General features: G+C 48.0%; 5 protein-coding genes across 10 annotated transcripts in view; 2 read left to right on the top strand and 3 right to left on the bottom strand.

Annotated features, from left to right (window-relative positions):
• The window catches only part of LOC4329001 (galactoside 2-alpha-L-fucosyltransferase), a 7,078-nt gene extending 4,143 nt beyond the window's left edge, over positions 1-2,935 (top strand). Inside the window, exon 2 of one of the 2 annotated variants that reach the window (NM_001416508.1) lies at positions 1,189-2,935. In NM_001416508.1, the coding sequence (NP_001403437.1) occupies positions 1,189-2,696 (1,508 nt within the window). In that variant the 3' untranslated portion in view covers positions 2,697-2,935. The remainder of the gene's footprint in view (positions 1-1,188) is intronic. The other variant, XM_015769841.3, reaches the window with a different exon arrangement.
• Positions 2,936-3,222: 287 nt separating this feature from the next.
• On the bottom strand, positions 3,223-7,739 carry LOC4329000 (cytochrome c-type biogenesis CcmH-like mitochondrial protein). Of its 3 annotated transcripts, XM_026023371.2 has the most exons (5): positions 6,312-6,446; positions 5,250-5,359; positions 4,693-4,884; positions 4,403-4,534; positions 3,250-3,788 (listed from the first exon to the last, which is right to left on the bottom strand). In XM_026023371.2, exons 3-5 carry the CDS (start codon positions 4,831-4,833, stop codon positions 3,603-3,605), a joined length of 459 nt encoding a protein of 152 aa, XP_025879156.1. In that variant the 5' UTR covers positions 4,834-4,884; positions 5,250-5,359; positions 6,312-6,446; the 3' UTR covers positions 3,250-3,602. The 3 variants fall into 3 exon arrangements, with proteins under 3 accessions (NP_001403434.1, XP_025879156.1, XP_025879157.1); NM_001416505.1 differs by lacking the exon at positions 5,250-5,359 and having other exon boundaries at positions 3,223-3,788; positions 6,312-6,635; XM_026023372.2 differs by lacking the exons at positions 5,250-5,359; positions 6,312-6,446 and adding an exon at positions 7,600-7,739.
• A 1,893-nt stretch (positions 7,740-9,632) lies between these two features.
• LOC4328999 (probable plastidic glucose transporter 2) lies at positions 9,633-16,555 on the bottom strand. Of its 2 annotated transcripts, none has more exons than NM_001416507.1 (15): positions 16,263-16,555; positions 15,956-16,042; positions 15,758-15,854; positions 15,592-15,659; positions 15,384-15,516; positions 14,035-14,134; positions 13,819-13,931; positions 13,639-13,732; positions 12,789-12,942; positions 12,537-12,680; positions 12,368-12,441; positions 12,206-12,294; positions 11,318-11,432; positions 10,378-10,562; positions 9,633-10,283 (listed from the first exon to the last, which is right to left on the bottom strand). In NM_001416507.1, the coding sequence occupies exons 2-14, from the start codon at positions 16,035-16,037 to the stop codon at positions 10,380-10,382; spliced, it is 1,446 nt and encodes a 481-aa protein (NP_001403436.1). In that variant the 5' UTR covers positions 16,038-16,042; positions 16,263-16,555; the 3' UTR covers positions 9,633-10,283; positions 10,378-10,379. The 2 variants fall into 2 exon arrangements, with proteins under 2 accessions (NP_001403436.1, NP_001403435.1); NM_001416506.1 differs by having other exon boundaries at positions 9,633-10,119.
• Positions 16,556-34,646: 18,091 nt separating this feature from the next.
• LOC4328998 (uncharacterized) lies at positions 34,647-40,037 on the bottom strand. 2 transcript variants are annotated; one of them, XR_010739493.1, is made up of 3 exons: positions 39,606-40,037; positions 35,792-37,171; positions 34,647-35,691 (listed from the first exon to the last, which is right to left on the bottom strand). XR_010739493.1 is itself a non-coding variant. In XM_015770795.3 (3 exons), exons 1-3 carry the CDS (start codon positions 40,009-40,011, stop codon positions 34,956-34,958), a joined length of 1,416 nt encoding a protein of 471 aa, XP_015626281.1. In that variant the 5' UTR covers positions 40,012-40,037; the 3' UTR covers positions 34,647-34,955. The 2 variants fall into 2 exon arrangements, 1 of the variants encoding a protein (XP_015626281.1); XM_015770795.3 differs by having other exon boundaries at positions 35,792-36,065.
• A 756-nt stretch (positions 40,038-40,793) lies between these two features.
• On the top strand, positions 40,794-55,761 carry LOC9267410 (protein tesmin/TSO1-like CXC 6). The gene is made up of 13 exons (XM_066307283.1): positions 40,794-41,058; positions 41,913-42,047; positions 42,186-42,336; positions 43,361-43,441; positions 44,085-44,262; positions 45,096-45,437; positions 45,533-45,609; positions 45,982-46,085; positions 47,421-47,801; positions 54,329-54,453; positions 54,522-54,710; positions 54,781-54,839; positions 54,920-55,761. Exons 1-13 carry the CDS (start codon positions 40,794-40,796, stop codon positions 55,371-55,373), a joined length of 2,541 nt encoding a protein of 846 aa, XP_066163380.1. The 3' UTR covers positions 55,374-55,761.
• The last annotated feature ends 11,702 nt before the right edge of the window (positions 55,762-67,463 follow it).

Here is a 67,463-nt window from a genome sequence, read left to right as displayed (position 1 = left end):
AGACACCAGTTGTTGCCGTACACAGTTTGTGCACAATATACCACACAAGAGTCCCACATATGTTCAGTGACGAATTAAATTAATGGAATGGCTAAGTAATGGCATTCGACTGATTATTGGGGTTAAAATTATGCAGATTTATCATCTCGTGATTTGTTTCACGATTCTAGCTTGCTCCGATGATCCCAACACTTTTCCTCCAGCTCTAACAACACTTTCTTCTCTAGCTCGTGGCGACCCGACAAAGACAACGGAATTAGGTTTAGTGTTCCGGGTTGGGATGGGGGTATGACAGGGTGGGGAGAGCGTCGGACTTAGAGGGAAGACCGTGGGAGATGACGACCCGACAGTGGACAGTGGATATGGCTTGGCGGTGAGGCGCCGAAGCCGTGGGGGTGACGAAAGGACAGTGGACCGGCGTTGGTGACAAGGAGCAAATCGAAGCGGCGGGAGCCGCCGGAGTTGAAGAAGATGACAGGGCAGGGGCACCTTGCCGCCATTGACTTGAGGAGGAGGAAAGCAGGGATCGAGGGGAGGGAGAGAAGACCAGCTGTGGGGGAGAGGGGGCTCGCCGGTGCCGTTCGAGCCTTTCGGCCAACCAACGACGAGGCCAGGTGGTGGCGCTGGGGGTGGTGGCAAAACAAGTGGCGAGGGAGCACTTGGTACCATTGAAATGGAGAAGCAAAGATAAGAGGGAGGGATTTAGGATTATGGGAGTCTAAACGAATCTTAAAGTAAAGCAATGTATTGGTCCAAAAATTATAAGATGTATAAGATTTACTCACTCACTTTCATAGGGGGAGAGGAGGGGGGAGGGGGGCTATATGCTATGTGCTTTTCTCACGTCATATATGAACCATAATTGAAAACCTATTTTTACCTCATATTTTCCTAATACCGCTCTCTTTTATATAATAAGACGTTTTGGTTTTGAACATGTTCTTAGAAGAAAAAACATAGTGATAATTATAACACCAAATTAATTTTATTAAATTTAACATTGAATATATTCTTATCATATATGTATTTTTCTTATAAAATGTTGCTATGTTTTTTTTATATGGATCTTCTGCGGTACTGCACCCAGTAGTAGCAGTACTAACAATCCCCACTGATTTATCAATAAACTTGATCAAGCTAAAAAAAAGTTTGAGGGGCATATGTTGAGACATTTTTGTGATTGATCAGGTTCAGAGGGCGCAACTTCGGCGAACCTCACCGACGATCAGCTCCTCGGCGGCCTCCTCACCGCCGCATTCAGCCCGCAGTCATGCCGGAGCCGGTACGAGTTCGCCGGCTACCACAAGAGGAAGCCGCCGCACAAGCCTTCCCCCTACCTCGTCGCCAAGCTCCGCAGCCACGAAGCGCTCCAGAAGCGCTGCGGCCCCGGCACGGCGCCGTACGACAAGGCGCTCCGGCAGCTCAAGTCCGGCGATGGCGCCGCCGCCGCTGATGGCGACGACGACTGCCGCTACCTCGTCTCCATCAGCTACAACCGCGGGCTAGGCAACCGCATCATCGCCATCGTCTCCGCCTTCCTCTACGCCGTCCTCACCGAGCGCGCGCTCCTCGTCGCGCCGTACAACGGCGACGTCGCCGCCCTCTTCTGCGAGCCCTTCCCGGGGACGACGTGGCTGCTCCCCGACGGCGGTCGGCGGTTCCCGCTCCTGCACCTCCGGGACCTCGACGGTAAGTCCAAGGAGAGCCTGGGAGCCTTGCTGAAGAGCAACGGCATCGTCTCCGTCGCCGCCGGCGTGAACGGCAGCACGTCGTCGTCGTGGTCGGGCCGGCCGCCGCCGCCGTACGTGTACCTCCACCTCGACGGCGGCGCCGACTACCACGACAAGCTGTTCTACTGCGACGAGCAGCAGCGCCTCCTCCGCGGCGTGCCGTGGCTGCTGATGAAGACGGACAGCTACCTCGTCCCGGGGCTCTTCCTCGTGCCGTCGCTCCGTGGCGAGCTCGAGCGGATGTTCCCGGAGAAGGACGCCGTGTTCCACCACCTCAGCCGCTACCTCCTCCACCCGGCCAACGCCGTCTGGCACGCCATCACGGCCTACCACCGCGACCACCTCGCCGGCGCCGGCCACCTCGTCGGCATACAGATCCGCGTGTACCACGAGGAGACGCCGCCGGTGTCGCAGGTGGTGCTCGACCAGGTCCTCTCCTGCGCACGCAGGGAGAACCTCCTCCCGGCCGCAGGGAACACGTCGTCGTCGGACCAGGCCGTGCTCGTGACGTCGCTGAGCTCGTGGTACTACGAGAAGATCCGCGACGAGCTCGGTGGCGGCGGCGGTGGCGTGCACCAGCCGAGCCACGAGGGGTTGCAGCGGATGGGCGACACGGCGCACGACATGAGGGCGCTGAGCGAGATGTACCTGCTCAGCACCTGCGACGCGCTGCTCACCACCGGCTTCTCCACCTTCGGCTACGTCGCGCAGGGGCTCGCGGGGTTGCGGCCGTGGATCATGCCGCGGCGGCCGTGGTGGGAGAAGGAGGCGGCCACGGCGGTGCCGGACCCGCCGTGCGCGCGGGTGGCGACGCCGGAGCCGTGCTTCCACTCGCCGTCGTACTACGAGTGCGCGGCGAGGCGGAACTACGACGACATTGGCAAGGTGGTGCCGTACGTGCGGCGCTGCGAGGACGTCAGCTGGGGCATCCAGCTCGTCAATGGAAGCAGCCAGAGCCAGTGGTAGTGTAAAACTGTAGATCACTGAATTGTATAGAGTAGAACATGTGTTCAGATGTTCCACAAAAATACAAAAAGGCGCATGCATTGTACACCACAAATAATCAAATAATCTAGGCAGATGTAATGATATAATGGCAAGAAATAATCTTAGAAGTTAGAACACTGTGCCATTATACTTATAGCAATCTATGACAGGATGTGACATTACGATATTAAATGTTTCATCTTAACCTGGTTGCTAAACTTTGTCCCTGTCACATCGGATGTTTGGACACTAATTTAGAGTATTAGACTATTTATAAAACTAATTGCATAAATGAGAGCTAATCTGCGAGACAAATTTTTTAAGCCTAATTAATACATAATTAGCACATGTTTACTGTAGCATCACATAGGCTAATCATGGATTAATTAGGCTCCATAGATCCGTCTCGCGAATAAGTCCAGAGTTATGGAATAGGTTTTGTCATTAATCCATGTTTAATACTTCTAATTAGTGTCCAATCATCCGATGTGGCAGGGACTAAAACTTTTTAGCCCTATCCAAACCCCCCCTATATTATTACACGGGATGAGTATTATTTTCAGACAAGTTGGGTTTGTTCTTACATAACGGGGTTTTCTTATTGTCAGCTTATCAGCAGACATGAGCTTCTGATGAAAGACAAAACAGAGTTCAGTCAGAAACACTGCTGAATGCAGTACAGAGTTCTGAGTAGCACACTGTTGTTTACCATACTGACAGAAGCTGCCTATACAACACTACAAAATACGCGATCTTAGGTTGATAAGTGTGACATTCAGAAAGAATGTGCCCTAAAATTAGCAATCCTGAATTCCTTATCAAGTTTGTGAAGCCACCAGTAAATAGGACAGGAGAGTTCTTCGTGTTCATTAAGCACATGAAAAATCATTTGCCTGGCCACCACCACTTGTTGGCAGGAGGTGGTGGTGTAAGTACGTCAAGCATGGTCTCCTTCTCCCTTGGTGTCAGTGGAACCCCCCGGACAAGATTCAGAGCCATGATGTGAACGTTAGTCCTCTGCCTGTGCTTTTGGTAAGCCCAGACACCAGCTGCTACGCCACCCACGATCACCTGCTCAGAATTTTACTAGATCAGGTGTTGAACAGCTTCCTCTAAAATCCCAGTTGATGAAGGAAAAGCTTTGTTTGTGTTGTTAGAGAACATATCAAGATCAAATTCAACAGATAGCAGAATGAGGTGAATAATTACTGGAGTCATTTGATTCATTAATTACTGGAGTCATTTGATTCATTCTATCAAGTTCTCAAGAATAAAAGGATATTTTTATTAGCAAGAAAAAGAAGACGATGCTTTTAGTAAATCTTGCTATCGACGTAGAGAGATTAACTTGAGATAAAACAGGATATCATTGGAATAAGAAATGATGGATTATTTTATTTGTAAATTAAAATATTGTGTTTCCATAGCTGAGTATCACCAAATATGTAAACATTTTAAAAGGGAAGCTTCAGCAGTAAAGTTTCTACTCAAGCTAAAACATCTTGCTGAAAGAGTTGCAATGATGAAAAATGCTTAGGTCCATCATGACTAACAAGCAATTCATAAGAAAACGGATCATATGCCAAACAAGTGCATATGTTATTGCATTCAACTAAAGCTGCTTTTATTTAAAGAAAGTAAGTTACAGGAGAATAAATTAAAACGAAATTCTAATTAAGGCTTACCGGTGATAACCATATGGCAGCAGTTTGAAGATCAAATTTAGGGGTATATAGAATTGTTTCTCCATAGTCAGCTTGTAGTTTTTTGTATATCTCCTTATCACTCTTTCCAGATTTGATTTCATCACGAATTAGCTGCAAAAAGCCACAAAGAAATTCTTAACGACAGACAATCAAGTTCCATTGACCTAAGAATGAATTGCAATAATATTTCACTACCAAAAGTTTTTCAAACGAAACAAGGTCAGGAACCAAAGGCATACAGAGTTACATAGTACAGAAGGAACCTGTACCTTCCTAAGCAGAATTGCAATGTCAGCTTGTGAATCTTCAATGGACTGGCTGCCGCACTCGGTGCATCGGACATTGTGGCTAATATTTCTTGCACGGCTTTCAATAATTTGTCGTTGCTTCACATCCTCTTCAGTGGCCATGACAAAAGACAATGTGCTCCGTATGATAGCCAATTAGCTGTATATAAGAACCTGAAGAAAGAAAATGAAAGTTATCACTTAGTAATTGGTCTAAAGAACAAAGCTGTACGGCAATATGAGTCGATGACAAGCAATAATTATCATTATTTACTATTTTGAAAGGCCCAACTTGTGGTCTTTGCATGACCAATCTGGTCTGCCAGACCAGAGTAAAAGAAATTCAGGCTAAGTAAGCTACACAATGTTGTTTTACTCAGCTCATTTACTCTTCCAAGCTTGAACAAAGCCTTGAATCAGGTGGAACAAAGCCCTGTACCCCATTGGATATTCACATCTTTAAGTTAAGAGCATGGACAATTAATACTGGCAGCACTGCTACATGTATTAAGTATCAGTCTTTTAAGATAAACCCTGACCTGGTATCTCTCTCGTGACCTTTCAATAGATGCTAAGTACATCAGATTCCAAGTAAAGGTGTACAGAGTGGGAAGCTAGCAAGATGCTTGTGCATTTATTGCCAGGTGAGCTAAGAGGTGGAGAAAATGGAGAAAAAATTATCAGAACAATGCATCTCATTTCATAGCATTAAGCAATATGGTAAATATATACATGAGACATGGGCAACATGGGCCAAACCTAAACTTTGTGCCTATGATATACAACAATGAGAAATCTACAACTCATCCGCATTGGCAGGTTGAGCTTACTAAGGTTTTCACAAACAACCAAGCCTTTATTTCTTTCTCTAAGAAAAAGGAAGGGCAGGAGCACTGCCGAGTGCATTAAAGGAGAGTGAAAAAAGTTGAACAAGAAAGGCCAAGCGTTCATCTCTCTGTTATAGTTGTGAACAAAAAAATTGTGACTGCGATATATGTGTCATACAGCAAATAACAAGAAAGATTGTTGCAGTAGAAATGTGGTTATGAACTGAACACTGACTGCAAAACAGTTAAAGTACCTAGCTACACAGCAAATTGTGGCTTTGAATAAATTGAACTCTTAAAATAAATATTTAATGATTTTGGAATCACATATACCCAGTGGTGGCTCTAGGAACGATTCATTGGGTGGTCCTACTTGATACTCCAAATTATCACAATGTTACACTACTTTTCTACTCTCCGGGTCTTCATAGACATGAAATTCATTACAATATCTCACTGCAAGTTACACTACAAATTAACGAGACAAACAACAATTTTCCACTAGCACTACTGTATTGACTACTCACTGAGTCGTTGCCAAAAAAAAAATAATAAGTTTCAGTTTTCTCTAATCTAAAGTATATCAGCATATGACTTTAAAGTAGTAATTAGACAGATGAACTTGCATTCTAGAATTACACTATATAAATAAATGAATCTAACAATGACAAAAGGCCGGGCAGCAGGAATCAATTTTAAGTTTTCCATTCACCGATCTATTGAAAATAAAGACTAAAGACTACTCAAGGTGAGCAAGAAATGAGTACAACTCACCGTTGCACTTTGCCCGGGCAGAAGGAGAGCTGGAAAGGCTGAAAGGGGGAGAGCCAGCCAAGCCAGGGGGGGCTCGCCGGTCTCGGTCGTCACGGAGAGCCGAAGAGGGAGATGGCGAGGGCCGAGAGGAGGAGAGCAGGGAGGGCGAGGAGCCGAGGGGACCCGACGCGGGGCGGGGAGAATGGCGGCCCCGGGCGGTCGATGGCTGCGGCCTCTGCTGCGTCGATGGCCGCCGGCGCCGGACGACAGGAGCGGGGAGACGACGGCGCGACGCGTGCGCCTCTCTTTCCTGCCTTCCTGCGTCCCTAACCTAACCCCTCAACTGGGCTTTTTTTTTTGTTGGGCCGCCCCGGTGGGGGTCTTCGTGGGCCAAATTCCATAGGAACCGCCCCTGGAAGGAAAAAGTACACCGAAGGTCCCTCAACTTGTCATCGAGTTACAAAATCATCCCCCAACCACAAAACCAGATAACAGGTGTCCCTCAACTAACAAAACCGTTTACTCCGGTTTTGTCCGATGTGACGGCTGAGTCAACGTGGGCCTCACCTGTCAGGATGCCACGTATCACACTCTCTCTTTCCCCCTCCTCTCCCTTCCTCCTCTCTCTCTCTCTCTAACTTTTCTCAGCGCGTGGTGTTAGGCCGAGTCACCGAGAGCGTCGACGTCATCGTTGACGAGGGCACCGCTACCATCCCGTTCCCGGCGACCGCCGCCGCCGTCGGTAACCTCCGCAACGGCGGCATCAGAGGAGTTGGAGCAGCGGGTCGTTGGGGCTGTGGACCACGATGAGGAGGGTGAAGGCGAGGACGGCCGCCACAAAGAGCTCGAAGAGGAGGTTGCCCCCCGACCGCAGCGTGGCGCGGAGGTCGATCCCGATCCCGGCGCCACCACGCGCCGCCCCTCCCCCGCCGCCGCCTCGTGGGCCTCGTGGGCGGCGGCCGGCGGGGGAGCCGCTGCCATGAACGCACTCGCCAAGTTCAGCCCGGAGGTGAGCCAACCAAACACGCCCCTATATAAAGCCCGCGACCAACACGCACCGCACCGCAAAACCAACACCGCGGAGTCGGAAGGGCGGCGGCGGGCTCCTGTCGTGCCTGCCGTCAGGAAGGGCGGCGGCGGGTCGACGCGCTCACCGGCCGCATCGCGCAGGAGAGCCTCCGTGGCGAGCGCCGCCGGCTCTCCTCGCCCACTCCCTCGGGCTGGGGCTCCTCGCCTCCGCCTCCACGTCGGGCCTCCTCGCCCGTGGCCCGGCCCTCCTCTGGACCTGCAACTTCCAGACGCAGCTCACCTCCGCGCTCGCCGTAGATGGGACGCCGCCTCCGCGCTCTCCACGCTGTCCACCGGCGCCTCCGCCGCCGCGGAGCTTGAGAGCCCCCAGCTCGAGCTCTTCTTCGCCGCCACCGACCTCCACGTCCACCTCCTCTGCTGGGAGGACAACGCCGTCGTTGAGGCCGCCATCAGCCCGTCACGCGCGCGAAGAAGAGCGCGTCACCATCGCGACGGGGAGCGCGAGGATCGCTCACTGACGCCGCCGCTCCGCCACTGCGCTCCCCCGACAACGCCGCCGATTCGCTTGCTCCCCTGACGCCCACCACCGGGCACCGGCCAGAGAAGTGAGAGAGAGAAGGGATAGAAGAGAGGAAAGAGAGGTGTTGACGTGGCCACGCTGACATGCGGGACCCACATAGGTCCCACGCTAACTCAGCCGCCACGTAGGACAAAACCGGAGTCAAAACCACCGAAAGACCTCAAGTGAACGGTTTTGTTAGTTGAGGGGCTCCCGGTATCTGGTTTTGTGGTTGAGGGACGATTTTGTAACTCGATGACAAGTTGAGGGACCTTCGGTGTACTTTTCCCCCAGGAAAGGAAAGGAAAGCTAAGTTACAAGTCTAAGGCCACGTTTGTTTTGGCTTAAGGGCCTATTTGGGGGAGTTTCTCCCAGAATCAGAAGCTCTCTTAAACAGTCCAGCTTTTGGTTCAGATTTTAAGAAGCTGTAGGTATAGAATCTAAAAAATGAACTAGAAGGCAGAAGCTGGGAAACCCAGCTTTTCCAGATTCTTGGAAGCTGGCCACCAATCAGCTACTTCTCAGAATTTTAAGCTCCCCAAACAGGCCCTAAGATGCAATTTAGATTATTGAGCCAGATTAATATAAGCTGAATTATAATAAACCAACGTAGAATAAGTTGTTAGATGTTTGTTTCTCTGGATTATTAGTGGTTTATTAGTTGTTAGCCACCCAATAATCTAAAAAAGCACCTTTAGAGTGGATTACTAGATTATAGTAATCTGGCTTATAGATTGTAATAATCTATCATAATAAACTATATGTTTGTTTTAACTTACTATTAATAATATAGATTATAATAATCCTAAGCTGAATTAAATAGGGCCTATGGCTAAAACTAGCACCTACAATTATGGATGGTGTCATGGTGGGATAGAAGAAAGAAGGGTAAGATGGAAGGGATTAGGATTACTGCAAAATTATCGTGGGTTTTATTTTGGCTACAATCTGATGCCCCAAAATCTGTCGTTTTGGTGATCTATCGCAAATCTGTCGTTTTGGTGATCTATCGCTGCCAGGAGTACGAGAAATTTGGGCATAAATTCAACTGGAACTGCTGTCCACATCCTGATAGAAAATGAAGCTAATCTAAATCTGGCATTCTAGATCATTCAGTAGTGGTGAGCACACATTTCTTCATTGCTCAGTGACAAATAATTTAAGTGCAAAAGTTCTGGCTTGAACTAACATGCTTGTCTTACCCATCTCACTGCTACGACAGTTATCAATTCCCATCAGGAAACAGAAAATGTTATCAATCCTCTTCCTGGCAATAATGTGGTAACAGAAGGAATTAACGGTTCCAGGTAAGAGTAATTCCAGTGGTGTTCAAGTTACTAGCACTAATTCCAGGAGGCTGCAGCAACGACGACGGTGGCCTGGTCGCGGCAGCTCACGGGAGGAGGTCGCGGCAGCGACAGCCACAGCCTGAGTGCAACGGCTCGCAGGTGACCTCCTTTTCCATGGCGGCAAGCAACAAAAAGAGAAGTGTTCCAGAGGAGAGATGACCAATAGTTTTTTTAAAACTTATGACTAGGTATAAGCAATGGTTTTTTTAATCCTTATGACTAGGTATTAGCTATAAGGGTAGCTCATCCAAAAGAACCTATAGGGATCACTCCCACATGTATATGGACTGCTTAGGGGGCTTAAGACTTCCTCTATTTTCATATTGTGGATGCCCCAAGGGATTAACACAATAAAAGTACGGATACGGTTGAATTTCAGAAGCTACAGAAAAAGAACCAACCTCTTCTGAACAGAAATTCTCTTTAAGACATGCAAAATAAATTAGCTCAGGCAGAACGCACTTTATTTTCATGTAGCTGGCAGAGCCAGTGCTGTTATTCCTCTTTAAACAGTAAAAAAAACGTATCCACGGTTCAAACTATGGCCATCAGTAACCACACTTCCCGTCTTTTTTTCTCCATACTGACAGTGTACAAATGACAAATGATGAAGACAACACAGATTACCAGATACATCTAGCAGAAGACCAACTATACAGATGCAACCTCACTACATGGATGGTTTATGCACGAGCTAGGTCGCCCTTACTGGTCACAGGTGCATGTCTGGGTACTTCCCTGGTCCAGTGTAGGGCGCTGCCTGTCCGTGGTATGTTGGCTTGGTTCAGTGATCAACTTTCACGGTAGACTTTCCCAGCAGGTATTCAGCAACAAGTATAGTGTCAGATGCTAATCATGTAGGTTGTTGTTGCCTCAAACTCGCTGATGAAATCTGCAATGAAAGAGTATTGCTGCTTGTTAATCCTGAATACCACATGGTAAATCATCAAGTTCCAAAACCAAGCTTGCTATCAACATGGCCATATGAAATATCAACTAAAAATCCAGGCAGTTCATCTTGTGAGTTTCAAATGTGCATCGCAACTCGCAAACCACCTTTAAATAAAAAATTGCCACGTTAAAGACAAGATTAGATAAGACAGATTAACAGATCCAAATTGTGTTGTCAGATTCAGAATAAGATTAGCACCTTTATTGTGTTTGTAGAAGCGAAACTTCTATCTCTTGCAAAGTCTTTCCCTTTGTTTCAACCACATGGCGCCGCACAAATATTGCTGCTACCACACAAGCTGAGGAAAACATTGTGTACAGAACTTGTGGACCAAGTTGCTCCAGAAGCCGCAAGAACAACAAACTGACAAAAAAATTTACCACCTGCAGCATTTAAGCATAGCATGTCAAGACGTCGATACGAATCATGGTAGAACTACAATGAACCATGGCAAGTAAATAGTGCGCCCTACCAAATTATTGTTGCAACCCTACACTTATCATTTACCATTACATAATCAACCATATCGAAATGTCTAAGTTTTTTATTATCTAATTTAAAAATCTGGCCCCATTATTCATTTATTATTAACAGCATACAGTACCTTTTATCTTATGGCGATTGGGGGAAACGATTTTGTTACACAGAGAAAGCTGCAGCTTACAGAGTCAAATATACTTCTGAAATTCTGATCTTCATTACCATAACCAGGGTTGGTAAAACAGTGTGGAAATGCTATTGAGGACTTAGCAGCTTGAATATTTTGAATTGATCTAATATACCTGTTCTAGCTCAGCCTGACTAAACAACAGCTCAAATTCTTCACCAGGTATTTAGCACTAGGCTCCTTTTATCATTGAACAATGTGAACAGCTATGGTTACATACTAGCAGTAACATATTTTTAAACATCCTAATGGAACAGGAAACATGCATAGACACATAATACCAAATATTAACATATTAAACCAAAAAGTGAAAATCAGCAACGAAATTTCCACGTTGAATTTCACTGTTTGATCTAACTGCCAGCATTTTGACATGCAGTGTCTATTTTTTGAGGATGAAAAATGAACTCCTATCCAATGCACAGACATGCAGTGTCTTTTTTTTTTTGTGATGGAAACATAACTCCTTACCCAATGCACGGACATGCACAGAGCCATAGCCTTGGCCCGTATTTTGTTTGGGAAAATCTCAGGCAAAAGAAGTCCTGGCACTGGACCTGCTCCTAACGAAAATGTCAAGACAAACCTGAAAAAGAAGCACTCAACTATAAGAAACTGGTAGACTTACCATAACATTTGTACTTAATGAGCCAGTAAAGTATAATTGTCAGGAACAATTAAAGAGTTCTGCTAAGAGCAGCATAAAGGTAAACTGTCTCATAATTTAACTAGTTACAAATTAAACCAAATGGAAAGCCCTATTGTTCATATAAAGAATAACTAAGGATGCACAACAACGCTGAGGGTGAAGTCAGGGGAATCAAAATGAAACAACTGCAAAGCAGAACAATATCATGTATGCAACTGATATCCCCAGTGCCATTTACATGTCAGATCGATATATTGACACAGAATTGTTCCACCATATGCAACCAAAAGGTTGCCTGAACAAGTTCTTGGAAGAATTTATACGCAACAATGTTTTGTATCAGGTTGAATAATTTGTTTCCATCCTTCTTATAATCTATTACCTCTAATGAGGTATAAGAGAAATGATATCCTTTGGGTTGATGTGAAATGGATGGTCTGAACAAATTTAGAGCACCATAAAAAAAATCCTATTTGTAGATACAATAAGTAGAGAATTTTGCATATTTTTAAGCCTGATATTGGCACATTTGGCACAAAAATGTAGCATAAATTGGCTTAACCAATAGGAGCATAAAACCTCCTGCTTAAGGTATTCAACTAGTAGTCACAGCTATTTAGTTTAGCCTCCTAGACATTAATAACTAAATTCAGATAACTTGAAAGATAGTAGAATCAAAGTAACGGAAGACATAAAATTCTAAAACTTACAATAGCATGCCACCAACTGAAAGATATACGCTTGCAGAACCAAGGTGGTGACGATTTGCTCCAACAGCCTGAAGTCCCATTGCAAAGGCCTATAGCAGTAAAGATGTGCAGTGAGTAATGTTCAACATTATCTTCCAAGTTCCAATCACAGTGATAGCTTACCATGCCAAGGAAGCTCCCTGAAAGAAGTACTTTCCTTCCTAGTTTGTCCATTAGAAGCATAGCTACAATTGAGCCTGGAAGCAAACACATCAAACAAAATCCATCAACCATCAATATAACAGAACAGTAGAACAACAGAAAAAAAGAGAAGATGCTCCAATGAGCCCACCTGATAAATTTGCTATCCCCATGCATATGTTCGCAAGGTTAGGGGGCACACCCACACTTCTGAACACAGTTGATGAGAAATAGAACACAGAATTTATGCCGGATAACTGTTGTAAAGCAAAGAGCGTTGTGCCAATAAAAACAACTGTAGCAAAAAGGGACTTGTAATGAACAAACTTCAAGGCCAAACATAAATAAGGTTATAGTTTAGCGCAAATACACAACAGAATGGAAAACACATAACAGCTTGTACCATTAAAGTTGCGACCATAAAACAATTCCGAATACTTCACATTTTCTCCATCATCGCCTCTTTCAGATCGGGAGAGTTCTGCCATAGCAGACTTAACATGAAGAGGACCTAGAAGTTTTTCAAATTGTATCTCTGCTTCAGTCGTTCTTCCACACTGAATAAAAGATAAGACTCGTCAATAATTTTCAATGTATGTGCTACAAGTTAAATATAAATATGTCAATACAAATTGCCAATATAAAGAAGTATGGGAGTTGTATAAGTCTGTGTTGAGAATTGGTTTTCTCAGAAAAAAAACTAATAAAATGTTTTGCTCATATCAGAGCTGTATTTGCATGGTGCACAATCAGAAAACAGGCACAGTATTGAGGAAACTAAAGATCAACGATATTTATCCGAAAATCTAATGTGTGCTTTCTGAAGCAAATACCAATATGTGCCAATGGACTACTCTTCTATAGATATCATTCGTGTTACCATCTAAGTAACAATAGGCAATAAGTTTGTGTCAACCCATTATTAATTGTAAGCACAAAAAACCTCAGGATGATGGTAGATTGCAAGTTCTAACCAACAGATTAATTGTTTGATTTAATACGACAGTGACCTTCAAACATTCATGGAAAAATCAGCATGTGGTATTTGCATATAGTTTAAGAGATCAAATGTCGTTTCCGACAAAGTGACTCCAAGATGGTCCTCAAATATGAGTATCTCATTTTACGACTAGCAAAGGCACTTAAGATCAAATTTGCCGAAGCACAATTATAGAGAATCAGACACCTGAAGGGTGATTTAAGTTGGAAGATCATAGATAGAAAATAAGCAGCTTCCCCCAAGATAAACACACCTTATACAGCCACTGGGGGCTCTCAGCACAGAACTCCATTCCAAGAGCTTGTAAAGTTGCTGGAACAGCTGCAACCCAGAAACACACCCTCCACCTGTTAATAGCAAAGGATAAAGTTAGATGCATCAGATTTACTAACTACACAAAACATGTAGAGAGCTACAGAAGAAAGCATCTAACCATCTATCAATATCCTTCACAGGTGTACCAATTAGGAGAGATACTACGATTCCAAGGCAGGTTGCAATCTGAACAAAGCTCCCATATGTGCCCCTCACTGAAGGAGGAGAAACCTGGATCCAAGGGATTATAAGAAAAAGGTACAAATGAATAAGATTAATATTTGATACAGACAATCAGAGATTGAGGCATAGGTGCATAACACCAATTACATACCTCTGTTATGTACAGTGAAGCTACTGGTGGACCTAATCCCATCCCTGTTCCAACCAAAAATCTTCCAAGAAGCATACCCTCCAGACTATTGGTGAGAGCGCTGCAAAATGTTTCTTCTTCAGGAAGGTTCAATGAAACAGAATCATAGGAATAACTAAGTTCAGGCATAGTTCCTTCCGGCAGCTCTCAAGTATTAGGTGCTCATAGATGTAAGTATTACACAATTGCATTTTCGGAAATAACAGTCTTGGTGCAACTACCAAAACGGATCCTATTAAATAACATGCAGAAGATAAAAGTGCTAAAGATTCAAAAAAAGGTTAGCATCTTAAATATTATCATTCAATGCACTTAAGTGAACTTTAGTTTGTGGATGCCATGTAGCAATGGCAATGTAAAAGCACCTCAAGGTAATCAGAGCACATATGGTTTATGTTGTTATTATTCAACTTATCAGCAACTCTACAGCACCAATAAATAAACCAAGACTTAACACCCATAAGTGACTTGGTATGCTATATCCAAAACGTACACTAGCTATCAATTAATAAGAGTGTTGAATTATTGAAAGGCTAGAACTTTTCCCTTTTTAAGGATAATCAATCTAAGTACATCATGAGCGCAATTAAGAAAAGAATATTTACTATTGAGCCATGGTTTTCTAGAAGATGCGTGTAATTAATTTTCAGTACTCTTCAGTCTATTGTGGCTAGTGAAAGTCAATTTATCGTAAAGTTCGATTGCTTTCATGTTTGCATGTGAAGTTACACTAGCTCCACAGTCAGTCGAAGAAACCATATAAATTTACCTAATGGCGGGATGGCAAACCTAGTATTCTCAATATACTACTCTCTGCACTGTGTTAAGAGGACCACACATTTTATTCATCTCCTACATAACTCGGAGATTCAAAATCCCATGGAAGGACGAATCCATCAAGCTACTACTTGTCACACCACCAATATATCAATATGATACATAAGAAAGAGTAAGTTTGTTGTTCCCAACATTCAACTTTCCAAATAAAGTATACAATACCAACAAGAAACCAGGCTACCAGTGGCCACTGACCTTATTTGTTTAACACCAAGAAACCAACAACTCCAGCTAGAAAATAAGAAATGCTAGCAAGTGGCAATTAAATACATTCCAAACTGACCAAACTGCACATGGACTAGGATTTAGTGGAAGTGACCATCAACAGAAGTGTGATGCCATGGATTACCACACATGGACTAAGGATTCAGAGGAAGTAGCCATCAACAGAAGTGTGACACCACAAATTACCACGCATGGACTAAGGATTGAGAGGAAGTAGCCGTCAACAGAAGTGGGACACCACGAATTACCTTACGGCAGCGCCGATGATCATGGGCAGCGCACTGAGCTGAAACGCGCGACGCCTGCCGATTCCGTCAGCGATGGATCCACTGAACAGGCACCCAACAAACGCACCACCCAGGCAGATGCTCACCACAAGGCCTGAAACACAGGACACCCAATTGCTCCCATGCCCAATAACATCAAATTTCACCCGAATCGTGGCTGCTTACTTACCTTCGGCGAGGGTGTTCCCGGCGAAGCCGAGGTCGGTGGAGATGCTCTCGAGCGGCTCGTTCACGACCCTGCACCAAACCAACCAATCACACGCACGCGCTCCACACCGTGAGTTGGGAAAACAACCACAACCAGAAGAAGAAATGAGAAAATGGATGGCACGCACCCGGAGTGGTAGCCGAAGAGGAAGGAGGTGAGCGTGGCGACGCACACGTGCGGCAGCGACATGCGCCACGACGGGGCCCCGCCGTCCGCCATTTTCGCTGCAGAAACCGCCACCGAGCACAGAAAAAAAAAACCTCAAAATCTCACCACCCAAAAAAAAATCGCAGGGAAAAAAAAAGAGAAAAAACCGTGCACGGACCTGGCGTCTCGACGTCGAGATCCATGGCGGCGTCCCTGGACGGCACGCGCTTGTACGCCGACGACTTAAGCTTCCACCGCATCGGCGCTGATCGGAGAAAGAGACAACGCAACGCAACGCAACGCAAGCAGCAGCAGGAGGAGGTCAGTCTAGGGATTTGGGAAAGCGGAAGGCGAGATCGATCTGGTGGTAAATGCCTCGACACTCGCCTCGGGGATGTATTAATAGCGGTGGTGGCGTGGCGTGGTTAGCACATGAGAAGAAAAAAAAATCAAAAAATCGAGGAGGAGGCGGCCTACAAAGTTACCTGACCACCACCGCCGCGTGCGCGGGCATCAGATCGGCCGGAGGGGGCGACGGCGACGGCGAGGGGGTGGTGGCGGCGGCTTGGATCTGGGAGAAAGGGGAGGTGATTTGATGCTGTGAGGCTGTGGATCTCTCTCTCTCTCTCTCTCTATCTCGGGGGGAGTGGGTTTGGTGGCGTAGCACGGAGAGGAGAGGAGAGGAGCGGAGCGGAGATGGCGGGGGATGAGCTCGTGTCGTGAGGCTGTGGTGCTCTCGTGCGACGAACGAATGCCACCTTTGCTTCTGTTGGTTCCTTTTTTGCTTGGAGCAAAGCTTGTTGGTACACTTCATTTAAGAGAACGGGGTTTTGCACAATAGCCCTTGAGGGTATAGGGTTTTTCAGACAACTTCAGCGGCTACTTCCTCATTTTCTGTAAACACGCTTATAAAAGAAGAAATCTATATAAAAGTTTTCAGAAACAAAACAAATTAATATTTATAGGTTTGTAATAAATAATACTCAATTTATAATTCTCTAATAACATGTATCATTCCGCGTATCGCAAAAATCTCGACCGAACAGCAAACCTTGTTTTTGGTTTCTTTACTGGATTATTTGCTCCATGCTTTGAGAAAAAAAGTTCTCTTCTCTTAAACCACTTATTTTATATTATTTGTTAAGTTTATTTATCAAACTATTTAATTTATCCTTAGAATCAAGTAAATAATCCTACAATAACAATTTGCTCAACGATTTGTTTGAAACTGTGCCAAGGTTCTATTTGGGGTGCGTGATACGTCTTGATAGTATTACATTATATAAAACAAATGGTCAAACGTGTGTTGAAAAATCAAAGTAATCATCCATTTTAAAAAGGAGGTAGTATTATCCATTTGCATAGTATTATCGAACATAGTATTTAAAAGTCTTAGCACATTGGATGAATCGTTTTTTAGGTAATGGAATAACCGGAATTCAACGAGCTACAATCAATTATTACAAAGTCCACACATGAACAAACTCAGCACACACTGACATAATATAAAGAAAACATAGACTAAGAAACACCAACACACGATAAAAGAACCCTTAATTACTTAATTCTATTTGAGAATCTCCATCTGAAGTTGACAAAAAGGTGCATAATCGTCGACTCAAGTTTACAAAATGCTTCATTTATTATCTTGATATCATCATTATGCCTTTATAGTTGGGTCTAACCCCGAAACCAATATATTGCCCTGAAAAGTACCTGCAAATAAGATTTTGATGATGTTTTATCAAAAATCATATCATTCTACTATGCCAAAGAGCCCAACATTATAACGGAAGCCTCTACAAGAATAAGTTTCTTAACTTTTTTTATTAACACTCACCAGCCAATTCCCAAACATATAAGAAACACTATGTGGTGTGTATAATCCAAATGAGAATTGAATTGATCTCCAAAGAAATCTAGAAAAATGACAATCCAGGAAAAGATGGTAAAATTGTTTATTTTTCATATAAAAACAATATCTCAAACTACCATTCCAATTCCTCTTAGCCAAATTATCTTTTGTTAACACATTCGATGAATCATGGTGTTGAAAAAAGTTAATTTACAAAAGTTTTAAGTTAGGAAAAGCTCGTATACATATAAAAAAATTCCTTGGAAAGGATTTGAGTTGGGAAAAGATTTGAGTTCGGGCTGGTTTAATATAGCCAGCCAAATTTAATCCTTTGAGGCAGAATGCGAAAATACAACAAAGATAGTGGACGCCCATGCAAAGTCTCCAAACCAGAAATCCCAGTACGCAACGTGTGGAGGTTAGGCTGTGCGCGCGCTGCGGCCACCGTGACGCGTGTTCGCTAACACCCCGGGTCCACCGCCACCACGCCCGACCTTTTGGTGGTGGTGGGTCGGCGCGGGTCGTAATCGCAACGAAGAAGAAGATGCCCACCCCCGGTGAACGGATCCCGCACGCAGCACGCTCCTCCTCGCGACAGTGTTACTCTGTGCTACAGACATGTGGGGCCTACGGTATCAGGGTCCCACGTCCCAGCGACTGTTAGAGTGTCGGCCGGTTCTGGTGCCCGGTCGTTTTCTCCTCCGATTTTCGAGCGGCTCACGTTTTTTCGCGGACGTCGGGGAAGGGTCTGGATTTTGTCATTGGAGGTGGTGGGCCCCTATTGACGGCACGGACGCGACCGAATGATGAGTGGGGTGATTGACTTGATGACAGAAGCATGATTACTAATCCCCGTTTCGTATCATAAGTCATTTTGATTTTCTTTTTGCAAAATTAGTTAGGTTAGTTAAGTTTATAGAAAAAATTAATAATACGACTACACCTCATCAAATTCAAATTAAATGTATTTTGATAATATGTTTGTTTTGTATTGAAAATATTATATATTTTTTCTACAAACTTATTAAACTTAAATAAGTTTAACTAATAAAAAGTCAAACAACTTACCATATAAAACGGATAGAGTAATTTCCGAGCGGTCTCACCTACTAGACCATTGCTAATCAAATAACGTGCGGCCTTACAAAAGAGATCATGAGCCATCGTATGGAGCCCATAATTGTGGATTAACATGGGGGGAAACTGTTTTAATCACTCGGGTGGACGTCCACCCGTTTGTTGTATGTCATCTAAATAGTTATGAAAAAATTTGAAAAAAATAACAAGATATATTAATATTTAATATTTCACTCCACAAACATGCAAGTTAAAATTCGACTTTTACAAATTATAACAAAAATAACAAACAAAACTCAAATTACTATACGTATGTTTGCAGTTAAATTTGTTATTTTTGTTACAACTTGTAGAAGTTGAATTTGGACTTGCACGTTTGTGGAGTGATGTATTACATATTGATCTATCTTTTCAAATTTTTTCAATTTTTTTCATAATCATTTAGTTGACATGAAATAAACGGGTGGACGTCCACCCGAGTGATTAGAATCCATCTCCTTGACATGGGAAATATTCGTTCCGAATCGTCATTAAACCAAAAAAATTTTCTCAAGTTTTCTATTTGTTTCCAAATCGTGTTTCCAAATTTTCTCACATACGACTTTGTGCACATCCTCACCTAGAAGGAAGCAAAACGCTCTTAGGGTTCCATGCCATGGCAAAAGAAAGGCAGAGCGGTAGTGGCGGCTTGAGAACAAGGAGAAAAAGCATGGAAGCCAAAAGATACTCCTACCGACATCGATGACCTCCTATAGTGCGTCCTCCTCCGCTTCATCACCTCGTCACCTTCGCCTGCACGCGCTTCTGCTGCCTCATCGCTAATGCCTGTCCGCCCGCCGTCCTTGGCCACTACTACATCCTCGACTGGCTGGAAAGACACTCACATGTTGATAACAATCCGGCCTAGGTGGGGTTGACCGAGGCCCAACAAATTAAGGTAATCCGGACTCCAACAGTTCTTAGGCACACCCACTCGAGGAAAGGCCCAATCTCCCTAAAAAGACCAGTCCAATAAGTGAAGGGTGGCTCTCCCTTTTAAGGTAGCTTCCTCCTCCTAAGCTAAGCAGGGTGGGGTTATTCATAAGCTCACACGGTCGCCGCCCGACTTTTGCATCTTTGCCAGCGGGTAATAGTGGAGGATGTCCTCATCATTCCCACCCCCTTAACAAGGGCCCAGCTCTGATACCACTTGATGAACCCTGAGCTCCACTTGAGACACTCAAGGCTGTTGTTGGCCCGATCTTTCGGTGAGTTGATGATAACTACGATTTGGGAGAAACATTGACGACCCGACTACAACCGTACTAGACGTTGTTGTGTTGCGCCTTAGCGATCGATACACCTCTCCGTGGGTTGTTGATCTTGCCGGTATAGATCAACCTTATTCCTGCAAGCAAATCGAAGAAACAAGCAAGAACAAGATAAAAGCAATCTGAATTGAAAATAGGAATGAATACACACGATAAGTTGGGGTTTCTAATACAAGCAGATGGACGGTCTAGCCGACACGCGTGCTGCAAGGAAGTAGCAATGGCTAAACTTTCATCTAAACAAAACCCAAAAAACTCTAAAGGGGTACCTAGCTAATTATAATGGTGGGAGGATGACCAAAGGGACCCTAGGGTCATGATCTACCTGATTGGGGCGCATCCCACATGGGCCCCACTTGGGCCGGGGTCCCATACGAAGTTACATGCCCATAGGCCCATGACAGGTGACGCAACACCTTGTTTCTTTGATTGTGGCCAACTGAGATGGAGTTTGGCGATGAGGCTAGATCCGTTGGAAAGAGGACTCCGAGACCTTTCCATCAAGTATTCACGGGCCCAAAACGGAGCTCGTATGCAAATTTGGCAGCCGTTTGAAGTCAGCAGTGTAGCAAGTGGCCGAATCGGATTCCAGCACTTGGAGGACTTGATCTTGATATCATCTTGTTCATTCATGATGTGAGCAATGGTTGTATCTGTAGTAGCCATGGTCACATCACATGTGGTCAATCCTCCGTTCATCCCCGTGCCTTCGTCGGATGGCTCCAACAGTGGCAGCAGTTGTTTATCCCTCGACTACCTCTTGTTCACGGACATTTGAGGCACGTAACGATCACTGGCGGTCAAGCTCCCCATTCCCCATCCCACTTCGCTTCGTCCCTGTCGTGTGAAGCTCGTCCCCGCATTCCACCGGTGGTGATAGAGGGCAGCAGGGCCCCAAATCAGACGAGTGACGAGACTCCCATCACCGAGTTAGGCTGCTTCTTCATCTGCAGCTTCCTCCTGCTTTCTCAGCCTACGCACTGCGATCCCTAAGCCTTGCAACCATGGGAGAGGGAGGCGTGAGGCAGGGCCGCGAGGGGAAGAAGCTTGGCGACAGAGTCCATCTCGGTGTGATGGGCGAGTTGGAGCTAGCGACGATAAAGAATGACACTAACAGGAGGTCACCGCAGAAAGAGATGGGGTGCATATGAGGGAGGAGCGGGGAGGTCAACAAGCTCCTTCCACCTCCTCTGGACGATGACGCTACCATCTTGATCCTCCGTCCACTAGGCCCATCGACGACTGTGACCCCGACGCCTCCTACCCTTCTTCGACTAAGCGCCGATGGCAACATCAGCCTAGCAACAGTTGTGTCACGCGCGACAGAGCTAGCGCCCTGTCCCCATCCCTCCCCGCAGTCGTTTGCCTATCTCTCTCTCTCTCTTTGTCGAGATAGAGGGAGTTGGAGCTATACCAAACAGGACCTAAAAGACAAGAGAGGATGGGATGTGGACACATTGATTTTTTTTTCTCTTGAGATATATATGGGTCCTACCTTTTTAAATTTCGCTTTTTTTCCTTGACTGAAATGTCATTTAAGTGCCACTTACATGACAGGTCAACGTAAAAGACCGGGTTAAATGTCACGTAGGCACCATGTAGGGCAAAACCATTTAGGGAGGCAAATTAATCTAGTTTTAACAGTTGAGGGAGCTGTACCTTTTTAAGGGCAAGTACAAAGGTAGAGACCGGTATGGTCTCTATGTTAATTAGAGGCTATCACGTTACGATAGTTAAGACAATACGGTCTCTAACCATTAATGTGCCAAATTACTTTCTTACTAGCCATATTTCCTTTATTAGACTCAATGCAACAAAAATTTTCCTAATAAATGCGAAGAGTCGACTCTATGCCGTTGTCATGCGTAGCAACCATCTTTCTCTTTCCTTCTTCCTCTCTCTTCCACGTCACCAAATATGCTTACATAACAATAAAGAGAGATCGCTAATAAAGACCATTGTACATGCCCTAAGTTTTGCGGTTTGAGGACGCGAATAAAACTCGGTCCATAGGTGAGGGATGTCGAAGAACATTTCCCAAGCTGTTATGGTGACGCTATTGCAATCTGGGCCGGGCTGGCACAGCCCACATATATCTATAACTAATATAAATATTTATATTTTTCCGGTCGTCACATCTAATTTTCATCCATACACGATCCGATTCGGTTAGCAATAGCCATGGAAAAAAATTGCAAAAAAAAAAAAAAATCGGCCGCCGCCGACGCCTCCACCACCGCCGGAGGGAGAAGAGAGGCGGCGGAGGGAGCGCCGCTGCCGGATCCGCCCGCGGTGGCCGCCACCGCCGACGGATCCACCCTCGGACGAAGCCGACGCCGTCGACGCCGCCATTGAGAGGGCGACGGGGAGAGGGAGGGAGAGGGGGAGGGAGGGACGACCATCTCCGTCGTCTCCGCCGCACCCGACCGTCGCCGCGCCGCCCGCACCCCGCACCCCGCCGTCGCCGTCGCCCACGCCATACCCCACACCTCGCCGTCGCCCGCGCCGTGCCGACGGGAGGGAGAGGGAGCGGTCCACCGTCGCCGCTGCACCCCGTCGTCGCCCGCGCCGTGCCGGTGGGACGGGAGGGATAGGGGGAGAGGGAGCGGCGCCACCGGAGGGGAGGGGAGAGGAAGCGGTGCCAGTGGAGAGAGGGGGAGGGGGAGAGGCGGCGTCGGGGACGGGGGAGGCGGCCGGCTTGGTTGGGGGGGAGGGGGCCGCCGGAGGGGAGCGGGAAAGGCGGCGTCGGGGGCGGGGGAGGGGGGCGCCGGAGGGGAGGGCAGGGGGAGAGCCGGTGTTAGGGGTGGGTGAGGCGGCCGGCTCAGCTAGGGGGAGGGGGCCGCCGGAGGGGAGGGGAGGGGGAGAGCCGGTGTTGGGGGAGGGGGAGGCGGCCGGCTCGGCTGGGTGGAGAGGGAGGGGGAGGCGGCCGGCTCGAGGGGGAGGGGAGAGGGAGGGTTAGGGTTAGGGATTTCAAAATGATCTGAGCCGTCCATCAAAATAAACGGCTGAGATCGATCGAGGATTTGGGCCGCACCACTTGGGCGGCACGCGGGCCAACAGTGAACAGTCCAGCAAGTGAGAGGAAGAGTATAGGGATATAAATTAGACTTTGTTTGCTTTTAGGCTGAAGAAGAAAGTGGGCTGAAAAAGGCCCATAGAGATAAAAGAATTTTTATTTAAATAAATACTAAAATGATATTTGTATTATCAAAATTAGCAATTAAACTACGTAAATTCCAAGAAAATTTCAATGAGTGTAATTAATGATATAGAAAATTTAATAAAAATTAAATCCAACCATAACATTTTATTTCTCACACTTACTTTACTTATAAATTAATTTAATTATATACCTACCTACTTAAAAAATACCCAAATATTGCAGAAAATTTATATTTCATTTAATTAGAATTTAATATGTTCTAATTCAATTTTATCACTTACTTTACTTATAAATTAATTTAATTATATACCTACCTACTTAAAAAATACCCAAATATTGCAGAAAATTTATATTTCATTTAATTAGAATTTAATATGTTCTAATTCAATTTTATCACTTCCTGCTGTTCGTCAACGGGCCGTGGGGGACCAGCTGGGGCCACCGCCATTACCGGCGCTTCTCCGACCTCCTCGTCTGCGAGCCGCTGACGCGTCGGTTTCAGGGCATCGCCCGCATGCCGCCGCCTCTGTGGAGCTTGGTCTTCTGCGGCGCCTACCTGATCGACGGCGGCGGCGGGGAGCGCGGCGTCGGCATGTCGAACTACCGGGTGCTCTGCATGTTCGGCGAGCTGGCGTGCGTCTTCTCGCCGGGGAACGACGGCGGCTGGCGCTTCGTCGACACGGGCTTGAAGTACGGCGACGGCGAGGACGTCGAGTTCCCCGAGGACACCCAGTTCGTCGGCCGCGCCGCCGGGAAGATCTACTGGTGGGCACCGGGTGGGCTAGTGCAGGTGTTCGACGAGGCCACGGACACCTTCTTCCTCATGGAGTTCCCGAAGCACATGCGGTGGGAGTACCACAAGTCCAACCTCCGGGTGATCGGCGGCGTGGACGGCGGCGGGATACGCGTCGTCCGCATGACCGGCGAGGACCTGGAGATCTACGGCGAGAGCGGCGGCGGGGAGTGGGCGGTGGAGAGGAGCGTCCGGCTGGCCGAAGCCACCCGCGGGCTGCCGGGGCGTCAGGAGGTGTTCTTCACCGCGGAGGCGCCGGCTGCGAGGATCGTGACCGCCGGCGGCGACGGGTTCGTGACGCTGGCGCCGGCGGAAGATGAGACGTGGCTCTTCTCCGTCGACCTGGAGACCATGGAGGCGGAGCGCGACCACGAGAGGAACAAGCACGTCGGCGAGGCGCACCCGTGCTCGGCGCCGCCGCTCGCCGCCGTCTTCCGTGCTTGCGGCGTAGGTGACGCTACGAGGACGGAAAAAAGCGGAAGCCGCCTTTGAAACTGACGACGAACTTTAGAGAGTTTATTTTGAGGAACTGGTCGAACTGACTTGTGAAGATTCATGTAAAATCCTTGCGTTTCAAAGCTATTATTAGTTTTAGGAAATATTCTTAGTTCTAGGAAATATTCATAGAACTGATTTTTATTGGTGCACGGTTTATTACACATATAATTATGAGTGGTTTAAGAGCGCTAATGACCGTTCTTAGCTCTAGGAAATATTCTTAAATATGTGATTAATTATAACATGCTACAAATCTAACTGCATCGTTGATTATGTAGTAAGAGATTATTTTGGAGCTTTTCAATAATTTTGTTGACAATGAAGGACTCTCGCGTCGCTCTCCCCAGGGGCGGCCGGGTCGTCGAGCCGCCCCTCTCCCCCCACCCCACCCCCCTTCTCCGCCTCGCCGTCGCCCGAGCGGCCGCCGGCAAAGCCGCGCGGCCGCAAGGGCGGCGGCGGGGCGCTCCTCGTCTCCTCGCGCTCGGGCGGCCTGGGGAGCCGCCCGGAGTGGTGACGGCGGTGACCGCCAGATCCGCGCCGTTTCGGCCGGATCTGGCGGGATGGGCTGGCGGCAGGGACGGGCGACGGTGGCGGCCGAGGTAAGTGCACCGGGTGGTGTTGTGGGTGATGGCGACGGCGTTGGGGCGGCGGCGCGGCGGCCGGCGGTGGCGTGAGCACGCAGGCATCCCGCGGTTGCCGCTGGCGTCCTCCGGCGCCCTCTAGGCGTCGGCCGGCGTTGGTGGTGAGGGGGGCGGCCGGATCTGGCTTCCTTGCTCAGATCCAGCGCACACTCGGGTGGGGACGGGGTGGTTTGGAATCCAGCCGTCGTGCAGATGGTGTGAATATTGCAGGTACCCTCGGTGTGTAGGTGACATTTGGTGGCTCCCGTCATGGATGCTATGGTTGATGGGTGCTCCAAGGCAAAAGCCTTGCTCCGCTCTCGGTGCTAGCAACGGCGACGCCCTTGGGCGTCGTTCACCTTCTTGAAGGCGTTGCTACTGGAGCCCTCGTTCAACTCCACTTCAAGAGTTTCCTCCGGGTGAAAACTAGATTCGTTATAGGATCGGACGATGTCGCCGTTCTGTCGGCATAACCTTTTTGAAGGCTTCGTTTTAGGAGTTTATCTCTTGTTGAACGACTCTACTTAGGTTCAGTTTGTCAATGTCGGGGTTTTTGTCGGTTTTTCTTTAATTAAACCGTGCTGTTGTAAGGTTTTTGGGTCCGGTTTCCCTTATAAAATGGATCAACTCTCTTCTTCTATAGTGAATTGTATGAGCTCCCTGCCTGTCCCCTCGAAAAAAAATAATTTTGTTGACAATAAGATTGATTAACACAAAATTAATAAGGACACATTGGCTTACTTTGTTCACGCTTTGCTATAAGCATAATTGCTACAATGATAGGTTGCTCATGAGAACATCTCGCCCATTTAGTTAAATGGTCAGTAAGCATTTTTTATCCTTTTAATGACGAACTTCACAAGTTTGAAGCTGCATAAACATAAATAGGACAAATGCAATATGAGAATTATAAATGCATGTTAACAACTTAGTAAGTTGAATATATACATTACAAATAATTGCAACCACAAACAGTTAATGCAATAGTGTTATGCATGAAATCGTTGATACCGGTCAAGCATAGTTGATGATTTATGAGAGGCTTCTAATACCGAGCCTAAAAAAGTTCTTCCCAGTTAAAAAGATGATGGCAGTTCAGAAATATAGCCTTATAGTCTAATTACATGTGTCACCAAAGGAAAGGAAAATTTATTACTGTCATACTAACTATACAAGCTGATCAATTACTCTATATCCTACCACTGTACAAACAGAGATAGTATATTAATATAGATATTTTAGCCCTCTGATAACAAATGTAAGGGGATTTGAAACCAAAATATGTACACACCTGCCATCAATCATAAGAACATTCCTACATGGGATCCTCCTTTTGTAGCCTCTATAGAGCTTACAAACATGACCATTCCAATAACATCTGCCACATATGAAAAGTGTGTTAATAGAACTTCTATTTTGTCACAAATTAATATTGTTTAGGTGGTGAATTGAACTACTTACCAACATAAATGTCATTATGGTAAGTAAAGTCAGGGCCGGTTCAACAATTTCGAGGGCCCTAGGCGAACTTGATACTATGGGCTCTTAACAAGTTAAGGCTAATTTTATTACTTCTAATCAGTGGCGGATCCAGGAATTTTTTTTAAGCCTGGGTAAGCCTAACAATGAACAAAAGTACATATATATTGGGGCAATTGCTTATTTGACCTCGTTTTGAATTGTAATTGCCGATTTGACCCTACTTTTTGAACTTTGCTTATTTGACCCTCATTTTCGAGTACGAAGCTCTGGTCTGACCCTATTCCGTTTGTGTGAGGTGACGGTGTTAATTTTGGGGTAAATAGTCCATTTTGCCCTTGCTTATTTGGCCCTGTTATATCTTGTTTGTTTGCTTGTTTGACCTAAAGTTTGGATAATATAAAAAAAAATCTCTTTCCCCGGCGGCGGCGGCGGCGGCGCACCCGCGGAGGAAGACGGAGGCCGGCGCGCGCTGGGGGGGAGAGAGCGGCGCCCTGTGCTCTTCGCCACAGCGTCGTCGTCGTCGTTGCCGACCGGTGGCGGCGAGCGCAGAAGAAGATTGAGGCCGACGCGCGCGGGGAGGGAGGGAGCGGCTCCCTGTGATCTTCGCCATGGCGTCGTCGTCGTCGTTGTTGCTGACCCGGCGGCGGTGCGCGCGCGGAGGAAGACAGAAGCCGGCACGCAGACGGAGGGAGGAAGGCGCTGGAGCTTGCCGGCGTGCGGAGGGCGGGCGGCGGCATCACGCGCGCGGAGAAAGGAGGAGGCTGGCGCGCGTGGAGTGGTGACGGCGCGGCGCCGAAGCTCACCAGCTCGCGGGAGAGAGGCGCCGCCGCCGCCGGATCTGCGGCTCGTACACTCAGCAGCCGCCGGATCCACCGCTTGCACACCGCCACGGCCTGAGCTCCACCACCGTTGCTCCTCTTCCTCGTCATCGAGCTCACCGTCGCCGCCACGACAGCTCGGCGCCACCGCCCCCACAGCTCGGCGTCGCCGCCCCCACAAATCGGCGCCGCCCCGCGCCCCATCAGACCGCCGCAGCCGCCGCCGCCACTGCCACCGCCCTCCACCTCCACAGCGGGCGCCGGCGGGGCTGTACATCACGCCGCTGCCGCCGCCTCAGCTCGCCGCCGCCGCCCCCACAGATTGTTGCCGCCGCCCCCTCAGATCGGCGCCGACTCGGACCCCCTCAAAGCGCTGCCGCCGCCGCCCTCCACCACAACGAGTGGGCGCCGGCGGGGCAGTGCTTGACGCCGCCGCCGCCGTCCCCTCAGCTCGCCGCCACCGCCGCCCCCTTAGCTAGCCGCCGCCGCACGCGTAGGTCGTCGCCGCCGCTGCACGCACGAGTGAGAGAGAGGTGAGACTGTGAGAGTCACGCACGATTGAGAGAGAGAGAGAGAGTCAAAATAGGGTTTGGAGGGTATTTTCGTCATTAGGAACTCTTGAAACATTTTCTTTTTTAAAAAAAATCAAACCCTAATGGAGTCATCAAAAGAGGGTCAGACGGAAGCTTCGTACTCGAAAAAGAGGGTCAAATAAGCAAAGTTCAAAAAGTAGGGCCAAATCGGCAATTACAGTTCAAAACAGGGTCAAATAAGCAATTGTCCCATATATATTTGTATAAATCCGTATGTCACTTACTATAGACTCGAGTAAAGGCAGGTTCTAATTTAGGTTGAGAAAAAACAGTACACAAGATTATAGTGCTTGTATTATCATGCAAAGAAAAAAAAATGATGGCACTAAGAGTTATGTCACTTTGGTTTGCTAGTTTTGGTTAAGCATGTTCATTAATATTACTGTACACCGTTGCTGCTACTGTCCTGTCTACATGCATATGACTCTGCTGATTCCTAAGAATGATAATTAATTACTAAATATTCATCTTAATTATCTATTGTTTACTGGTGGTCTGGTGCATGGGGCATGCAATAGAATCAGCAGATTGGGGGTAATTAAGCAGGTGCTATGCCTTGATGCATGGCTTGAACCCGGGCACTTGCCCATCCTAGCCGGGCCTCGGCTCCGCCAGTGCTTCTAATATATACTCATATATTAATATTGACGCAAGTAAATATTTCTAATATGATAAATTATAAATCAATCAGTTTGCAAGTTGCAATATAGTAATTTATTCTTGATAAATAATAACGATAATATAATTGACAAATGTTTTGTGAGCACCCGACAAATGTTTTGTAGGTAACATTGCAAAAACTGAAATAGTGAAATTGCAAAGTAAATTATACAACAATAACCATGAATTGAAATGATGAAAATTGGTATATAGTGAACTAATTGATTAGCACACCGCCCTCTGGCCTAGGCCCTACGCAATTGCACAACCAACCTAGGCCCAGGGCCGGCCCTGAGTAAACTAAAAAACTTGATCAAGTGGCATAAGCGGAGGTAATAATAGCAATACCTTCCCGCTCATATTTGCTATCTCACTAATAGTAGTGATACATGTGAAAACACACAAAAGCATGGTCTGCAAGCCACTGATGCACAATCATCCTAGTTGGCTCTATGAACATCCTTGACACATAATATGTGCACCCCTCACGAAGTAGGGGATGTAAACGATCCACTTGGTTATCATAAACAATAGCAGCAATCTTTGTACCCTATTTATAATAGATAAAGTCAAATGCTATACAGATATCATTGCAGTGTAACATATTAAAGCATAAAATATATAGTAAATAGGGTATATAGTGAACAAATTGATTAGCACACCTTCAACAGTTCAGCTTCAAGAGTCAACCTCGCTCTCCCTGGCGTGCGCTTAGGACTCGCACCTATGCTGGGGGTGGGCCCCCTCTAGCCTGGGCCATAGGCGGTTGCACAACCGGCCTATGCCTAGGGTCGGCCCTGAGTAAACTAAAAAACTTGATCAAGTGGTATAAGCGGAGGTAATAAGCAATGTCTTCTCGCTCATGTTTGATATCTCACTAATAGTAGTGATACATGTGAAAACACACACAAAAGCATGGTCTACAAATCACTGGTGCACAATCATCCTAGCTGGCTCTATGGACATCCTTGACACATAATATGTGCATCCCTCATGAAGTAGGGAATGTAAACGATCCACTTGGTTATCATAAACAATAGCAGCCATCTTTGTACCCTATTTACAATAGATAAAGTCAAATGCTCTACATATATCATTGCAGTGTAACATATCAAAGCTCAAAATATATACACGGACATTACCTACTCATCCAACAGAACCAAATTGAGTCTCTTCCTGCTCGGAGCAAATATCTCAACATGATACTGATGGTATACTCGAACACCTAAACTCTAACTGCTCGATGTACGCCACTATGCTCTACATGATATAGAAAGAATGAGAACTATGCTAAAAATATCTCCACTAGTAAACATGCAGCACTCATCATGTATGCCATCTTCATGGGTAATTTCCATTGTAACTGCCACTTGTGACAGTAAGGGCATGTTTAGTAGAGCTCTAACTCCTAAATTTAGCTACAGGAGTTGGGTCTGGAGTAGGGGCGGTACCACCCATTAGGAGGGGTTGGGCGGCCGGCCCAGCTACGGCCCGCGCCGCCCCAACCCTCTATATCCTTCTTGGGCCGCCTACCACCACATCCAATTCACAATTGGCCCATAAATAAGCAGCTAAAGTGTCCAATTTTAATCTTGCGTATATGATGCTTTCTTGAGTCAATTCCTCGACACTGCTCACCCCCGTCCCCTACTATAGTTAGGTGCCTAATGTTTTTCTCTCTCTCCCTTCTAAGCAAAATAATAATCATCTTATTCTAGGTATGCGATATCTTCTCATATATTTATTTTTTAGAAGATATCTATCAACCATGCTTTATGAATTGACTCATATTTGTAAATTGATATGTTTACTAGTATCTTTTTATGTATGATGAATTATGTATGGCGCAAAAATTATTTCTTTATTTTAATATCATTTTTGTTTTTAGTTTGTCTTAATTTATTAATTGTACTATATGTTTATATGATTACAACATAAATATGGTATTTTTTGCGTTTAGTTGTTCTTATTGAGACGAGCATCTTCGCACCATCTTTATTTTAATCCTGCGTCCGCCACTGGTCTGGAGTGGAGTTGTGGAGCTGCCTAAACCCAGCTCCACCTCTCTAGTTCATTTTGTGAGAGAGCTCCACCCAGCTCTGTTCTCATTTTCGGTGGAGCTGAAACTATTTGGCAGAGCTCCAGCTCCACCTCTCCTGGAGTTAAAGTTGGAGCTGTGCCAAATAGGCCCTAAGGTACATGCTTATTCTATTTTATATTTTTCTAGAAGTAATCAGAAAACAAATTTTACCTTCATCCATAACAAATGATTGTGGTGGGGACTCTGCATCATGGAGGTTGCGTGATGATGATGGATTTTACCATGGAAGAAGCCCTAGAATTTGGGTATTGCGTCGCGATGGATTCAAGACATGGTGTATCCCGTCTAGCTGCATGGCTTGCATTTCATCAATCTAGCGGTGCTTTCCTCTCATTTGGCGATAAACTTTGCCTAGCTGATCTTCTACAGGTATATATTTAAGTCTTGCCTCTCATCATGTGTCATACGTTGCCTACAAGCTCTTTGGTGAACACTTTCTTTTCCCCTCTCACTCAGTGTTGCATTTTGTCACGTTGCTCTTTGAGGATCTAGCTTTGCTTGCCTTTGTCCTGGTGTAAGTCTAGCATAGCAAGCCGCTTCAAAAAATATTTTCGTGCTAAATAAATTCATTGAATAATTTTAAAATTTTAATTTTGAACTATATATGTCATTAGAAAAAGAAAACTCCTGGTTTTAAGTCGATACTATTTGAGCTTTCTTCCTGTTCCAAAACTTAAACCGATGTAAGGGTACAATTTGTAGGATTGTATCTTTTTCAAAACAATTTATTACCACCACCGTGAGTGTGGAACATGTATTCAATACCCATGCAAATGTACCATTATTAAACAAATGTACCATTATAAGAATGTTTGCTAGGAGGGCGTGGCTTTACTGAAGGGTGAAAGAAATATAAGCACAGGGTGTAAGAATTTATATTAGCATATCAACGAGATGTGCCAAAAGCTAGCAAGATGTAGCTTGCACTCAAGTATTATTTAGCCACAAGTTGCAGTCAACAATTCTACTGTGTTTGTCCAATATTTTGTCAGTCCACATCCAACAATTCTATTCTATTGTGCAGCTACAGTTCCTTGTATTATTCTTTAGTAATCATGACTGATTAACTGTTGAGGTTTCTAATGCATCATCATATAAAAAAACACTAACATTTTTTTTCATAATTTATAACTTTTTGTGAGGGCAGTTCCATATCATGAGTAAAAATTACAATAAAAGCAGGCTCTTGTTAATTGATCGTATAAGAGTGCTCAGTGGGAAAAGACACTTTATCCAAAAAAAAAAGGAAGAATAACAAGCAGTTTAAATCATTTTGTTTTTCCTCAAAAAAATTAGAGTAAATTTCACAAAACTACATATACTTTACAAAATTATCACAAAACTACAAATTTAAGGTGTATTACAAAACTACAGATTTAGAAATAATTTTATCAAAGAACTACAAATTTAAGATGGATAATCACCAAACTACAGATTTAGTTTTAAAATTATCACAAAACTATATGTTTTATACCATGTTAAGTGCAAATTTACAACATTTATAAAACTCTATAACATTAGTGGTAAGTATTTAAACTATAAAATCTATAATTTTGTGATAACTCTAGTATTAAATCTATAGTTTTGTGATATTTTACTTTAAATCAGTAGTTTTGTGAAAAGCCTCGTGTTAAATTTGTAGTTTTATGAGACTGTCTTAAATATGTAGTTTTACAATAATTTGGTCAAAATACCTGTAGTTTTGTGAAATTTTACTCAAAAAAATTATCATTTGCTCCAACAGCTAGATAGTCAAAAGTTTTACTTGTTTCAAATTGATAGGTCAATTACCAATAGAGCAAAACTCATTAGATGCCACCAAGACTAAGCATATGGACTGGATGCCATAGAACAGACTAAGGGAGTGTTTGAGGAGAAGGGGATTGAGGAGATTGGGAAGATACGCAAAATGAGGTGAGCCATTAGCTCATGATTAATTGAGTATTAACTATTTTAAATTTTAAAAATGGATTAATATGATTTTTTAAAGCAACTTTTCTATAGAAATTTTTTGCAAAAAACGCACCGTTTAGTAGTTTGAAAAGCGTGCGCGCAGAAAACAAGAGCCAATCTCCCCTTATCACCCCTTATCACCCCTAAACGAACGATGCCTAAATGGCTCTGTTTTTGTCATACATGTAATAGGATTGTACAGCACAACTACAAATCAGTGTACAAATGATGATATGCTAAATCGCTTCTGATGTGGCTAAAAACTAAAATGGCGTGAATTCATGGCAAGTGAAAAAAATTCCCACTGGGTGCTAAGGATAAGACTTCCCTAACTTTGTACCACTGACATGTGGGCCATACTAAAGTGGGGCCCACATATCAATGGCACAACTGCAGACTGCATAAAGTTAGGGAAACTGTTTCCGGGTGCTAAATAACTATGCTAGCATGATTGCATGAATTTTTTAAGGCATAGCAAGGCAACAATTTTAGTTTATCCAGCAAGGAAAAATATAATTGCTTTCACAATGTAGAATGCAGCCTAACTAGGGCATCCCAGCAGCACCAGCAACAACACTGATCATTTCGCGGCGGGGGGGGGGGGGGAGGTGGGACACGTGTATTTATAATGTACCTAGCTCTAAACTTTAGGTTTTAGGTTTCAGATATTTTCAAGATAAAATCTGCAAAGCTTATCAAATAAAACCACATGATACAGGAAACCTTTTTCAGTTCTTCGCATGAGATATTTGACCAGTGTCCCTAGCAAGTAGCAACATAGATTGATAAAGTAAAGGCAACTCTTTACTCCCAACTAATTTTGTGGCAAGTAGCAACATGGATTGATAACTCTTTACTCCGACTAATTTTGTTGCCAAAGTTCGAACACCAAACCTGAACAAGTGAGTTTTGACCTGCCTGGGATGGAAGAGTAGGACTCAACTTCTGCAGCGACTGACCTTGCCTCTTTAGTATCAATCAGAGATGCTTCTACCACGATCGACCTCCGTTAGAGCCATCTCAGACTCCTTCGGCGCGGCCTCAACTGACGCTTACACCAGCTCGGACTCCTTCACCATGGTCTCCACCGAAGCAACCTCCGTGGGCTCTGCCTCCTTCGCCGCAGTCTCACTTGCGTTCGCAACCGCCGCCGACGAGGTTGGCTGCGTACTAGAGGGTGGCGGCGTTTCGTGGGGGGCATCATCGGCGCGGTGTTGCCGCTACTAGATCGGCTAGGTGGGGAGAGAGGTTGGGGGCGTGGTGGCTGCGATTCACGGTGGAGGCAGCCAAGAGATGCGGTCTCATGGGATGAGGAAGCAGTGAGAGCTCTGCCTCCTTTGCGGGGGAGTTGCCAACGGTGGCTTGGGGCGGCATAGCAGTGGCGGAGATGCGGCACACGGGATGAGGAAACGGCGAGAGCTCTGCCTCCTTTACGAGGGAGGCGACGGCGGCGGCAGCTTACTGTTGCGGAGGAACCGACAAGAGTGCGCGAAAGAGATAGGGAGAGGCGATAAAACGAGAAAAGTCGGGGGTGGGAAATTGGGGATCGATGATCGATCTGATGACCTTGTGTCGGTTGATTTGTCAGTCCCTCCACCGACATTTGTTGGCCCCAGTTGTCAGTGATACTACCATTGAGAATGTTTTAAAGAGTATAGATTATAGACAGATAGTACAAAGAAAGAAACAGAAATGCAAAATGACATAGTCACAAGCTTTTACCAATAAAAGTGTTAGAAATTTGAAGGCAAATGCTCAGGTATTGTTATTCCCTGCACTCACAAATATTTGCACAATTGAGTATCAAACAGTTACCAAAGACACAGGAAAGTGCTAGTAATGCCATGGTAGCATTCTAGCAGGCTTTACGGAACATACAACATAGGAGTAATTGCTTTTACCTGACTGACGAAGCCTGGAGCAGCTTATGTAAAACATGGCTGCAATAAACAAAATTTACACCTCAAGATTTCACACAATAAAACATACAGAGCACAGTATGGTTGTGTTCATCTTTAACCACTCCAATATTCATTCCTAGCATTGCCCTTTAAATTCAGTTCATGAAGACATTTCTAATGGTGAAACTTCCACTGAAACAACCCAACCAAGGAAGTAACTACACAGTACAAAACATTAAACATTATTACAAAGCTTCAGGAGTCCTCAAGCATCGAGATAATTTTTATTAGATTCGCTTTTCCAGATAGCCTATCAACACGAAGAATCTGTACCCAGCTGAAAGATATTACATTTCAGTGGATTCCATTCCGATGACGGGAAAGGACACGCTGGTCACCTTGATTGCGAATAGGAAACAGATCATCCTCCTGCCTGTAACCATGGCCACGGCTATTGCCCAAATTATGAGGTCGCCCATGGGTGTCAAATGGATGAACATAGTCTCGGTCAGGTCCACCTCTTCCAATGGAGGCTTTGTTCAAGGGCCTGTCCCGAAAGGGTGAACGGCTTCTCTCCCGTAAGTCTAGTCCCCTGTTCATGGGCTTGTTACGCATGGGTGAATGACTTCTGTCCCGTACAGCTTGTCCCCAGTTACCCCTGGGAGACCCCAACCGTGGTTCTCTTCGGTCAAGATATGGTCCATCGCGTGGATGCTCCCGGTGATTATAGCCATCCCAGTCAAACTTCCCACGCTGTCGGTGTGGAAGTTCATCCCCGAAGTTGATCCTGTCCCTGTGCATAGGGTCTGCCATTCGTCCTGGACGATCTTGGGACAACTGCGTAGAATAGTCCCTATGATCATCCGGTCGGACCATACCCCAACCACGCGGTGGTGATCTATACCTTTGTTTCTCCCTTGGCAGATCACGGCCACTCGGTGGACCAATAACCCTACTCGGTGGCCCTTGTGGTGGAGAGTTGAACTGGCGTCTGTCAGGACTGTAGCTGGACTTGTACATGGCAGGTGCATAGCGTTCCTTGTTGCAGTTGTTACAGTGAGACCGCCGAGCAAAATTAAGATTTCCGCAACTGAAATAAAAAAAATAATGAGTAATAAATTTACAAGACCATCAGAAGAATCTATTTCAACAAAGGAAAGAAGAAACAAATATACATTCAGCATACTCACGTGGGATTCTGACATATCCAGTCACCTTCTCTTGGAGACAAGTTTGGGTCATTCCTGTGCACATATTCTCCATTAATGAAGATGAAATCTTTTCCAGGAGCACCACCATCCCTCCTGTGTGGTCTTCCTCTTCCATTGGGAGGAGAAACATATTGTAACCTTTCACCTCCTTTACTTGCCAGCTCATATCCATAACGTGAACCGTCATTGAAATTGCTGCTTTCTACTCCGCGGCCACGTGGAGGTATCATGGAACCTGAGTGCGGGTGATATCCTGAAAGGCGAGCGACAAACATTCTACATGAACATTAGAAGCCACAAGGAGTAACAGTCAGCAAGTAGGACTTGCATCATGCATGAGTTCTGCAACTCCTGAAGGTGAACTGCTTTCAGCAAAGGCCCTCAAGAGTCAAACCAGAAAAAAAATGCATTGCAGAAATAAGCCTCTGAAAATAATTTCTGTCAAGTAAACAGCACAGTAATTGAAGGTGAACTCAGCACCATATGATCCTGATCTCTTGTCTGGTTTATAAAGTAGTTAAAATATCAACAATGCAGCAACCCACATTTGGGCTCGCCAGTCTTGCAGAATTCACATGTTCCTAAAGCCTGGTTCATCTCTTTATCCAATTCATATCATATAGGTTAGGCCTCCTGGAGCATGATCTAATCCTCTGCAAGGAGTTCCACCCTTCAATTTCTACAATCCGAAGAAACAGACGGACATTCCAGAAACAAGTGGTGTCCTGAGCTATTTTCCAACTTACCAAGCACTCCTTCCACCATTATTTCCCCCGAATCTCAAATGTTATTTTTAGCCATGCACTACAAGATAAACCAGAGATCTTTGGACAATAGATGAACTGAACATCTCCATTCTCCATGTTTCCATGGATCTTTTTCTTGTGTGCCAATCGTTTTGTAGTAGTGTAAGCAGTCCCAGGTAACTAGGCATCTCAATATCCAATTCACTTATAACCAAGTCCGCAATACCAAATACCTTCATTTTCAACAACATTTTCCTTGGGCAGATGCTTTCTTAAGCAACTAAAACACCCTAGTTTATTTCTATAAATAAGGTAATCAAGGCCTTATCTATGAGGAAGTAGCTATAAGAAGTGAAGAGCTCAAATCCCATAATTCTGTCTATTTTGACAAGAACTTGGATGACCAGGCAACCCAGAGTAGTGATTCCTAACAGAATACTTGCATTGGAACCATTTAGCATTGAACAACCAAAATATAGCAAACCAAGCCATTCAAATATTGTCAAGTGTCCATCTCTCATCCTTCGTTTTCTTTCATGTTTACACCTCCAATCTTCTCATAACTTGCCAAATGCATGACTCGGTAAAGACATTTCCAAGTGAGAAGTGGCATCTGAGCATAGACAGAACAGCTCAGCAGAAAAAGGCAGCAAATAGAATACGAACCCATCAAATAATAAATGTTCAATAAGTAAATACTAATGTCAGAAAGAAAAAAAAAACCACCTTGACATGTTATCACATACAAGATATATAAAAATAAACCGCCACAGTATATTATAGTAATTACACCAGCCATGGAAGCCATGGAAAAATATAGATAATACACACAACTTATCAAAGCAGTGTCAGGTGTTAGATATCAACATTCTAGTTTCTGACAAATAGCAAAGTAACTTTGGGCACAGGAAAAACACATGTAAAAGTTCATACCACTTACACTACATGATCATGTGACAAAAAACTAAACTTGGTGGAATATGTAACATAACTGAGGATAATAGTAGTTACCTCATGAAGAAGCAAACAGCCTTTGCTTAAACGTAGCTATGATAAATTTTTATTTATAGTTGCTCTATACAAATCTTTATCTTTACCTATTTACAAAAAAAAAAAAAATGTTTCCAACTTCTTCTTTTTTTCGTTTGTCCGTCTTCGTGAATTTTTTTCTGTCACCATGACCGACATGGATTATTTTTCCTCTGTCATTCGTACGGAAATCAGGCAGCGGTACAACACGGTGAATCCAAACTATTCGCTAGAGCCCAATGGGCTCATACTCTGGTGCTGCTTGTTGCATGGCAGGCTGTGGGCCTGCCTGCCCAAGGCAAGGATGCAGGGATATGGAATAAGTCCACTTTGACTCCCTCAAATATAGGATCAACCTAATTTGTATCCCTCAACTGCAATACCAGATATTTTGACCCTCCAACTATTAAAATTAAAACTAGTGCAAAATGACTCTTGGTGGTTTTGAGGGTGGTTTTTGCTAACGCGTCTCCTCTCTTAGACTCCTCTCTCTCTTTTTTTCTCTCTACTTTCCCCACATAGCGGCCTAAGGCAAAGCGGTGGCAGGACAGCCTCGAGGCTCGAGGCAGAGCCGCGGCGGGGTGGCCTCGACCCTCCTCTGAGTCCTCTCCCCTCTTCCTATGCCATGGCGGCCGCCGAGGAAGCCATGGGCGGCGAGCGAGCGGATCCAAGCAGGTCACGTCATCTACCACCGGACCACACCGCTCTCCCTGTGGTGTCAGCCTAAGCCACTGGAGCACGTCGCGCGCCCTTCCTGTAGGGCGAGCTGTGCGGCGGCGGTCGGCATTGGCAATAGGGCGAGGGAGCTAGGAGCTACAGCTTATCCTCACCTTGGGAACCAGAAGACGGTGTCCTCACTGGGAAAGAAGGGGTAGCTGGCGATGGCGCGCTCTCCTCGCTAGGAGATAATTTTGTTCAGTTATTTTAAAATTGTCTTTATCCGTTGCAACGCACGGGTAATATTGGTAGTAAAGCACAAAAATCAAAGTAGAAATCCAATTATGTCTATTCCACAGTACTGTGCTTGCTATGCTCTGGGAACATGAATATCAAAGTCCAAACTGTGTATGTCTTTTCATATTTTCTAAGCTACTATGCAAAATTTGTTTTCGGTAGATAAATTTCAGCTTTATTTCACAGAGATAGTTATTGGTTCAAGAGTTCAAAAACACCCCTAATAAAGTCCATACAGCATAGCACTTCATACTTGGCATATAGCATATAAACTTTGTTGTGCTGTTTGGACCAGATTGCCATTAGCTTTTCTTTTGCTTTGCTTTATATCTTTTCTGTAGACTTCTTCTAAGAAGCTCCATATATCATATGTGTCAGCCCTGATTAGCTCTATCATATTCCTTTGATCTATTCTTTGCTCCTGTCTCACTCAATACACCCATCAAGGAACAAGTTATCTCTAATAAATAGAATGATATATTTTTATTTTATGAGTTCCATTAAAGCTACTCAAATATCTCGTTTGGACATTATAGTGCCATTTCGTAATCATACACTTGGTAATTACTGCACGCAAGTTAAAAAGAAAAAAAGAACTAGAGTTTTTTTTTTGGGTCGTTGTTATGAATTGAAATACTCAGGATACTACAATTTTATTTTCAGTAACTTCAGCCAGGATTTGGCATGCAATGCTTGGCGTGCCAGCTTCACAGTATGCTTGTTCGCACAACTGATGCAACAAAATCAAACTCCCAAATGAGATTTCCAGGAAACCTACCTTGAGAAATACTATAGTACTACTACAACGGGATCGATCAAACACAGAATGGTACAAGACCGTAGCAAGTCAACGGTTTTGTTCTATTGCAAATCAAGAACTAACTATCCTTAATCCTTCTGTAGCATGTAGTCTAAATCCAGAAGGCAACAAGGAAGAAATCATTGCCACTAACAAGGAAAAGATAGGTGTACCAACCGGCCAATCAATCCTCGAAGTAAATGATAACAGAAGAGTGGGTAAGAACAAGAGGGTTTTTCTTTTCTTTTCCATTTTTTTTTCATACCTTGTGGCTCCTCACGGGGCTGGGGATACCTAGGCCGAAACCCCAGGGGGCTCCCGCGGCGGCGAGGGGGAGGAGGGGACGCGCTGCCGCCGCGGCGCCTCGGCGCCGCGTGCGGCTGCTGCGGCGGCGGCGTCTGGCGCGACTCCCGGCGGCGCATGAACCCTGGAGGCGAGGGCTCCCGCGGGGGGCGGCGTGCGGCGGGCGGGGGATCGCGCCGGCGCTCCAGCCGGTCGGCCGCGCCGTGCTCCTCCTCCGGCCCCCGCGGCTGCAGCTTGACCACGAGGCTGCTGAGGAGGGGCGCGCGCGGCGGCGCGGGGTCGGGGCGGCGGCGCGGGCGAGGGGAGGAGGAGCGCGCGTCGGCGTCGTCGGAGTCGGAGGCGGAGGCGTCTCTGCGGCGGGGCCGCATAGCTGTGTGGGTGTCGGGTGGTCGTCGGGACGACTTGGTCCGAGTCGCCCGACTATACATACGGTGGTTGGGTCAAGCCGGTCAACCCCGTGGGTTTTCCTCATTTTGAATGGCCTGTTTGATTTTTATTTTTATTTTTTTCGTTTTGGAGTATTCTGCTTTTGGATTTTTGAATTGGACCAACAAACGAATTCGGTTTTAGTTTATGTGGATAAATTAATTCGGCCCGAAAATCCAACTCACGAGCAAATGTATCCCTCCTACTTCCGATGAAAAAAACTCGGCCTAAAGCAGAATTCAGCCCATTTAGTTTCTCACGAAAAAGTAAGCCCACTAATAATACAGTCCACTTAACAGCCGTGAGAAAATCCGTACATGAATTTGGCCCACTCTGTTCAATTAAAGCTAATCAGCCCGCTTACCAATTCTTGACGAAGAATTCGGTCCACTAGTGAAATCCACGTAACATAGTTCCATCAACAAATAAGTCCACCTGTCATCCCTCAACTTTACGAGTACGTATGACATTCTTAATCCTCAATACTGGGAATCTCTTCCCCTCAACTGTTCAAAACCATGCAAAGTAGATCCCATGGCTGTAAAGCATGGGTGGTTTCGCTAACATGGCATCCTGGTCAGCATGCAGAGAATACAAATAACATGTGGGGCCCACATGTAAGTGGCCTAGCCACAGGAGATTTCATTGCCAAGCCGCACCCAACATATTGCCTCATGCCGGTGCTCCTCCTGATCACCCACACCGAGGCTGCCGCGGCATCGCGATGCCCTCAACTCCTCCCACCTCAATGTCCGCACTGGCCACTACACCCCACTCCCCGCTCAAGCAGCCCATCGCTAAGCACCTTTGCTACGGTGTCATAAACCTCAACAAGCCATCCAACCTCTTGTCGCACGAGGTCATCACTTGGAACAAGAACCTCCTCCACATCGAGAAGACTAGCCACAACGGGACCCTTGACCCTAAGGTCACCGGTAACCTCATCGTATGCGTCAATCGTGCTACCCGCCTCGTGAAGTCCTGGTTAGGTGCTAGCAATGAGTGCATCTGTGTTGCGTGCTTCCACGCCATTGTGCCCGACAAAACGCATGTCGCGTGCGCTTGAAGAGCTCATTGGTGCCATCTTCTATCGCTCGCCGCTCATCTCCACTAGTCCACCGTCAAGTGCCAGCTCCGGGTTCTAGATCACCACTTTGTCATGTTCTAGATCTCTTGCGATGCAGGTACTACGTTCGGATGCTCTGAGCAGTTCTGGATCATAGACGGCGACCTTGTCTCCTTCCGAGCAAGCCACTCCCCTGGATGACAGTGGGGATTTTTCCCCACTAGCTGACGAGGGCTATAGGGTTAGATGCATGCGTAGGAGGGGGTGTTGAGGGGCACAACTGGCGACGCGAAAGAGGGGGTGGCTTTGTTGGCACGGGGAGGGGACGACGTGGATGGGGTGGTCGGTGGCAGCCCATTGATATGGAGGAGACATGGAGAACAAATGGGGAAGTGAGGGAGAGAGGAGGAAGAAGGAGATGCCACTGACATGTGGACCCCACATATTTTTTTTTATTCTCTCCTTGTTGACTAGGATGTCACATCAGCAAAACTACCAATGCATATTACCATGGGACCTACTTTACACAGACTACACAGTTTTGAACACTTGGGCAGTAAAAGATTTCTAGTATTAGGGATTAGGGATATCATATAGACTCGACGCAAAGTTAAGCGGCGGAAGTGGACTTATTTCCACGTATTACCACACAAGTGGATTTGGCCCACCTATTTTAGTCTACGAATTAGGCCCACGTAATAATTTGGCCCACTAAAGTTGGCCCATACCACCAAATAGCCCACCGGAATAGGCCTCTGATTCCTCGCCACCTACTAGTTCCCCCCCTTCCCCTCGGCCTCCACTCTCCTGCTCTCTCTGCCCGCGTCGACCAGCGCCCAGGTCTCCACCTCCCGCTTCCCCGCGACGCGAGAGCCACCGGCGCCGCCGTCCTCGCCCGCCGCATCCTCGCCGGTGAGCGCGCGCACGCGCATCCTCCTCCTCACCATTCCTTTCCTCTTCCTGCCTCAAACTCAGCTTCTCCGGTAGATCTGAGAGCTTCTCTCCTTTTTGGCTTAAACAGCAGCTTTGTTTCGAACGAAATTTGTTCAGCTGAGGCTCCATCCATGCCGCCCGTTAGGTCCGCACCAGTGGCTCCTCCTCCGCCTCCGCCGCCGCCGCAGCAGAAGAAGCCGGCGGTCCCGGTGTCGAGGCCGTGGCCGATGTCCTTCACACCGCACCCACCACCACCACCGCCACCGCCGTGAGAAATCTCCCTCTGGAATTGGGATTTTGTGGTTTTGCATGTTGGTTTGTTTCTACTTTTGGTATAGGAGATCAGTTTAGGTGCTTTGAATTCTTGTAGCTTGTGGTGTGTGTGTCCTTTTCCGAAGGAATGGGGTGATGCTGAAATATGTTCTGTTTAAACGTGTTGGTTACATTGAATCTTTAAGTCTCATGATTCGAATGTTATTGTAAGCAGCCAGTTGTTCGACTCATATGTGCTAACTCTGTCTTTTTTTTTTCTAATAAGATTTACCTAACTCCGTGTCATTTTCATTGGTAAGATTGCCCGGCGTTCATTCCTTTATCTAAGAATGTTAGAAATGAGTAGTTGAGCTCAGATCGACCATTAGTGTCTGATATGGTGACTATATGCCAATGTCTATAAATGTGCATGCACATAAGCATGTTGGTGCTTGTGAAAAAACAAATGTGATTGTATTGGTAATGGGTTATCACACTTTGCCCTAAGTGAGGATTGATGCCTAAGCATTTCTGGGGTGAAGTTCGATACATCGTGTTGAAAATTTGGGGATATTTTAAGACCTAACATAGACCATGTTATTTCATGTGTCTCCATTGTTTCATGTGCTTAATGAATAAATCTATCAAAATGCCTAATGGTAACTTACATATGCGATCAAGATTGAAAGAAATCTATTTCTGAGAGCTAGATCTTGCTCCACTACAATACATGGATGCTCTTCCTTTTTTGCCTTTCAGAAGAGAGTTCTTAGCCGTTCTGCTCTTTTGCTCTTAACTTATCCTAAACAACTGATTCATTGTCTATTTATTTTCGTTTCAGAACTGTAGTGAAATAATGTTAATTGTAGATCAACTAGTTAATTGATAACAAATTACCTTGAACTTTTCATAGAGTAAATGCACTTCCAAGTTGAAATCAAATTCATTAATATTTTCCAAGAAATGTATGTGTTTCTTTTGCATTGATCTAGTGCATATGTTCATTTTGCTAACCAAGTCTAGTGCTCCACTTTTCCCAGGAAGCCAGCTGTTGAAGTAAAAAATGCCAGTCCAAAGAAAAGGAAACACTGTAACTGTAAAAACTCACGATGTTTGAAGCTGTGAGTATCTTCTTTTTTCTTTTGGGTGTAAAACTGTAAATGCAGTGTCATGTTTACAGCAAGGGAAAATATAGTGTTTTGAAATAGAGTACTGGATAACTTTTACATGTTATTTGCAAAAGGTAGGCTTCCAAGCAACTATTATCAATATGTATTCTCAGGTAAATGTTTAGTACCATCTTAAGAATCTCGAAACAGGTCAGTTATGATGGTCAATACCGGTAGGAGTTACGTTTGATTTTCCTTCATACAACATCATTAACGGTACCTAAATAGCTTCCTAAATGGTATGCCATGTACATTAGTGTGTGTAGTCAGTGGAAAGATAAGAGTATAACTGTTGCGTTGTGTTCATAGTAGGGGATTAATGTTTCCTTTTTCTCTTGTGGTAATCTTATTTCCTTTGCAGTTTGAGTTTGATGCACTTGTCTGCTATTCTAATTATAATTGTCCCGTCTCTGTGTTTTATAATATTCAATTCTTCCTGATTGCTTTTTTTAAGGCACATTCTCCCTAGGCAGACTGCTAGCAAACAATAAGTGCAACGTACTGATGTTTGTTGTCAGCTGACTTTATGATGATGAAACACCATCATGCCCATTATGCTTATAACAAGCTCACTAGCTTGATATTTGTTTGTTAGGTATTGTGAGTGTTTTGCAGCACGTGTATATTGTGATGGATGCCATTGTTCACCATGTGGAAACAAGATTGAGAATGAAAACATAAGGAAGGAAGCTATTGAAACAATTCTCCTCCGTAATCCACTTGCATTTCAGCCCAAAATTGAAAATAGTCCAAATACTGTAACTGTTCGAAAGGTACTACTATTCGCCAATATAACTCTTTAATATGACATACTATCTACATCTATACCATGTTGTAACCTTAAACCAGTGCTCGTTTTCCCCTTCAGTAGTTATCCTGATCAAATCCAGAAATATAATTCCAAAACATGCATGAGCTGAATGAATTTTATATAGATGAAATGAAACAAATTCACCAACAGCTCTGCTTTATTTTTTTGGTACACACCTTTCATTATCTTGCTTCGGTTGTGACAAGGACTTAAAAATGGCCATGATAGTGTCCCTCTATTCCATTTTTATTTTGATAAATGAGTTTGCAATGTAAGTTTCAATGTGGTTTACTGGTATGGTTTTATGCATAATCTCATACACCTACCCCTGATTGCTCAATACAGTCAGCATCCAGAGCTTTCATGTCATATTGACATTATTCCCTGCTTTTTATAGTTTTTCATTTTTATTTTGAATTCACGCACTTTATTTTGTCCTTGAATTGAATGTACATTTCTACGCAGGCACAATGTAATTATGCTCTTCATTTCATTTACACTGCAATACTAAAATATTTGTTTACATGGTTTAAGTAAAATATAAAATACCAAAGTGATCTTGGATTTGTGGGTAATGTTTTATAATTCTTAATGTTCCATTAGTACTAATTAATCCATTCATTTTTTTTAATGTCCTCTTGTCCCATCTTTTAGCAGGATTCTGGAAATTAAACACTAAAAATGATTCTAACTCCAATGTTTAGGAATAATTTGTTATTTCCCCATTAAAATGCCAAGTCCATTTTTTTTTTACCTTGAGCTACATGTGTTTATACAGTCTTATGTGACTTTCAGGATAATTCTGAAGCAATACCTCCGATACCAAAGCACAATAAGGGCTGTCACTGCAGGAAGTCAGAGTGCTTAAAAAAGTACTGTGAATGCTTCCAAGCAAACATCCTATGCTCTAAGAACTGTAGATGTCAGGACTGTAAGAATTTTGAAGGAAGCGAAGAGCGAAAAGCTTTAGTTCAAATGAAAAATGCATCTGATAGAAATCACATTCAAGAAGCAGCTAACTTTGCTCTGAATGGTGCCACTGGATCTTTAGGATACAAAAATTCTCCAGTGCGTAGGAAGAAATATCAAGAAAATTCCCTTGGAGAACAAATTTTGTCAGAAGCACAATTTCAACCGGTATGTTCTAATTGGTATGGCCAGCTGCAAGTTTTTGTGGACTAGAATTTGTTGTTACTGTTATGTGCTAGACTGACCATGCAGATGTTTCACAGCTTGCATCCTCTTGCACAGGATTTGGAGGGGATATTGCTATCAATTACCAAAGCAAATCATCTGAAATGATCTATAGGTAAGCGGAACTATATTTATATTTTCTCAAAGGGAATAACTCAAGAACAGAAAAAAAAAGGTCTATGTACTCAGATAAGCCATTTTGAGGTTCTTAATTCTTTAGTTAACATAGGTTACAAGTGTCCCTTCTGGCCTTTTAGATAGTTCTACTATGCCAATGTGTAATCTAGTTTCAGTGTGTCATGAGCTTCCTGTAACTAGTGCCATTTCAGATGGCTCAGCCTAGTACTTTAATATTTTTGAAAGTCTTCATGGGTTTATCTCAAAGGTTATATGGCAGCATCATTTAGTTATACTAAAATATGTTATATAAGAGGTATACTCTACCGCTTACTGTCTCTTCTTTTGATGAAATATAATATTTTCTCAGGTCTCCACTAGCAAACACTATCCCTCTTATTGAAGTCAATGATCTTGTCAAGAATGCGTTGGTTGCGTGCAGAAAGGCACCAGAAGCATTCCTCACAAAAGCTGGTACAGAGTCCTGTCTTCTTTTTTATAGCTAAATTATTCAAAACAACCTAAATTTGAAAAATCATTTGTTCCGTGTGAACGTGTGCATCAGTATTAAGAGGTGCGATGACATTTAGATGACACTTTGCCGTTATACTCTATTAGATTGTTTGGATCATTTGATTTCATAAAACACAATTTGGTATATGTACTTTGGAAGTTATTTTCCCAAAACTTTTATTTTTACTAGGATAAGGAAACTCATTTCTTAAGAGTTATTCGATTAAGTGAATCTCATTTTGGAAAGCAGGAAACCCTGTTTTATAGGAATACAAAACTAGTACTTTGTGATTTTAGAAAAACACATGCAACTAGATCATGATTTCGTTTATAGTGCAGGCAGCATCTCCAGAACCTGGTGGTATCACACTAAATAACATCCCACAATTTCCTTTTCACAGCCACTGTTCATTTTCCATTCCAACTAGTTTTTTCATATTCTCATATGCTACCTACCATTGAATGAACTTTTGTATATCAAGTGCTTCATGGAAATAAGCTGATCAACCATGAAAAAAGATGTTCCATCGGTTATTTTTGTCAGAGCAAAGATATCCATGTAACATGTGAAAAAATAGTTGGCTCAACCATGCAGTAAGCCATGCTTCCATGGTAATTGGTTGAATACTGGCAGCTCCAGATTCTCGACCAACAAAGTGGTTCATCTGTATCAAAACATTGTTTTGGTATAGCAGATCATGGACATCAATACATCATGTTAATAGAAGAAAAACATAAAACTTGTTTTTTTAACCACAAATTCATATATATATTTTTGTATTTTTCTAGGACATAGCGCCTAAAAATTTGCAAATAGTTTGCTAATTGTTGTGGGCTTTGAACTACATTTTGCTTCTACGCCAGTCTACTTGAATAAGAACGCAGACGAAAATCAGGCACATGCACATATCAAAGCAAACATCCAACTGGCCATAAAGAGGCAAAAAAAAAAAAAGATAGCGTAAAATTTCCGTACAACAGAAAATGGAGCAAGGCTGTGCCAGCACTATGAGCTTCAGGATAAATAGAAGTCGATGTATAAAACTTATTATATATAGTACTATATCTTTATTAGAGACAAAATGGAATGTATGGCATACGTCTATCACACTCATGACTCATGAATGGACATGACTTTCGACATTGATATGGTGATTGTTGTCTCATAAGCAACTGTACCTCATACTAAATTTTGTATACCACTTGTAAAAGGAAAACCTTATTTTGTAAGTTGTGTGTGATTAGGTTCACTGTAATTTTGTGCTCAAATCCAAATATTATTGCTCATATTTGCAGGCAATAAAGTGGAGATGCAAGCAGAGAAGCAATATCAGACAAATGATGAAATAAACAATGATAAGACCAAAGAGCAAAACTTGAAGGAAGCTTCTCTAAAGGACATCCAAAACAAGGCCTGTATAGATCGTCAGAACATTAATGGAACAGAGCCCCATCTAGCTAACTCTTTTAAAGATTCTAGGCCTGCATCACCAGGAACACAAGCACTAATGTGTGATGAAATGGATACTACATTCGGAAATGAGGATTATAGAAGTCCATTTGTGGTGCCTTCACGTGATCAGGATATTTCTGAGCTAAATGCTGATCAAGAAAGAATAGTATTGACAGGGCTGCGAGATTATCTTCGTGTGCTTATCACACGTGGAAATATAAACGGTGAGTGCAACTTGCTTACACTGTTATTGTGAATTTGTGATCCTAGATAGCACATCGTGTTCGGTTTGCTAAAATGTTAATTTCACACATACTTTGCCATGGCATAAGAGATCAAATATTATGATAAATTTAAAGACTATCAAATCTTTGAAAAAATAAGCAAAGCTTTCCTGGACAGTTAGAATATATGGACATTGACTTCAAAATTTCATTGATCACTATGGATGTTTATGATGAAACGCAGAAATATTGTTATAAAATAGCTCCATCTGAAAATTATATAAGGTTAATAATTTTCCATGATTGTATCTTCTTTTGTCGTTTTCGTATAGTCCTCACATATCAGTATATTACTAGAAAATAGCATTTCTAATTCTCTAGTGATTTTTTTTTCTGCTTTTACCTTTATTATTGGAATGTGTTGGTTATTAGACCTGCAATATCTTTAATTTGATTGCCTTTCCAATAAATCTGAGAACCTAATGGTCGGTGCCACAGCAACCAAATTCTCGTTAGAGACAGCAATGGAATTGGATTCCCGGAGGCATCATGGAGCAACAACTGTTTTTTCCCAAGACAAATCTATGTCTTCCAGTTGTCCTGAAACCCTTGGAAATAATCAAACATCTATGTCAAATGATGAACAAAAGGAAAAAAGTGGAGGTTAAGTAGTAGTATTAGATACACACTGCACTGTAAATGATCACCTCTGTACATGGATGGATAAGATAGATAGTATAATCCTCGTTGCCTAATTTGGGCAACCGGCCTTTGTAGAATCGATCATTGTTCATTGAGTGTAGCAAAGCAACACTTTCACTGATGTATTGATCAATTCAATAAAATGTCAATTGATTTTTTGGGTCTTCGAAATTGTCTTTCTGGGAATTGTGAAAAGCCGATGTCACTAGTGTCGATGGGGGATACCCGTAGACCGGATACAGAGGGTATTGGGGTCCGTTGGAACGAGAATTTACGTAATACGACATAAAACAAACAAAAGGCGAGGATTATACTGGTTCAGGCCCCTTGATAGGTAATAGTTCTAATCCAGTTGGTATGGGATTATATGATGGAAACCACAGATTACAAAGGGAATAACAGAACTTGATAATACCGACGAGACCGTAGTCGAGTTGGTCCGACTAGATCTCCTAGTGACTTGGGTCCTGTAGGCTCCGACTCCGTAGGCTGTAGTGGGTATGTTGGCGGTGATATTCGATGCTTTAGGTCCTGCCTAGGGGGTCCCTTTTATACCGCGGGTCAGTTGATCTCCAAGTAGGACTCGGAGATATCGGACCCCTCACGATATGATAAAGACCTAGTATTGTCCGAGTAGAACTCTTTCCATCCGTAGATACCATATATATCACATGATAGATTTCCTTAATGTATACGGAAACTATCCGTATACGTGCGGGTATACCGTATCTGTATACAATGTACATCCAAGGATAGAGGGTATACCTTATCCGTAACCCTGACAGTAGCCCCCGACTTCTGCTTAAATGAGCTCATGTCATCGATCGCGACTTCTGATGTCGGAATTGTTGTCGTTCTCATCTGGTCGATCTCGGTGTGAAAACCGTAGAGACGAAGAGCCATCGACAACACCGCATGAAGTTCAACGGTCATGAGTGAATTTAAATTGAAGTCTAAAAACTGCCGCGCGCAATGGACCCAGGATTTTCCAATGGCAATCTCTCTCCTTTCCTTGGGATACGCACTGTCGGAAGTGTACCTATTTAAAGGGATTTTGGGAATCCATTTGAAGTCTGTTTGCCAAAAACTCTCCTGCTTCCTAGCGCTCTTCGTCTTCTCCGCTTCCCGCAAAGAAAACCCTAGCTCATTTCCTCCGTCTTGTTCTTCGGTGATCCTCCGGCGGCAATGGATCTTGAAAAGTCTACCTCCACCATCGCGTCCATGAAGAAGCTGCAAGACGACGGTGCCCTCCCTGGTCGGGGGACCATGCAGAGGGAGGCAGGAGGTATAGAACCTGAACCCATCTTGGGCCGCATGGTTGTGGTCGAAGATTATATTTCTTGCGGTTTTATTCCTCCGCCTTCCGAGTTTCTTCTTCTTGTCTTGAACTTCTATGGTCTTTCTTTGCTTCACTTGAACCTCAACTCCATCGCATTCTTTAGCATCTTTTCTCATCTTTGCGAGGCCTACATTGGGGTAGATGTTGGCGGGTGTTAAATGTCAATTCTATACCGCCAACATTTGCATAAAGATCAGATAATAAAACATCCAACATAGTGATAGGTGCTTAATCTCACATATTCCACAAGTGTTGGTGTATATTTGTATGCAGATGATAAACCCCGGTGTTGGGAGAAAAATCGGACTAAAGTGAGGAGAATTATGCATCCTTACAAGGAGGGGTTGTGAACTTTATCAAAACATTAGTGAATCAACCCAAAACTCCGAGAAATGGACAGAGGAGAGCCCAGGGAGTCCACCGACTGAAGGTGTCACGCCCTGAAGTTTCCCCCTTTTCTTGCTAAAAAAATTGGTTAAATAAATTGCTCGAAGAAATTGTTTAATTAACCTAGAGTTGAATCCCTAATTAATCAATGCAATTAATAATCGGAAATGGCGTGGTGGAATTTTTCTTGAGTTCCCCATGTTGCAATATATTAACAGGATTTTTAGTGGAATTTTCAGAGCCTTGGAAATAATTTTAACCAATTAAAAATGAGCAAGTGCAATATTTAACCCTCAGGAAATCCTTTTTCCATTTCCTCCTTTTTCTTTTCTTTCTTTTTCTTTGTTGGGCCGTCGGCCCAACCTCCCTCCCACGCGCCGTCCTTGCTGGGCCGGCCCGCTCCTCCCCTCTCCTCCCTGAAGTTCTCTCTCCCTCCCTCTCTCTCTCAAGCGCCGACAGGTGGGCCCTACCTGTCGGGTCATCCCTAACCTCCCGCCGCCGCCGCCTGCTCCAGCCGCCCACGTCGTCCGCCCACTCCGTGCCCACTCCGTGCCCCGCGCTCGCGCCCACGTCGCCGCCCACCTCCTCCACCTCTCCCGTGCGCGCGCGCCCGTTTAGAGGCCGGGATTCGGTTTGAATCCCGTCTCTCCTATCTCTCTTTTCCTCCCCACTCCCCCACGTCGCTGGCGCAATAGGGGCCATCCCCGGCCACGTCCACCCCTTCCTCACCCATAAAAACACTCCCCCAAACCTCCTCTCCCATTTCCCTCACTCGCCGCGCCCTCCCGTGCTTCCTATCGTCGCCGCGCCGCTCTCCCGAGCTCCGCCGCTCACCGCCGCATTTCAGCCGCGCACCGCCGCCGCTAGAGCCGCCGCCGCCGCTAGCTTCGTCGTTGCGCGGGTCATCTCGGCCACCGCCTCGCGTCGCCGGAACCCCACCGGAACCCTATCTCCCTCGCGAGCCGGTGAGATATCCATCCCCCTCCGTCTCCGGTCAACAATGGTGGCCGCCGTGGTCACTTACCCCACCCCTAACCCATCTCTGCTCTCTCCTAGGGTGCCACCGCCGCTCGTCCGCGCCTCGGCATTGCCGGTCGTCGCCGCCACCCTCGTTTTCCGCGTCGGTTGCCGCTGCCCCCTCTAGTGAGGACTCCCTCCCCTCCTCTCTCCCTTCCCGCGTGCGCCGCCGCCGTTGGCCGCGCCGCCGCTCCGGCCGTTCGCCGGTCGCCGTCGGTGGCCGCGCGCCGCCGCTGCCGCACCATGGCCGGCCGGCTTGAGCTGTGCCGACCCGCCAGCCGCGCCTCCTTTCCGCCTTGTGCCGCTGCCCGTGGGGCCCGCGTGCCGGCGCCCCCTCCCTCTCTCTTGAGCCGCTGACATGCGGGGCCTGCTTGCCGGTGCCGCCCCCCTTGCTGACGTCAGCCCTGGGGATTTATTGCGCAATAAATTGATTAAGGACTTTTCTTTGTTAGTAAAAACATAGATTATCTTCTAAAATTCATAAGTAATTCATCCGAGCTCCGTTTAAGTCCATTCAAGTCTCAGTAAATTCATAAAAATCCCTAGAATCCATTAAAAATGGTTTTGTTTCCTGTTTCAGTAGTCTTATAGCATGTTTTGCTTGTGTGCTTTGTTTGTCGCATAGATCTCGGCCGTTTCGTCGATCCGCGGTTTCTCGAAGACGTTGCTAAGGTCTCATAAGTGCGAGAGCAAGGCAAGTCATGCATTACAATTGATCATATTGTACCCAATTTACAAATATCCCGCATTTCTGTTAAATGTTACATTCTTTTACAATGTCATGTGGGATGGGTCCCCTTACTCAGCCATATATTGTTTACCTTATGCCATTGATAACATGGGTATCAAAATGACTAGATGTTGGTTTAGGAAATGCTTAGCCATGCTTAGTTCAACTAGTATACAAATGGGGATCACATTATTGCATAGACTTTGACTATTAGCATAGCTTTGGATTGGTGCCACCGCAATGGTGTTAGTTAATTAAAATACACTGAATGGTGGGCTGTGGGTGCATGGTTTTGCTGGTCGCACCATGGCAATTAAGGACCGGTTCACGGGAAACCCTGGGAGACTTACCGTGTTTACCACAAGCGGGAGTGGGTAACTGCTTGATCTAAAATATAGCTCGACCCTTTCCTAGGCATCGGTGGCGAGGGTGGGCGTGATGGAGTTGGGTCGGTCGGGGTGTCCGGTTGTCTAGCTGCCGGATTCACCGCGACTCAAGAGGGGACCGTCCACTGCCTTTTGAGGGGTGGGGGTGAAACCTTAGCGTGGTGTGGATGGTTAGGGGAGGGTTATGCGGAGGGTCTTGTCACGATTTCCCCCTTCGCAGTATCATGGTGATACTTCGGGGCATGGCGACATGTGTGGAATCGTGTCTTGTGGGTATAGTTGTACACCTCTGGCCAGAGTAAAACTATTCGAATAGCCATGCCCGCGGTTATGGGCGATCAACCAGATTCACCGTGATTAGTCTCACCCCTTGTTTAGCTTAATGAACTGGTGTAGTTCAGGTGGTTGGTTGGGCCTATTGCAACGTGGTGTAGCGTTGGACAGTGATTGGTTAATATTGATTAATTACTACAATTGTTTTACTGCTTTCAACTACTGCTTTTAAATGCTAGCTTTGTGCAAATGAACCCCTAGCCTCCTTTGTTTATATCATGCATCTTACCTCCTTTTCCGGTATGACTTGCGGAGTACAGTGGGTAGTACTCAGTCTTGCTCTCTTTTCCCCCACACTAGAGCTGAAGATCTTCCTAGTGGGAGCTGTCCTGTTGAAGTTGGTTTCGTCGCTGCCGTCAAGGATTGCCTGTGGAATAGAGTCGCCCCACTGTAGAAGTCAAGTTTCCAAGTTTAGCTCGTTTTATCTTTTCCGCTGCATTTGTAATCTTTTATATTTTTGTAAGACGTGGATCTGTATGTCAACAATTGTCGTTTGTGTACCCTGGCTGGTCCTGGACAGGGATTTAATGCACATTCAGCCTAGAAATTCTGGTTAGTGAATTTCTAGGCGTGACAGAAGGCCAGGCCAGGAGGGCCCAGCCCAGGTTCGGCTAAACCCCTAGGTTCGGCCGAACCCCCTGGTTCGGCCGAACCCCCCTAATCACCGTTGATCCTGGGGTTTGGCGTGGACGCTCCAGATGCTCTCCCAATGACGGTTGCGGGGCAGTTCGGACATTTCCCCTTCGCTAACCGTCATACCTACCTCTATATTAAGGCTTCACTTCCTCACTTTACACATACACTTCCAAGCTTGAGCTGAATTATAAGAGTCCTCCCTGTCCGGCTACGTAGTAGAGCGACATCTGGGAACAACGGGTTACCAATGCCTGAAGTATTGCGTTAGGATTAAAATTAAGCTTTCCCTAGACACTGTTTCTCACTAGTCAATCCTCTCTATCCTGGCCTATCATTTGCTTGGTGTCTTTGGATGAACCGGAGGAAGCTCTGATCACACACGTTCTCTTGGATTCCATACCCTTGGAATACTCCGTAGGGGAAGTGCTACATCGGTATATCCGTGCGCTTGCGGATTTTATCTGTAATCGTATCAAATACCAACAGTAGAGCCCTTCCTTGATCTCTTCTGCTTTTACTATGAGTTGCGTTGGATGGAACCCAACAGGGTATCTAGATGCGTTGGATTCCGACTTCGGGATTGTCTGAAGTCGCGTTACATCCCCTTCCAATGCCCCTCTTCTCGCAGCAAGTGGCGAGCGAGATGGTTCTATCTTTAGATAGAGAACTCGGATCCCGTCCTTGTTGTCCCTAAAGAACAGCCAAACAAAATCCCAGAGTGGACCACCAAACCCGCCCTGACTCCCTCCCTCTAATCTTTCATCGACATCATTGATGATCTCCGAAAACGGGGGTTGTCGGTGTACGAAGTCGCTGCCGACTTCGTAGATAGGCGGATTCAACCGCTGCAGGCCCGCGCCCATCCGGCCTTTGATTACTCTAGGCCAGAGGACACGACCCGGGTCTCTCCTCGGGGTATTTTTTTCTCGTATTTCTAATTTTGTTCCGAGTGCATCCGTTTCTCCTGACTTATCGAGTTCTCGTTCTCGATTTACAGGTCTGGACAGTGACACCGTGGAACGCCGTGTCGGACAGGTGATGATGAGCGCCCCCTCAGCGGCGGACGACATCCCCGTCTCTCTTTGCGAGAAGAACCCGGCCGAACGCATCGCTGCAATTAATGTGAGTGTACTCGATGATTCCTTTACATCTTTCTTCTCGAGATCGCGTTGTGACTTCAAGTTGTGCAGGCTCTCCCTCTGACGGACGTCATCGGGCCACTCGTGGACCACCAGGCGGCAGCGTCGTTGAAGGAAAGCGTCGCCAAGGAGGCGTCTGACATTGTTGTTGCTGCCACCACGAGTGGCAGCAATGTTCCAAAGAGGGGAAGGAAATTCTCCTTCGTACTCAGGACCCATCGGAAAGCGACGAACTCTGCGGTAAGCCTCTCTCTCGTTCTTTAGCGCGTAGTCGGAACGACTTGACCTCACCCCATTTCATCTTACTCAGGACTCGGACGCGTCCCCTCTGCCTCAGCGAAGGCAGAGGTTCGTGACGATCGGCGAGAAGTAAGTAAACGTTCTTGAAGTCTTTTCATTCTCGAAGTTTTGATCGCCTAGCCTCATGAAGAGAAGGCAAATATTCGCAGGATGGCGCGGGCGAAGGTGGCGCAAGGCAGGACTGATGCTGCTTCCAGCGCGTCCCCTACGGCAACCTCGACAGGATTCGTGGTTACCGCTAAGGACCAGGAGGTGACGCCGAGTAGCCCTGTCGTCAGCCTCGTGCCTACCCGGAGCCTGTCCACCGACGCCCTCACCTGGGGAGAACTCCAAGCGGAGATGGAGCGCCTCCTCCAGGCCGGTGCTTGCGGCGTAGGTTGCGAGATCGAGGAGGCCAGGGCGGCGGCGTTGTCGGCAAACCAGCGTGCCGACCAGCTGGCGCGCGACCTGGCGGAGGCTCACGAGGACCTCCAAAAGATGAGGGAGCTGGTGGCCGGCAATGAGATGCAGTGGCGTGGACTTGAGCACCGGATGTCGGAGCTCGAGGGCCACATGATCGACATCCGCGGTTCTCTGCGGACGTCGTTCACCAGCCTGCACTAACTTGTCGGGGAGTGCGGTGTCATGACTACTATCCCGGCGTACCCCGATGAGTTCTCGCTGACGTCGTCGCTCGCGGAACTGACTACGGCGATGGAGGAGATCCCCTCCAAGCACGTGACCAGGATCGGCGAGGAGACGTCTAACGGCATCTATACCGGAGCATGCCACGTCCTTGCGTGCATGAGGCTGGCGCATCCCGATCTAGACCTTAAGAGAGCTTTGGATCGGGGGGCCGCCGATGACGCGCGCAAGATTATGACGGAAGAAGTCGGTGACTTGGGGGAGTCCGTCCTCCCCCTTTTTGAAGAGTAGGATATCTTCATGCTGTAAAACTATTTGTGGATCCAAATTGCTCTTATCTAAACAGCTGTTTCCCTTGTTTCCTTAGCATGTGATTCCGAGTACTTTGTTGTCATTGTAGAGATGTTGATATCGAGGATATCCAGCAGCACGGGCAGCCCGATATGCCGGTGATTGTTCCGGCGCTTACGCTCGAGCCGTTCGTGCCGCGGGAGGAGATCAGTCAAAGCCCGTCCGCGGAGGCGAATATGGCAATGATGTCCCAAGGTTTGTGTCTTGGTCTCCTTCACTCCTTGTGTTTGGATTGACTTAATTAGCCGTGTTCTCGGAAGAGAAGAGTAGCTTGACTCAGTCCTTTCCGTGGCGGGCAGACTTCGAGAACATGTTGGCTGACCGAGATCGTCGAATCCAATATTGGAAGACGAAGCTCGAGGTGGCCGAACTCGAGAAAACCATGGTGGAGGTGAAGAAGGACCAGGCCGTGGAGGCTCTCCGAGGTCGCGAGGTGTGGTTCAACTCGTATCTCAAGAGTTGCTGCACGACGATGGCGAGGGTTTGCAAGGAGCTCCGAGTTCCCCGCGGAGATCCCGAGGAGTCGGCGGCTGGTTATATCTCGTAGTTGAATGGGCCTGCGCACAGCTCGAAGGGATTGGCAAGCGCATCGACGAGGCCCTGAAGCAGAAGTGTCGTCAAGCAAGCCGCTACGCCGGAGGACATGTGCTGGCCTGCATCCGAGATCACCGCCCGCAGCTGTACCTCGAGTTCCTGCGTGAAGGGTTCTTGCGTTCTCGGAGGACACCCGCGGAGATCGACGGCCTTGCACAGTCGATGGCGCCGCTCGCCGAGAAGGTTTTTCGCTCCATGGATTGGCGTTGGCCGTCCTGGTAGTATTTGTATCCTGTAGAAAAACATCTTAAGGAAGCATGTAATATACTTTGAAGTATTTATGACTTGTAAGAAATACTTATAAAATAGAAAAGGAATCTATCTAAGTTTTCTTACTCTGGGTATGTTGTGTATGAGTGTTTTCTCACTTTGCGACTTCGATCAGTCACCTGAGCCATACACTCTCCCTAGCCCCTAGCCTTGTCATCAGAAAATCGTTCTCAGAGGATAAGGCTCTTGGACCCTTGACCTGCCTTGGTTGAAAAAGTACTGACCCTAGCCCCCAGCCGTGAAGTTGGAAAACTCAATTTCCGATTACACGGCTTGGTTAATACACACGGTGAGAACTCTTATATGACCAGATCTTATATGGTCGTTTGTCTCTGCATGATCCGACAATGCCTTATCTGCTCTAGGCGTCCCCAGCCGAAGTTCTCTTAGGTTTCTCATAGGCCTTGCCAGAACGACACCTAGAGTTGAGACTAGTTTTTTTTTCTGTCCATAATAATCATGAAAACATTGTACTGATCTACTGCCATGGAAACATCAGCGGAGCAGAGAAACTGCTATTATATGTGTACAAGTAAACGTATCGTTTACATATTGACACCAAGTCAAGTGGAGCAGAGAAGGATTTGGATCAGATAGCGTTTTGTGTTACAATGATGCCAAGCTATATATTAGAGCAACAAACAGATGTAAGATGCAATGTACGGTGTATCATCATTCACCTAAGTATGCTTCCAGGCATCGTGGGCAATGCGTTCAAATGATATTATCATTATACTTTTTATTTGAAACAGGTAGATTATATTAAATAATAACATAGATTACGTTATTCGAGAAAAAAAAACATAGTTACAAGTTTACAGCCACAAATAGGAAAAAAAATGTCAAAGTAGACTGGGTGTGTTTGCAAGGAGGGGAAATAAGTAGACTGTAAAACCATGTAAACCATTAGGTTATGATTTATTGAGTAATGACTATTAATTATTTTAAACTTGAAAAATATATTAATATAATTATTTAAAAGCAATAGACTATTTAAAAAATACATCATTTAGCAGTATAGAAAACGTGAGCGTGGAAAACGAGGACTTTATCCCTCTTGTGCTTGAAATTGTCAACCGAAACCTAAGGGGGGGGGGGGCGTCTACGGATCGGACGTCCGATCTTTTAGGAGAAATCGGACGCCCACCCCAGTCTCCGTCAGCGCATGCAGACGCAGCCTGCATGCATGCAAACTAATTCAGCCTGCTCGCACAGAATGCATGTATACTAGTAACTGTTAGGGTGGTTAAAGTTTTTAAGCAAACTTTAAACTATTTTTTCTCCTAAATTATATATCCAAATCATGATCCGATTGCACCATTAAATTCATTGTAATTAAAATTTTAAAACAAGACCACACATGGATATATTCCGACGAAATTTTTTTTAGCTTATTATAGAATTATGTTTAAATGTTGCACGATGTTTCACTAAGTATATCGGAATTGTTTTACTAAGTAGATCGAAAATGTTTCAATCGTTTAAATTGGGTGTTGTTTCATCTTTTATAAAAACAATATTTCAGCAAATAGCGAAAGAATATTTCAGTTCACTGCAACATTTGATCCATACATAGTGAAACATTGTGACTACACTAGGTGAAACATTTTTTTTGGAAAAAAAATAAAACGAATTCCCTTAATAGAGTGTCGGTGACATGGGGCCGGGGGTATCGTGACTAGAGGCTTGGGTAGCCGCGATCACCCACGTGGCCCGACCCCCTCGGGGGGGTTGGGCCCGAGGGTGACGTGGCCACCCCTCCTTCTGTCTCCCCGAGGGGTCGGGCCGCTCCCGTTTCGGCCCCGAGGGCTGGGGCGCCCCGACCCCCTGTGGTGTTGGCGCCACGTGTGTGGGTTAGGTGAGCACAGCGGCGCTCACCTAACCGCATTTATAGCGGGTTAGACAAGCGCGCCACGCCGTATTCAATGCGGTGCAGCGCATGCTTATCCGGTCCGTGACCAGTCGCGGTATGTGACCGGTCATAGACTGGTCAGATCGCGGGTTAGGTGGCAACAGGCGGCCTGTCGCACGCCTCGCCCCGTCCCGTCGGAATGATGAGAGCTTCCTGGCTCTCGTCTCTAGCCGGAGCTGGCGTGCTGACTCCTGGAGTTGGTATGTCAGTCCCGGTCAGATCCATTCTAGGCTTCAGCGCAAGCATGGCAAGAAAGTCGCTGGCCATTGAATGAAGGTTGAAACGGGCGTCCACCGGGAGAGCTGACGAGCGGAGCAGAAGGCGTGTGCTGTGCTTGTCAGGGGTCACTTCTGGCTGTAGACTAGCCCTCATTGTAAAAAGAATGTTTCTTTTCTTAGGCAGCTTGAGGCCCATGTGGTGACCCCTGACCAGATAAAAAGGAGGCCCAGGCCTAAGAGAAGGAGAGAGAGAAGAGAGAGGAAAAAAAGAGAAAAAGGAGAAGAGGAGGGAGGGGTTCTAGAGCCTGAACGGTCTCTCGCTCTCCGGCTCTCTGTATTCCTTCACACACAGATCCATCAGAACACAGGAGTAGGGTGTTACGCTTCTCAGCGGCCCGAACCTGTCTACGTCGCCCGTGTCTTGTGCGATTCTTCTCGCTGACATTCCTTAGATCGAGGGCGAAGAACCTCACATAGCGCCCCCGGCCGAACCGGCAAAGGAGGGCCTGCGCGGTCTCCCGGTGAGGAGCCCCAAGCTCCGTCATCTGGCGCGCCAGGTAGGGGGCGCGCGTGTCTTTCTAAGCCCTCGTCCTCTTTCGTGTGCGCCAAGCTTCTCCCGCTCAGCCCAATGGCCGAACGGGCAGTGGCGCACAGCCTCTCTCCGAACGCTAGCGGTGACGACGGGGAGCAGAACCCGCGCCGTCGGGCTCGCACCCCACCATCCCCCTCTCGCCGAAATCTTGGGCGGGGGGAGGCGCTCGGGGAGGTCGAAGGATCCGCGACTTCGCCGCCCGCGGGCAACGGGGGAGGACGGCGAGACGGGGCGCGTCGCCGCCTCGTCTACGGCGATGGCGGCACGCCCCAGGGCGCGCTCCAGGCTGCGGGCGCGCTCCTGCGTCACCCGCCCGTCGTCCCCGATCCAGAGACTCCAGCCCGACGTTGGCTGGATGACGTGGCCGATTTGGTCATGACGGCACAGCAGCGCCTAGGCGCCGGCAGGCGGTCCTCCGCCACCGGGACCTCTGGCGCTGCCGCCGCCGGCTCCATGTCGTCGAGGCGGAGGGCGCGGTGAGCGGCGGCCGTTACCCGCTGTTCGTCCGCCATTCCCTCGTCAACGCCTCCGACCCAAGAAGATGTGCGTGGGGGGCCGGATGCCCGGCTCGATATCGAGCGCCGGCGCGACGATCGTCGCGCCGCCCACGCAACGGAGGGCGCTTCCTCGTCCGGAGCGCCACTTCGGTCCGGGCACGGGGGCCGGCCCCCCGTGTCCCCGGTTGGCGGTGCCGGCTGTCGAGCCTTTGTGGCGAGCCTTAGGAACGTCCGTTGGCCCCCAAGGTTCCGGCCCACCATCACCGAAAAATACGACGGAAGCGTCAACCCCGCCGAGTTTCTCCAGATCTACACAACCGGGATCGAGGCCGCCGGGGGTGACGACAGGGTCATGGCTAATGAACTTGCCACCCGCGTCGGTCCACTCTTGGGAGGATTTGTGCCAGCAGTTCACCACGAACTTTCAGGGCACATATTCGCGCCCAGGCGAAGAAGCGGACTTGCATGCGGTACAGCGAAGGGACGATGAGTCTCTTCGCTCGTACGTTCAGCGGTTCTGTCAAGTCCGCAACACCATACCATGCATCCCCGCACACGCGGTGATCTACGCATTCAGGGGGGGCGTGCGGCACAACCGCATGCTCGAGAAGATCGCCTCCAAGGAGCCCCAAACCACCGCGCAGCTTTTTGAGCTCGCGGACCGTGTGGCTCGCAAAGAGGAGGCCTGGACCTGGAACTCCTCCGGCTCTGGCGTGGCAGCTCCGGCCGCCCCCGAGTCAGCCGCTCGGTCAGGGCGGTGGGACAGGAGGAGGAAGAAGAGGTCGGCCCGTTCCGACGACGAGGGTCATGTCCTCGCCGCCGAGGGCGCTTCGCGGTCCCCCCGAAAGGGGAGGCCTGCGAACGACAAAAAGAAGGAGGCCGGCGCTCCCAACAGGGAGCGCCCAACCGGCAAGTGGTGTACCGTGCACAACACCTCCCTCCACGACCTCGCGGACTGCCGCGCGGTCAAAAGTTTGGCTGAGCGGACGAGGAAGTGGGAGGAGGAGAAGAGGCAGGAGCGCCGTGAGGGCAAGACCCCGGCGGCTCCCGCCAGCAACCGGCGAGGTGAGGCCAAGCAGAAGGCCACCGCCGAAGACATCGACAATGGCGACGATGACCTGGGGTTCCAGGAGCCTGAGGCCACCGTCGCCACCGTCGATGGGGGAGCGTGCGCTCATGCTTCTCGCCGAAGCCTCAAGGCCATGAAGCGAGAGCTTCTGGCCGCGGCCCCTACCCATGAGGCGATGCGGCGGGCGCGGTGGTCAGAGGTTCCCCTCACCTTCGACCAGACCGACCACCCGCCGTGCGTTGCCCGGGGAGGACAGATCGCGATGGTGGTTTCCCCCACCGTTTGCAATGTGAAGTTGGGGCGTGTCCTCATAGACGGGGGTGCAGCTCTCAACATCCTCTCCCCCGCAGCCTTTGATGCCATCAAGGCCCCGGGGATGGTGCTCCGGCCGTCCCAGCCGATCATCGGTGTGACGCCGGGGCACACCTGGCCGCTGGGTCATATCGACCTCCCGGTCACCTTCGGTGGTTCCGCCAACTTCCGCACGGAACGGGTGGACTTCGATGTGGCGGATCTCAGTCTGCCCTACAACGCGGTCCTGGGGAGGCCCGCGTTGGTGAAGTTCATGGCGGCGGTCCACTACGCCTATCTCCAGATGAAGATGCCGGGCCCCGGTGGCCCCATCACCGTCCATGGCGACCTCAAAGTCGCGCTTGCTTGTATGGAGCAGCGCGCGGACCACCTCGCCGCGGCGTCCAAGCCTGCGGGTGGCGACGAGAGGCTCAGCACCTCCGTCCCGGCCGCCCCAAGGCAGCGGATGGTCACGTGCGACGAAGTCCCGGTCAAGGAGGTTGCCCTGGGTGACGGCCCGTCCAAGACCACACGAATCGGTGGTCTTCTGGACGACAAATAGGAAGACGCGCTCGTCTCCTTCCTGCGGGCAAACGCCGACGTCTTCGCCTGGAGACCGGCGGACATGCCCGGGGTCCCCAGGGAGGTGATTGAGCACCGTCTCGCCATGCGGCCGGGCGCAAGGCCGGTCCGGCAGAAAGTGCGGCGGCAGGCCCCGGAACGTCAAGCCTTCATCCGCGAGGAGGTGGCGCGACTTCTGGAGGCCGGATTCATCCGTGAGGTCATCCATCCGGAGTGGCTGGCGAACCCGGTCGTCGTTCCCAAGGCGAACGGCAAGCTTCGGATGTGCATCGACTACACCGACCTTAACAAGGCATGTCCTAAGGACCCTTACCCCCTGCCACGCATAGATCAGATTGTCGACTCCACCGCGGGGTGCGACCTTTTGTGTTTTCTAGATGCATACTCTGGTTATCATCAGATTCGCATGGCTAGGGAGGATGAGGAAAAAACTGCATTCATTACCCCCATAGGAACTTATTGTTATACGACAATGCCTTTCGGGTTAAAGAATGCAGGTCCTACTTTTCAACGTACTACTCGAATTTGTTTGGGTAGCCAGATAGGACGCAATGTTGAGGCCTATGTTGATGACTTGGTTGTGAAGACGCGCAACCAAGAGACCTTACTCTCGGATCTAGCGGAAACTTTCGAAAGTCTCCGCTCCGCCCGCATAAAGCTGAACCCCGATAAGTGCGTGTTCGGCGTGCCTGCGGGCAAGCTTCTCGGGTTCTTGGTCTCTGCCCGAGGCATCGAGGCCAACCCCGAGAAGATACGAGCTATAGAGCGGATGCGCCCCCCCCAGCAAGCTTAGGGATGTGCAGTGCGTCACCGGCTGCATAGCCGCCATAAGTCGGTTCATATCGAGGCTGGGAGAGAAGGCACTACCCCTATTTAAGCTCCTCAAACGCTCCGGGCCGTTTACCTAGACGGAGGAGGCTGAGCGGGCCTTCACTCAGTTGAAGGCGTACCTCAGTTCTCCCCCAGTCCTGGTCGCCCCGGAGCCAGATGAGCCGTTGCTACTCTACCTGGCGGCAACCCCACAGGTGGTCAGCGCGGCGTTGGTCGTGGAGCGCGACGAGGACAACCCTCGCTCCGCGCATCCCCACCCTGTGTCGACTCGACCCGGGAGAGAGCAGGAAGGAGAGGCCCCCGAGCCGAACGGCGGCCCAAGGCCCCCGACGGCCGGAGCTGGCCCTCCGCCTGCTTGTCCGACGGTGCCAGGCGCCCCCGACCCCTAGGATGGCCCCGGGGCCACTGCGGGAAGGCCGCGCCTGTCGCCCTCGGACCCCGAGGTCGTCGGCACAGAAGCCGAGTGCGCCCCGCGCGGCCTCTCGGACGAAGAGCGCCCTGGAGATGCGGCCCCTGGCGAAGAGGATCGGCCCCGCCGAAAGGTGTAGCGGCCCGTCTACTTCGTTAGCGAGGCCCTCCGGGACGCCAAGACCCGATACCTTCAGGCCCAGAAGATGCTTTACGCTATTCTGATGGCTTCGAGGAAGTTGCGCCATTATTTCCAGGCGCATCGAGTCACGGTGGTTACGTCTTACCCCCTCGGCCAAATCTTGCATAACCGAGAGGGTACTGGACGGGTGGTGAGATGGGCAATCGAACTCTCTGAATTCGATTTGCGCTTTGAACCACGCCACGCGATCAAGAGCCAGGCCCTCGCCGACTTTGTGGCGGAGTGGACCCCAGCTCCCGAGCCTGTCTCCACCCCCGAGGCCAGCTCGGGCCCCTCGCAGCTGCCTCACACCGCCTACTGGGTGATGCAGTTCGACGGCTCCCTGTCTCTTCAGGGCGCCGGTGCGGGGGTCACGTTGACCTCGCCGAGCGGAGATGTCCTCAGATACCTGGTCCGCCTCGACTTTCGGGCGACCAACAATATGGCAGAGTACGAGGGACTCCTTGCGGGACTCAGAGTGGCAGCTGGACTGGGGATCCGCCGCCTCCTGGTGTTAGGCGACTCCCAGTTGGTCGTTAACCAGGTCTGTAAGGAGTACCAGTGCTCTGACCCGCAGATGGACGCTTACGTGCGCCAGGTGCGGCGTATGGAGCGCCATTTCGATGAGATAGAGCTTCGGCACGTGCCCAGACGGGATAACGCGGTCGCCGACGAACTCTCAAGGCTCGCTTCCTCGCGAGCCCAGACCCCACCGGGCGCCTTTGAAGAAAGGCTTGCCCAGCCGTCGGCGCGACCCGACCCCCTAGGGGGGACGGACGCGCCTGAACGGCCCCCGAGGCCCGTCGGAGTCCAGGCCTCGGGGCCCGAGGGGAGCGCTCCCAGCTCCCCTAGATTGATTGCTTGGATCACTGAGATCCAGGCGTACCTCGCAGATAAGACTCTACCCGAGGACCGCGAAGGGAGTGAACGCGTCCGGCGCATCTCCAAGCGCTACGTGCTGGTGGAAGGGACCCTCTATCGGCGCGCGGCTAACGGAGTCCTCCTGAAGTGCATTCCTCGGGAACAAGGCGTCGAGCTTCTCGCCGATGTCCATGAAGGCGAGTGCGGAGCCCACTCCGCCTCACGCACCTTGGTTGGCAAGGCCTTTCGCCAGGGTTTCTATTGGCCGACGGCTCTCAACGATGCGGTCGACCTGGTCCGGCGGTGCAGGGCGTGCCAGTTCCACGCCAGGCAAACCCATCAGCCGGCCTAGGCCCTGCAGACCATACCTCTTTCGTGGCCGTTTGCTGTCTGGGGGCTCGATATCCTGGGTCCGTTCAGGCGGGCCCCGGGCGGGTTCGAGTATCTGTATGTCGCTGTCGACAAGTTCACTAAGTGGCCCGAGGCTTATCCGGTCATCAAGATCGATAAGCACTCCGCGCTTAAATTCATCAGGGGCATCACTGCTCGGTTTGGGGTGCCTAACCGTATCATTACGGATAACGGCACCCAGTTCACTAGTGAGCTCTTCGGTGACTACTGCGAAGACATGGGCATCAAGCTCTGCTTCGCCTCCCCCGCCCACCCCAGAAGCAATGGCCAAGTGGAGTGCGCCAACGCGGAAATCCTCAAGGGCCTCAAAACCAAGACCTTCAACATCCTCAAGAAGCACGGCGACTCGTGGATCGAGGAGCTGCCAGCGGTGCTCTGGGCGAACCGAACCACGCCAAGCCGAGCAACCGGGGAAACGCCTTTCTTCCTCGTCTACGGCGCGGAGGCGGTCCTCCCATCTGAGCTCACCCTGAGGTCCCCTCGGGTCACCATGTATTGCGAGGCTGATCAAGATCAGCTTCGCCGAGACGACCTCGACTATTTGGAAGAGCGAAGGCGGCGCGCGTCCCTCCGAGCCGCGCGCTACCAGCAGAGCCTGCGGCGCTACCATCAGCGCCACGTCCGGGCCTGATCACTCTGCGTCGACAACCTCATCCTACGCCGCGTCCAAACGCGTGCTGGACTGAGCAAGCTCTCACCAATGTGGGAGGGTCCGTATCGAGTGATCGGCGTCCCCCGGCCGGGCTCCGTTCGGCTGGCCACGGGCGACGGCACAGAGCTGCCTAACCCGTGGAACATCGAACACATTCGTCGCTTCTACCCCTAGTGGGGGTCGGGGGTCGTGTCTCGGGCTCGAGCCAACCCCGCACCCCCCCCCCCCCCCCGGGTGTGCAGGGTTGGCCGGGGGCTACCACATGCATATACTTACCTTTTTTCTCTTCCGTATTTCAATAAAAGCATTTTCGATTTCCTGAGGACTGTGTCTGTGCCATCGTTTCCTTTTGAAGAATCTTGGCTTGAATTAGCACGCTCGTGCTCGACCCTGCCCTCGGTGGCCCGGGCCGGCTAAAATCGCCAAACGGGGCCCAGAACCGAGCCGTGCCCCGGGGCGTGGTGAACTCCGGGGGGGAATCGGCAAAGGCCCACAATCGGGTCATCATAACCCTCGGTCACCGCGCTCTCGGCCTGGCCAGTCTCGACACGAGGATCTCCCCAGGCACTAGCCCCGACCCGCGCCGCTTGAGGCTGGGACCTGGGCACGAGCCCTTGTTCAAGCCAAGACACAGAAGGACCGCGGCACAGACCATCCTCGTCTCATACACACAACAAACAGAACTGACGCAGAAATTTCCTCTTTACTTGATTGCAGATTAAATCAGTCTATACAAGAAGGGGGCTCGAAGGCCTCGCAAGAAGAAGGAAAAGTTATTAAGATTGGCGAGGGCCTGGGGGCTCACTCCGATGCGCCCGGGTCGCCGGCCTCGTCGTCGCTGTCGTCCGCACCGTCGTCACCGCCCTCCTCGTCGGAGTCGAGGGCGAACGCGAGCCGAGGGGCCGTACCCTCGAAGCTGTGGACGATGTGGTCGGCGGCATCCCGGACCTGCGCGCGCGCGCCGTCCTCGGTTCCGGGAGGGAACTCTTCCAGCGCTGCCCACGGGGAGAAGTCAGGGTCCCTGGCCTGGTAGCTTGCCAGTACGAGCTCCACCGCCCCCCGGGCGAGGTCCCTCGAGGATGACTTGATCGTCTCCTCGAGCTCCTCGGGGAGCCGCTCGAGGGCCCCGGCCATCTCTGAGAGGCGCTGGGCGAGGCCCCCCTGGTTGGCGGCGTACTTCGTGTACCGCCCGCCCCAGAGGCCTGCCTGCCGCCCGGCGCGGTCTAGACGGGAGACGGCGTCCCAAAGCATGCCGGGCCCTACCTCGTTCGCCAAGCGAAGGGCCTCGACCTCCCCGGCGGACGAGTCCAGCGCGCCCTGCAGCTCGGCGATGGTGTGTCCGGTGGCTGCGAGGCGGGCGGCTAGGTCGCCGTGGCCCGCAGCCGCCCCGCCGCTGTGCGCTCTCGTCCAGCTCCTTCGCCCGCGCCTCGAGCTCAGCGGCCCGCTGATCCAGTGCGGCCCTCTCGGCGCGGGCGCCTTCCAGATTGCGGCGCGCCTGCTCCTCCCGCGCTGCCTCGCGGAGGAACAGGCTGTCCACCAGCCGCTGCGCCGCGGCCTTGGCCTCCTCGAGAGCTCGCTCCCACTCAGTGAGCGCGTCCTCGCGGAGGCGGAGTGCGGACTCCTCTACGGCGCAGGCGGCCTCGTGCGCCGCCAGTGTTGCCTCCCGGGTGGCGACGGCGGCCTCGCGGTCCGCCAGGTCTCTCTCCTTCGCATCGAGGGCGCGGGCGCGCTCCTCCAGCGCCGTGGCGCGAGCCTCAAGGGCCTCTTCGCGCTGCCGGGACGCCGCCTCGTTCTCCGCCGCCCGCCATTCCCGGGCAGCGGCGGCGTCAAGGACTCCCCGGGCGGCGTCGAGCTTCTCCTCTAGCTCCGCCGCCCGCCTCCCGTATTGGAGGCGGAGGTCGTCCCGCGCCTCGTCGAGCACGGCGGTGGCGATGAGGGCAGTCTCCCGCTCCTCCTCCACCTCCCTGGCGATCTCCGCCAGGTCTCTACGACGGGCCTCGAGCTGTGAGGCGTGCCGGCGGTGTGCCTTGCGGCCCGCCTCCACCATGGCCTCCACTGAGCGCCGCCCCTCCTCGACGCGCGCCCACGCCGCGTCGAGCTCCGCCCGCTCCGCCTGCAGGACCTCCATCTGGGCACTTAACCCGTCCAGTACCGTGCTGTTCGCGGCGGCCAAGGCCTGCAGGAGGGGCTCCACGCTCAGTGGGGCAGCGGAAGGCAGAGAGGAGAGCCGCCTCGGTGTGGGTGCCGCGCGGCTCGGCCCACCGATCGACGTGCCGGACTCGGGGGCGTCCCCCGAAGCTGGCTCGTCCCAAGCGTCGCCCGAGGGGTCGGGCCCGAGCGGCGCGCCCG

This window comes from Oryza sativa, chromosome 2, assembly GCF_034140825.1.
Source record: "Oryza sativa Japonica Group chromosome 2, ASM3414082v1".
Taxonomy (NCBI): domain Eukaryota; kingdom Viridiplantae; phylum Streptophyta; class Magnoliopsida; order Poales; family Poaceae; genus Oryza; species Oryza sativa.
The sequence above is the reverse complement of the archived record's forward strand: the minus strand, read 5'-3'. Positions and strand labels throughout refer to the sequence as shown.

What these genes read in the sequence shown, in the direction of transcription:
- LOC4329000 (XM_026023372.2), bottom strand. Translation starts at nt 4,833, where the DNA reads ATGGCCACTGAAGAGGATGTGAAGCAACGACAAATTATTGAAAGCCGT. An exon ending in TTGCAATTCTGCTTAGGAAG is followed by an intron (nt 4,535 to 4,692) that starts GTACAGGTTCCT and finishes GGCTTTTTGCAG; the next exon opens with CTAATTCGTGATGAAATCAA. An exon ending in CTGCCATATGGTTATCACCG is followed by an intron (nt 3,789 to 4,402) that starts GTAAGCCTTAAT and finishes AATTCTGAGCAG; the next exon opens with GTGATCGTGGGTGGCGTAGC.
- LOC4328999 (NM_001416507.1), bottom strand. Translation starts at nt 16,037, where the DNA reads ATGCGGTGGAAGCTTAAGTCGTCGGCGTACAAGCGCGTGCCGTCCAGG. An exon ending in GCCCCCAGTGGCTGTATAAG is followed by an intron (nt 12,943 to 13,638) that starts GTGTGTTTATCT and finishes TCTTTTATTCAG; the next exon opens with TGTGGAAGAACGACTGAAGC. An exon ending in GGGGATAGCAAATTTATCAG is followed by an intron (nt 12,442 to 12,536) that starts GTGGGCTCATTG and finishes GTTTGCTTCCAG; the next exon opens with GCTCAATTGTAGCTATGCTT.
- LOC4328998 (XM_015770795.3), bottom strand. Translation starts at nt 40,011, where the DNA reads ATGCGGCCCCGCCGCAGAGACGCCTCCGCCTCCGACTCCGACGACGCC. An exon ending in GCCCCGTGAGGAGCCACAAG is followed by an intron (nt 36,066 to 39,605) that starts GTATGAAAAAAA and finishes CTCGCCTTTCAG; the next exon opens with GATATCACCCGCACTCAGGT. An exon ending in TGGATATGTCAGAATCCCAC is followed by an intron (nt 35,692 to 35,791) that starts GTGAGTATGCTG and finishes TTTTTATTTCAG; the next exon opens with TTGCGGAAATCTTAATTTTG.
- LOC9267410 (XM_066307283.1), top strand. Translation starts at nt 40,794, where the DNA reads ATGCCCTCAACTCCTCCCACCTCAATGTCCGCACTGGCCACTACACCC. An exon ending in TCATCTGAAATGATCTATAG is followed by an intron (nt 45,610 to 45,981) that starts GTAAGCGGAACT and finishes ATATTTTCTCAG; the next exon opens with GTCTCCACTAGCAAACACTA. An exon ending in CACACGTGGAAATATAAACG is followed by an intron (nt 47,802 to 54,328) that starts GTGAGTGCAACT and finishes CTCGATTTACAG; the next exon opens with GTCTGGACAGTGACACCGTG.